Genomic DNA, 72089 nt, shown 5'->3' with positions numbered 1-72089 from the left:
CCTGAACCCTGGACAAAAAGCAAAACATTACCGTCTTTAACAAGCACAATCATTTCAATGCATGCATGAGTTTAAATGAATTTCCCGTTTGAATGAATAAGGTATCTAAATGTATTTATTTATCGAGCCAGCGACTGACCGATCGAGCTACATATCCACCTACCTAGCTGAAAGGTGTTTTATTTCTTCACACGTGTTTTTAATCAAAATGTACATGGTGTTCCTCAGCGACAGTTTTTCCCAAATCTTCCAACTTTTCTGGATCATACCCGCTATCGATTTGAGAGGATTTCGAAACACAGATAGCCTCACTGACCAAGTTCAAAGCTCTGATGAGTTGGAACAGTTACAAATGTTTTTGCTCTGCCACAAGGCAGCAAAGAAAACGACTGAATTCCAAGTCAATGTCAACTTTTGACCTTTTCCTTCTGAAAGCCGATGCAATAAATTGTCTTCATCATCGGTTCTTTCATCTCTGAAGAAATATTCAAATCCTTTCGCAGGCTGATCTGTTGGGAGAGACTGAAACATTTAAAGGGAATGTGAAGACATGAGTGCAGCATTAAGGGTCACTGAATCATTTAATATCGCGGACATGCCATGGATTTACCGTCACGGAAGCCTCATTAGGCACTTACGCAACGCACCTCTAATGTCAGCAAAAAAAATACAAAAAATCACTTCCAAAATTAAAAAATGGGCCACATGACTTAGTTTGATTTGAATATTTAATAGGTCATAACACCCGCAGTTTGTAACACCCAAAGCATTAAGCCTTAATATGTTCCATAGCCTAAAAATCGAAATACCTGCACCGTTACACCTCGAATAACGCCAATAACAAAATCTTTGGGGCCGGATGCTGTGTGTTTGAGGCAAACAATAAGAGACCAGGAAGTTTTTAAAAATAAATCCACAATCGTCACGTCACATCACATCAAATCGAGAAGTCGCTCGCGCTCCAGCATCAACGCACGTCGCTGTTTTCTGCAGACGCAGCCCGGCGAGCCTTGACCCCCCTCGCCACGGCGCTACCCCCACAAACTCGCCGTGTCATATCCTTCTCATCACACTGACGACTCGGGGAGTGGAAGCGGACCTTGAACGCAGCACGCCGTTCGTATTTGCCGACTGATGGGAGGACGGGGGGGAGTTTGTCTGTGTGGTGTGTGGTGGTGGTGGTGGGGGGGGGGGGGTATATTTATTTCTTTTTAAATTCTACAAGACAAGCAAGTTAAAACCATTTTATTGATGTGCAAGCCAGCGGGTTCAAATGTATCAGACATGTAGCATACATCATAAATATTACTTTAATGGTCTTTGGCGGAATTAAGAAGGCAGCGTACTTGCGTTTCTGTATAGGATCATGAGGGGGTCAACACTCGCCTTTACAAATCACGGTTGTTATGAGCCTCTAAAATCAGTCAAAGTAAAGAGTTTTTCTTCCTTTAAGGTAACGAGGAGTCTTTGGATGTGTGCAGTTGACTTTTGACATGTGCATTAGTCGCAGTTGTATTCATTATCAATGATTGTATTATTTATTTGCTATTATATCGTGCGTGTGGCTGTGTCTGTGTGTGACATGGACTTCCAAACGTGACATGGACTTGTTTTTACTCAATGGATTATTCCGTCATTCTGTGCAATTCGTGCGGTTCCGTGTAAACGCAAACGTAGCCCATACTAGTCTCTCAGTCGTTGAGCATGGTGACTATTTGAGGCTGTAGATGTTCGTTGCCTTTTAAGGCTCCACCGAAATGAATACGACTGCGACGCGCCGAGCTTACAGTAATGACTGTTTTGCTCATCAAGCCGAGGTAAAGACGAGCGCTGGGGCCGAGCTAATGGGCGGAGGGGTTGTGTCGCCATTATTGGAGACGGAGGCCGGCCGACGGGGACGGACAGAGACGGAGGGTGATTAGGGTTAGATGCGGTGCCACGGCCGGGCTGGATCTTGGAAATGGCCTCTTAGCGTGATGGATGGATGTAGTAGACACAAATGCGCGCATACACACACACGCACACAAAATGGGCTGCTGCCATTTGGATCGAAAATAACTCGTAATAATGAACTAACCCTGACAAACTAAACCATCGACTAACAGATGGACTGACTAAGCAACTAATTCAGCAACCGACTAACTCATTGATTAATAGACCACCAACCAACCTACTGGTCAACTAATTGACCAACCGGCCAACTAACTAAATGGGCAGCTGACCAACTAACTAAGTGACAAACCCACCGATCGACCAAACAACCAAATATTTGACCCACTAACCAACTAGCAACTAAACTTACTGACCTACTAACGTAAGGACCGACTGACTACTCAACCACCATCAACAACCCCTCTCCCAAGAAACCATCCAATCAATCAACCAGCCTTCCAACGATTAACCAACCAACAAACCTGGCAGCAGACTAACCTACAAATTAATTGTTAAACTGACTTATCATCCAGCCAACCTGCTGGCCAACTATCCCGTCAACCAGACAAACTACAAACTGACGGACTGACTTACAGACTAACTGACCATCTAACTCATCTCCAGACCAACCTACTGACTAACCAACCAACTGATTAACCAACTATCTTAACTGAAGAAACAACCAACCAACCCGTTGACCAAATAACTGAAAACCAACTGATCGACTAACCAACTAACGTAATGATTGAGCGGCTGTTAAGAGAAAATCTATTTCAAGTTCAATCCGTATTGTGTGATGGTTCAAGAGATGCAATAATGGACCAAATTCTACAACAATGTAGATTATTCTTTTTTTTTTTTTACGTTTAAGAAAGTAGTAGAACGACCATCAGTTCAAGGACACGCAAATATATATATATTTTTATATATATACAGTATATATATTCTTTTCCATTTGTTTCATTCACAGTAAGCTCTCACTCGGAGCCTTTTTATCCAACTTCTTTTGGGGAGGGTGCACTTTGCTGTATTTCCTCTCTGAGGGACAATGACAGGCTATAGTAGGGTAAGAGCCTAAAAGCAGCTATTTTGTATATTTATACAAAAGAAAAAAGGCCATTATGGATTGAATTACTATCTCATTTCCCCTTCAAAGCCACAATTGGGCGTTCTGTTGGTTTTCACCGCTGACTGCATTTTCATCCAAACCAGCGCAAAGCAGCCAAGCAGCACCGAAATGTTAGTGTAGCCAATTAGTCGTCAGTGTCAACATGTCATTACTTGCGGGGAGAAAGAGAAAGAACCATGCCAAAGTCCCGAAAGAGATGCAATTTTCAAGTCTTGCTGACTGTGGATTATTTCGAGTTGTTCTGTGCATTTCTTCTGTGCAATGTGGCAGTTATTAGTTTTATTTTTATTTTTTTTAATTCAACCTTTATTTAACCAGGTCGGTCAGTTGAGAACATGTTCTCATTTGCAATGACGAGCTATTCAACCAGGTTATCATGAAGAATTGCCCAGAGGAGGGTTTGCATTAATTACATGAGCGTGCAGTTGACTTTTGAGATATTATTATTTTTGAGTTGTATTTATTTCCATTAAGGAGGCATGGAATGGTTGCGTTGCAGTAATTAATTTGCCTGAACACACTCTTCTGCAGCATCGAGATGTTTTTGGACTCAACGTGCTGTGAATCCAAGAGGGCACAATAAAAAAAAATAAAAAAAAGAGAAATCGGTTTGCGGCAGATTGAAGTCGACCCGCTGTGCTCCATTTATACGACATCTCCTGATTAGATCACAGATTGTTGTTAATCTTTTAATCCCTGATCCCAATAAAAGATAAGCTGATTCTCATCGCAAATCTCCTGAGCTTTTGTTTTCTCATCCTTCAGATATAAAACACAACAATGCGCGTAATTGGATCAAATGAAATGCCTCTAATTGTTTTTGCGTCTTAGACGGATGAATTAAGATGATAACGTTTAGCAACTCTGATAGGTCGGCTTCTGTTTGACTGTTTGTGTCGTTATTGGAAGATCTTGCGGGTCAATCGTTTTAGCGGCACCACCGATTGGCCAGTTTCTGTTTAAGTCCCGCCTATCCGACAGTGCCAAGAATGATCGGATTTTCAGCATGTGCCCATTGATCGCATCTGCCGATCCTTTTCATGTGATTGTTAGATTTGTGTTGTTTCATCTTTTATCTTTGATCTTCTTCCTGTTTGTCTTGTCACCATTTCAATTCTTTGCGACTTTTCAATTCCATCAGACAACGGTGCTCTTCGTAAAAGCGAAAGGTCCAATAACTTTGCCTTCGCGGCCCGATGAACGAGTTGAGGACGTTTGCGTTTGGTCAGCGCGACCGGTGAGAGGAAGTGTTCCAAAGTGCGCCAGGCGGGTGATTCATATTTATGGCCGCCGTGTGCTGCTTAATTATTCAATGGCGAATTGTTTAATGCACGTAAGTCTTCTTCATGCAGCTCTCTGGCTTTGTTAATGAAGCACGTGGGTCACGTTGCATACAGTAGCTATACGTTTTATTACCTAACAAGCTCAAAAAGTTACTGTATGAACTGTAAAGTCATACCCAGTCTGTCCCTTTAGAAGTAGCTACTATGCCACTAAAGAAAAAAAACCGAAACATTTTGGGGTACCTCTGGTTGTGCAAGCGCAAGTTTTTGTCACCAATCACTTTCTGTCACCCGGAAGTACTCTGGCGCCAACTGTTTACGACATTACGAGCTGGTCAATGGCACTGAATCTGAGAAGTGCTGCTTCACATCTGAGTTGCATGGCGTCCAACCAACACGAGCGGTTAGCCCACACGCTCCAAAATGAAAGTCCGGGATGAGTCTGGTGCTTAGTTGTCCTTTGCGCTTTGTCTCTGTCTGCGCTCACGGCTCGTTACCGCTTCCACCCACACACAAACACATGCGCACACGCACAGACACACACATTATCGCGGGCGGACACTCCTGCATTTTATTGCCCCTCTGCAGCGCCTTACAAAGCCACGGGTGTAATTTAATATCACTAGTGTTTGTTTTATCGCCCGATGATGAGGTCGGATGAGTGAAATGTGAAAGCCAGCAAAGTGAGAATGGGGGGATTTGTGTGTGTGTGTCCGTGGGTGTGCATGCACTCTGATTGAGAGCTAATGGAATATTGTCCCCTCAAAGCACTCACTTTTTAATGCTAATCAAGAAGTGGGTCCACACTGCTCTTCAAGTCATCCTACGCAAATTATCATACGAGACATCGTGTCTTACTACACATCGAGTCAAACCATTGCGGCTTCTGTGGATCATGCTGTACCAACAGGAACTCCCCAAAACTGTTCCTGCAAAGTTGGAAGCATATAATTGTCCTGATAAGAGGAACCATGAAGATTCAAGTCGGGGCTGGAGGAAGCGGGGAGGTGGTGGCTAGTAGTCCGGCCACAGATTGATTCATTAAGTAATTAAGATAAAATGAGATAATCCCTTATCAGTGTCACGCTGGAGGAAATTAACGTTACAGAAAGCAGTAAAGTTTAAACACAAGATTTATTGGACTACGATAACAGATTAACAAGTTGTGTCTACAGATTTACCCAGCAAAAACTGAGATGATGTCATTGCAGTCCCGAGACACGATCAAAAAGACACTTAACACTAGCTGAGAGCAGTGCGCTAATGACTGCTTGGCAAGGCTGTGATATTCTGGATAAATGCAGGCTCTGGTCAAACCGGTGTTGTCTTCCTCTGTTTTCATTTGAAAAAAAAAAGCTGTTTCAAAATGTGTTGCTGCGAAACATAGCACTTAATGGCATGCTACTCGATGTTATGCTATCATAATGTTATAAACATTGCGATGCTAAATGCTAAATGCTACGCTACAAAACGTCACGGTACCAAACATTGAAATTTGGTAGACGTCTCCCAAAACAAGACACACGAACTTGTGTTGTAGGCAGGTGGGATACGCCCTACTGCTTCCAGAGCGGGAAAAGAAGTATAATGACTTCAGTGTGGCGGCTTTATGAATCCCACGAAACCGTCACACACCTTAACCCTAAGCCACTCCAACACTAGCCCTAACGCTAACCATAAAATACTTTAATACTATTTTTCAAATCGGGGCGTGTCCTGCCTAGAACACCAGTGGGATTCCTAATAACGCCTCAAGGACCCATGCCTGACATTGAACAGGAAGTCGGCCATTTTGGTTTGAAGCTGCCGTTTTAGGCGAATTTCAGGGCTCGTACTCTAGCCAACTCCGACTAGGGAATTCGCCCGAGCAAGCCTCAACCGAAAGCAGGAGATGGGTGCTTTTTTGTTTTGTTTTGTTTTGTTTTTTACCTGTATGCCATTTAATGCGGGCAGAGCATGGCATCAAAACTTGCTGATCGTCTGGAAGATTCACCTTGAAGAAGGAGGTGCTAGAGCCCGTTCATTGCTGCTTGCGGCTAAAATGACAATTATAAAGTGCTGTATATTGTTAGTGTTGTAATGGATATGGAGCAGTTGGTTCCGAAGTTGCCTCCTGGAAGAAACGAGTCAGAGCTCATTGCTTGTGATCGTCTGTAACCATTTTACTGAATACAAGCCACGAAGAGGCGAGTCAAAGGTTAAACATCTTCCAGAAATCGAGGCTAAAGGGTAAAACATCCGTCAACGCTCTGCAAAGTACCACATCATCTTTTTTTCACAGGCTGCCGTTTGAGAAGAGACATTTTCTACTCCCATTCATGCAGGGTTCTTGTATTCTGACCACTGCAGCCCAACATTTCTTCTCCTTTTTTTTGGTGTTTTTTTTTGTATTCTACATCAAGTCTAATATTTACCATCTACTCCCATCTGGTTCTTGCCACCAGGGAGTTTCTTTTATTTGAATAAGACGAAAACAAACAGTAAAGCAGTTTAACGTTAAAACTCCATAAATTAACAGTGTCGCCACAAGCAAATGGGACTTATTTTGTCGAAAGCGTCTGTTTGAAGGGGAAGAATTAAAATCGGCCCTTGGGATGGCGGCGAAGGGAGGCAAGCTCGAGAACGTAGGCGACTGGACGTCTGTTTGGACACATTTCCTAACTCGGCGCGTTAGTGGGAAGATTTTTTTTGTACAAAGATAAATAAAAAAAAGTCAAGATTAAAAATGAAAAGAGGCTTCTTCTTCACTGTGCCGCGGAAGGCAATTTGTTTTGTTCAAATAACGGATACGCGGATTCTTTGAAGTGGTCGCCACCCTCGCTGCTAGAAGCACTTTCAGTCTGTGAGTGTCTGTCAGTGGATGTCTCCCGGGGAGCCATCATACAATTTTGATGTCTTTTTTGGGTGAACCAATACCCTTTAACTGCACCGTCATGTATGGTCGACATCTGAGTGGCCTTAGTTTGTTATATGATTTCCTCTATAGCATCCCACTGGACTTCCAAGTTTGTGCAGCCTTGATTCTCTCCTACTTTAATAATGTCCACAGCAACTCTATTATTTTCGAGATGTTGCTTTCCTTTCATCTTTGTCAGGCTGTGCCATAGTAGCAATACATAGTATAGCAGTATCAAATAATTCTATAACGTGCAAAACAACCTATTCCATATACCTTAACTATAATCACGTCTTAATACACATCGTGTCATTCTCATCAAATCAGCATACGATGCATCACGTCATACCATGCATCGTGCCTCATCAAATACAACGTATTTTAGTATCCATCATCTCATATTACACATCATGCCATACTATATACACGTACTGTACTTCATTCCTTTATAAATACATCATGCCTTGTCATACTTCAGCTCAAACTATAAATTACGACTTACTGCACCATCCATCATGCCATACTACAGACGACACAAATTGCCTTACGACATACTACGTCATACTCCATTGCTTCTGTGCCAGGTCAAAAACTATACGTCATGTATTTTAATACTGTACTTCATATCATGCCATACTACAGACAATGTCAAAGAGAAAAAAATCTAAATACTACATGTGACGCCATATGGAACACCAAGTGATATTCCACATTTTATAGTTACGTATCACGTCATACGACATGAATTAACATTCAGGAGATCATGTCATATTAGATAGACTTCACGTCTTCTGTAGATATTTCTTATACTATACATTTCAAACTATTCATCATGTGTGAAAGTACATTGTATCATTCTTTTGGGCATGACTTAAATACTGTGGTGCCCAAGTCGCATTGTATTATGTCACCATTTGCTGCTTCTACTGTTTATGATATCGCATGGCAGCAAAAGCCAGTCAAATCCTCCGTCTGCAGCCTTTCATATTTCAGGCAGGGCTAGACTCAGAGGTTAATACTCAGATGCAGACCTTATGTGACTGACTGAGGACGGATAATAAATGTGGGCCGGATTGCGGGGAGGCTGATGGGAAGCGCCAGGGGAGAGCGGTCGGTTCTTGAGCTCCCGCCTCATTGGCACACAGACGCCGACTTTAATATTCCAGTCAAGGATCGCCGGTTAAGAACGTGGGAACGGTCAGCAAGTAGCCAAATAACACTTGGTTGGGTTCCTTCATCAGACCGTCAGACTGAGAATTTGAGCCATCCCTAAAGACTGCATCACGACCGGCTAACAAAGAATGAAGTCATCATGGCTTGATGTACTGGAGGCCAAATAAGAAGCGGGAGAAGTGAAAAAGAAACAGAGAGATCAGTGTCGCACGAAGGCGGATAAGAAAGCCGTGAAAGAACGAGAACAAACGTTCCCAGAGGACCACTCATCTCAGATCTAATATAGTCCAATTCCCTCTGTATGTCTGTTAATTACTTCCCTCTGTAGCCGTCACGACGGCGGTGGGAGAAAAGAAAAAGCCTCGCTACCTTTTCCAAATGAACCTTCAGCAGAGTCAACTGAATCTGGGTTAATGACTTCATCTGCTTTTCTCTCCGCAGACCACCTCCAACGTATTCCTCGGCACCCATGTCGGGAGGTACAAAACCGACACGATAACCGTAACTAGTGCTTTTACGTAGCTCGCAACGCAGTAATTGAAGGTGTTGATAATAGATCTTTTCACCGTAACATAACACACGTGGCGATAGCGCTGATGGCACCACTTCACCACAAACAAATCCTTCTGTCATTTCACCATGGCAAAGCGATTAAGATAACAAGGTAAGTGGCATGAATGTTATTATTATCCTTCTTTTCTACCGCCATGGTTTGAACATCTGAAGGGTCAGCTGAAAAGAAGATGTTATTTGAGAAAAACGACTCGGAATGGAGACGAAACACCGGCCGTGATCTACATTTCAAAAGATAAGTTAATTCAAAAATAAATGTTGTGGAAATTCAGACATAGTTAACAGGATCATTAACTCATTGGACGTTTATGTTCCTCATCTAAAAATTCTGTGGATCTTGAAAGATGAGTAAAAACAATTCTTGTTCATCATAGTCCGGATATTTGTGTATCTGGCCTCTCATAGCGCCCCTGCCTGTCAGCAAAGGAATGACAGGTTGGGATAAACTGGAAATAGCTCTGTCATGTTCTTTTCGATGCATCTCACACAGTATGTACCCTTCATGGCTGCTATTTTCTTCCTTCCTCTTCTACTCTTCCCGTCACAGCCAGGGATCTTATATACAATGATAACAACAAAACGCTGACGACAATCTCAACATGAAAGCCGTTGCTGAGGCGGAGCGGGAGAGAGCGGCGCTTCATTAAAATGTCAAACACAAAAGGCAGACAGTAGAGAGGGATATTATTACTAAAGCCTAAAGCACATTAGTGAGCTGGAGACATAGAGAAAATATGAGGAGAAATGTATTTTAGTGGTGCGTTCTGGTGCAGCTGAGCTTTTAAGTCTGACATATGTTCAGTTAACGTAATAACAAAGAAACATTATATTCTTATGGAGCAGTTAACAGTACGGGCAGGATTCACAAACACTGTTTTCGGTTTGAGTTCAATTTGATCCGTTATGACATTTGACAGCAACAAAACAATAGCCTAAATGTCATTCTTTCACCTTGAAATTGGTGGCCCAAACTACACAAGAATGAAATTTTAAAATGTCTTTTGTGCTACAAATTTTGTGTAGCCTGAGGCTGCTCTGTGTCAAATTTGACCTGTGCCTGCTATAATGGATTTTAGACTTACCAGTGAGTTTTAAATCAAGGAAAATGGTGGGAGTCTTGAAATTGTGAAACTGTACATGCCATAAATGTGTGCATATGTGTGTAAGAGGGAGCTTTAAACAGTCCAGAGAACTGTTTGTTTCCATCCCGTTAGGACAGATTCCTGCAGAAAGGAACGTTGAAGTCTAAAACATTATGATAAGCGACGATCAGACACACTGAACCTAGCTGCCAAGTCGATGTGGGTCGGTTATTATGTAAATGGGCCAAATAGCCAGGTCAGAATTTGGTAACATTTTTTACAACTCACTTACAGACATGTTTTTGGAATCAGGCAGCTAACAAAGAATGTATTTGGTTATGTAATTTCACATTTAATGGGTGGGCACTCAGTCCAGAAACCCAACGATTTGTATACAAATATTTATGATCATAAAAATACGGAATGAAAAAGAAAACCTCATAACTGGTGCAAATTTTCGAAATGTATGTAGTAATCAAAGTGTGACAAAAAAAGTGGATTAGTTCGATCGTTCTGTTTTGCATTTTGGTTGACGAAATAATCCAGGTACTCAACGCTTTCTCACACCATTTAAATTAATAAGTTAATTGTACCTCATTGGAGGACCAATGTAGGTTTCATTTCAGTGTATGTGCAAGGTTAGATGAACATTTCACTCTCAGCTTTGTGCTTAGTCTTGTTTCAACAATGACCTTCCATCCATCCATTTCCTTGCGCTTATTCGAGGTCGGGTCACGGGGGCAGCAAGTCTAAACTCTTAGGATAGTTCTACAAACCATTTTAAGATGCACATTTTAGTTAATTATAACCGGAGTCAGCAAAATTTCGGGAGGATTTACACTGCAGGTCTAAGTTACCAATTCCGATTTATTGTAGTAGCAAAATACATTTCTTTAAATTTTTTTTAGATTTGGCGAACGGTGGGCCTGTGAAGCCCTTGGAGACTCTTTTGGGATAAAGAGCTATATAAATACACCTGACTTGACTTGGCTTTTTCATTCCTAGTCCCTGTTGGTAGCCAACAAACTACGTGGTGCGTATCGTGCAGAGGTAGCATGTTAAGAGTATTTAGCTGATATGCCTCAGAGCTAGACAGCAAGCGAATGAGTTAGTTAGAGTATGAATAATCGTCGTGGAAAGGGCGGCGGAGGCGCCGCTATTATTCTCCGTCGGAAAAGTGACACTCGGGCAGAAGTGTTCTGCTTCGCCGTGGCCTCGGGGGTGGCGTGCTTGAATGTCAACGTTGACTTTTGCAGTCGGCGACCAGGCGGACTCGATGTTAATTGTATGTATGCAAGCACGTTTTGCACAAATCTGTCACTCGGGCCAGATTTGGACGCCGTGGTTCAAGTGGCACGATTCCAATTTCTTTCCTCTCGAGTGGCATAATTGCGGTAGGCGTTATTGCAACGTAAAGAGAAACAAATGCACGTAATCGCATATCCTCAAATCGGAATCAGGCCTCTTCCAAATGTAAATAAAAATTGGATACATAGCAGATATGTGCCGACGCATGTGCAGCATAGACGTGCCGACGGGATATACCCCAAGTACTTGTCAACTTGCAATTAGGAATAAATATGAAATATTAAGTTTGTTTCTTCCGTGACCAAACTTGTAACTCAACTTACCTGGATATAATATTGCCCATTGAAATGATTAAAGCTCCATTCATCTGGTCCTGCCCATAAAAACCACCACAATTTTTTGTGAAAGAAAAATAGCACAGTATTGTATAAAAAACATAAAAAGAGAGTGTAAAGAAATAAACTGGTTTTATAAAGATTGAGTTTTTTGTGAATGTTTTCATTTTGTATTTGTGTGTTTGACAATAGCATTCATTGAACTGCTGAAAGTGTATTGGTGACAGTAGCGCTCCTATTTCTTTCTCCACTTTACTCGAGCCGCAGCATATCTGAAGTATGATCGTAAACCAAATTTGGGCTCGTAAAAATCGACCAAGTGACGGCTCGTAACTGGTCAAACTCTTGGGGCACTGGTAAGTCAAGGTACCACTGTTTTGAGATCCTTACTATTAAACTGGTCATGAATGTTTGGGTTAAAATGTTTGGGAATGAATAAGTCCCATGGCATTTAGGGGTGCACATGATAGTTAATTGGGGTTTGGATTATGAGGGCGACCTTGGAAAAGTTTTCTTCCCTGCAACCAAAACGTTTTAGAATGCCTGGCAGATAAACATATGTCTGTTGATTTTTGATAGATTCAAATAAAAATGCAGACTGCCCCAAACCTTTGCTGAAAGCCAGGAGTGAGTTAACAAAAACTTCCCTCTGCATGACATTCTATAATATGAAGCAATCCGCTCATTTCGGAGCTATTCTAACGACTGACTGATGTTATTGACAGCTTTCCACAGTGCAGTAGCACTGCTGTGTGTGAATGCATAATGTAGCAACATTCAGTCGGCGGTGCGAGGTGAACAGCGCATGCATAACAACGCCGCATACATCTATAAATTGGCAAAAATCTGCAAGAGAAAGTCCTCGCAGTCAGGAATTACTGGAAGGATATTTTGTTTGGTGCTGGCATGAAACGTGGCTGAAGCTGTAATTCCTTGTCAAGGAGAGCAGAGTGAGCCCGGCTTGCTACTTATTCATAAGTCTTGACAGCGCAAGCCGGCGTACGCTGGTGCGAGATACCTTGAAGGCTAAGAAACAAAAGATTCAGACATGTCGACGTTATCTCTGTGCGGCTTGATTTGATATTCTGATGTCGCTGGATGATTTCTGCTTTTGGGAGCAGAGCCACATCGCTTGTCTTTTCTGCCCGACGTGTCCTTGCCGCTTTGATTTCAAACTGTGACGTTCGCCTTCTTGGCTGTCATACTCGTTACTTTGTATCATTATGTGCACCTCAGCAACACAGGACAAGGATGGTTCAAAAAGGTCTTTGTTTGCATTTTCTGTACTGGGATCATAAACTCAAAGGCAACAAAGTTGACGCTGACTGATACATATTTTATCCAAATAAACACAAGCTTGAGTCCTAACTGGTCTAGGTTAAACCTGGTCTGACCCTGAAATGGTCTAAACCTTAATTGAGCCAAGCCAAAATTGGTCAGATCCTTACCTGCTCCAAAAACGCCTTGGTCCTGTGCAAATCTGGTCTCAACCTCACTTGATCCAACCCAAACTAAGTTGGCACCTTACCTTGTCCAAAATGTCCTTGACCTTCACTTTTACCTGTTCAAACCGAACTTGGCCTTCATTTAACACAACCATAAATCCTTACTGGTCTAAAACAAACCTGGTCTGACCTTAATCTGGACCTAATTTAGTCAGCCTACAGCCAAGTCAGTTAGACTTGGACTTGGCTGTAACCTTGTCTAAATGCAACATGGCCTTCGTCTATAACACATTTTGAATTTCTAACTAGTCCAAGATAAACCCGTACTCACCCTAAATTGGTCTAAACATAACTTGGCTTTTATATAATGATGTGTTACAACTTTACTTGTCTAATACAAACCTGGTCTCACACTGTGGGTCCAAACTTCCCTTGTCACCTGGTGTAAACCTTAATTGATTCAAGCCAAATTTGTTCAAAGCCTTACCTGGGGTAAACTCTCACTTGGCCCTCCTTTAACCTGGTCCAAACATAATTTGACCTTCATCTAATGCAGCTTCAGGTCTTAAATGATCTAAGACAAACCTGTTCGATCCTAAACTGGTCAAAACCTAACTTGGTTCAAGCCAAAATTGGTCCTTAGATGGCTTAAACATGACTCGGCCTAAGTTGAGCGTAGCCATGCCTGGTCTGAGCCTAACCAGAGCCACACTACACTATTAGGTGTAGGTGGAGGTATTTCTCTATGTGGTCCAAAATTTAATTATTCGCCCTAACCACGAGTTTAAGACAAACCTGGTCTAAACCAACTAAAGTGCAAAAGTAACTTGGACTAGCTCTTACCTCTTCAAAAACTACCATGAGCTAAGCATAAACTGGCCCAACAGTAATCAAACCCTAACCCTGTCTGTGGCTGACTTGGTCAATAATACAAAATAAAAATAGCTTGACTAAAATGCCGCAAAGAAAGGTCAGTGCAGATGAAGCTCAAGTGCCGAGGCTGTAGCGTGACTCAGCGGGATGTGGAGAGCCACTTCTTGCTGACACAGAAACCGCACTCACATTTGACATTTTCTAGGTGAGCTAATTTATGGGCTCCGGCAGCGTAAAATGATATTTGAGGTAAATTGTTACGTAGCAAGAAAGTGCAGCGGCTGAGGGAAATAAACGCTTTCTCGAGGGCACTCATGTATTTTCTCACGAATAGGAAATCATTTTTAAAAATCTCACATCGTGTTTCCAATGCTCTGCGTAAAAGGCACAAGCGGGTAAATTCCAGTTGTAGTGTTACTTCTTTAGCGCCTTTCAATTGTCTGACAATGGCAATTGCTTTCAACACAACAGAGCGGGAGAAGTGCTTAAAACCCTGGTCCTGGTTTCTCGCTATCCCCCTTCACAAAGCTGTCCTTTCGCCTCTGTTACCTCTCTGATACTGATGTCTGAAACTAGCATTTGAGTACCCTTCGCACAGGGCAGCGATCTCGGGAAAAGCTTGGCATTCATGGACAGTGTGAAAGTTTGCGAGCGTAAGATACAGGGCAGACGGAAGTGCATGTCGGCCTGCTCCCGGCTTCCTGCTATCCCCTCTCACACCCACATGGCCTGCTCTGGTACTACATCAGAAGCTGGCATATTTGTAGGTTAACTTCAACACCCCCATTTCCATATCGATACGGAATTCACAGATGCAGTGACTTGGGAAATGGGCTAATGATGCGCAAATTTGTCTGGGGAATGTCTGTGTAAAAAGGGACTCTTAAATATCCACGAATGGGTTTTTTTGTCGAGTGTACCAGACCCGATGCAGGACTCTAGGGCAAAGCTCCAGACAAGGCCGCAGTGTGACGACGGCCATTATCCCGCTCCGTTTCCAGTCATATTGGCGTAATGAAGGTCATCTTTATTGACTGTCATTCATTCTCACTCCTCTGGGTCTCCTCCTTCGCCTTTGCCTGTCACCTCCGTCATTCGGGGAAGCACAATGCATCTCTCCGTAGATTTAGTCCATTCCTCTCCTCGCCTTCAACTCGCTTGGAGAAATGGGTTCGACGCGAAGAGGAAGAAGCCTTGAACGAGGATGTGTAGAAATTAAGGGAGGGAGCGCTCCCGCCATCTTTCAGTCATCAGTTGATTGCTGCCATCGGGCACAGTGAAGGAGGTTGCCTGACCGAGTCGCTGACACTTGATTGGCTTTTCGTCACTCCGCTACGTGCAATAGAGGAGAGCGTTTTAGCCACTTTCGCACTGGCCATCTAAGCCATCTTTTTCCCATCTCGCTGTGTTATCTTTAAGGTACAGATATGGGACCGAGATCGTTAAAGTCGACCTGCAAATTTGCCGGCTGCTGACGAAAGCCTCTAGTTTTCCCAGCTCATTGTCCTGTGTTTAAGGTGCACGGGACAGGAGGTTGAAGCCGACCAAGGAATTTGCCAGCTTCCGACGTAAGCTGCTTCCACACGAGTCTTCTTAGGCAGGTTGTCACAGCTTTTTCGCAACCCTGGCCTGCTGTCTTGTGTGTAAGGCACCAATGCAGGATGGAAGGATTCAAATTGACTTGTGATTTTGCAGGCTTCCGACGTGAGCCTCTTTCACATTCTCTTTCTAAGCTAGCTCTTTCATGGTTCGCTCTCCCGTGTGTAAGGTACCGGTGCCGGATGGTTGGTTGAAGTCGACACGCAAATTTGCCTGCTTCTGAAGTAAGCCTCTTTCACACTGGCTATCCGAGCCAACGTTTTCATTTTTGTGCGTTAGGTACCGATGCCGGATGGTTTGGCGAAGTCGACCTGCAAATATGCCTGCGTCTTACTTAAGCCTCTTTCACTGTGGCCAACTCTGGCAGCTTCCTCGCTGCATTTTCCCATTTTCGCTGTGCTGTGTGTGACATACCGCTACAGGACTTGACTTGAAGTCAACGTGCAAATTTTTCCATATCCCACATATGCCTCATTCCATGTCAGGCTGGTACCGATGCGGGTTGGGTTGGTTGATATCAACCCGTGAATTCGCCATCTTCCGAACATGTCAACAGAGGTGGAAAGTCGTAATTAGTTAACACCTGAGGCGCACTGATTATACCCTTTTGTGTCGAAAGCAAATTTTGCTATCACGCTAACATTGCCGCACATCTAATTATTTATTATCAGCACTTGTCCCCCTTTAGGTGAATAAATCTACCATATGTACCAAATCTAACAGCCTACCATTAGGCCTCTGACGTGTCAATTTGCCAGGAAGGCAGTTAGAAAGTTGCTGTAGTAACAGAGGCGGAACAATGTTTAACACCTGAGACTCACAGCCCACGCCCATTTGTGTTGAAAGCAATTGCCCCTGTCGCCACACCTCTAATATCTGAACGTGTGAAGGTCCACTTTGGACCGCTTCTGTCTGAAAGGCACACTCAAATGAATCCCGGCTCTACTGGGAAGGGCCAATTTACCGGGAAGACAGCGTGAAAGAAGCTGTTTTTGTTTTCGGGACAATTAGCAGCGCAGCAGGCCTCGCCTCTCGTAAGATTAACATTAGCAGATTTCTAAAGTGCCGTTCCCGCGGCGTAATGCGCTCTTAATTCCATCCAGTAACACTGACTCATTCAAATGTTACGGAGTCGCGGGCAGCTCGTCTTTGAACGGAATTAAACGGCTGAATAAATAAATCCTGCCCGAATTCGGCATTAATAAAAGTCAGCCGCAGTGCTCAGAGTGACTTATGAGCCAGTAGATGTGCTGCGACCACTCGCCTGCTTTATTACTCGAAATGAGACCAGTGTGTGTGTGTGTGTGTGTGTGTGTGTGTGTGTGTGTGTGTGTGTGCGGGCGTGTGTACGTGTTTGTGTAGCCTATGAATCATTCTGTTTTTGTGTGGTGGTGACACTTCTCATGCTTAGCCAGTTGAGGAGGGACAGAGGAAGAGAACAAGGATGGAGAGAAAGGAGACAAGCATCTCTTCCTTCCTTCCTTCTTTCCTTCCTTCCTTCTCTCCTTTCGTCACTTGCCCACTCTCTGGCTTGCATCCCAGGAGAGGAGATGTGGCTGAAGGACACATAGAGGTTACACCGGATTGGCTTGTCACAAGAGTGTGTGTGCATGCGTGTGTGTAACTAAGTGAGTGTGTGAAAGAGGGTGTGTTAGTGTGAGTGTACGCGAAAGTGAATGTGAGCGTGGGTGTGTTAGAGATTGTGTGTGTGTGTGAGTGAAGGTGTGTGAAAGGGAGCGGGGGAAAGTGTGAGAGTGAGAGAGAGAGTGTGTGCTTTAAGATTTTGGTTCAACTTTAATGTAAGGTTCCATTTCCCTCCCTATACTGAATGTGAAGATAAGATATATTACTACCCCTTTTACGCTTCCTATTCAAGCTGTACATTTTCTGTATTTTCAGTGTTTTTTCTCTATGAACAGTAACAACACAGAATGGGGGAGTTGAAGGAGATAAAATGTTAAACTGCCAGCTTCAGCTGTAGTTTGGGGTGCTGCAAGTTGGCTGTGTAAAATGGTATTGGTGTGAAGGTTGACACTCATTATGCCAGGTTGCTGTTAAAAGCAGTTGTCATTTACCCACTAGAAACTGGCCCCTTATGGCATGTAATTACAGGGCATGCAGGGTCACAGTCAAAAATCCCACTTCATTTGGTTTCTGTGCGAAAGGCACAGGCTGAAAAACGTCTGCAACTCTTCAAGTATTCGTATTTGACCCTCACACGTTTATTTCCCACGAGGCCTCTGTGAGCATAGCAGTTCAATTTTAACAGGATTTTCTGTTCTTCCAGTCGGCTGGACCAGTCCACCGTGACAAATATTAACAGATGAGTTGTCGCTTTTATTTTTTTTTGTTTGTTTTTTTCAAGCATGACGAAAAGTTTTTAGGGATGACACATTGATTTCTTTTCTTCAATGAGTCCAAAAAAATCCCGAGCTATATTATGTTTTATTATGCTAAAGTAGGAGGTCTCAGGTTAGGTCAAGGACTTAATGCCTAAAATAATGTCTTGAAACATGTTACTAATTTTATGGCATTACATTTTTTTATGAAACGCAACGGAATTCACAGACCAACATGCCAGTGTCGCATCTCTACAATATTCCACCGTATCAATTCACAGAGAACAATTTAAAGATCCATTATTCATGTCGTATCCAAGATATTGCAGTGTTCAACGCATGTCACATCAGACTGACGTGTGATTGATGTTTGTCAGTGTCCACATCATGGAGATGTGTCTTTGCGTGTGTGTGTGTCACCACATAAATGTTATTATTTTTTCATTTAGTTATTTATTTTTTATTTTTTTATTGTTACGATTAAACAAAAATTTGTGATCCAACTTTACATCATCCGCCGGTAGAAGTCTGCTTGCACTTCTGTGTAAATGTACTTTGCACGCTCCGAACTCCCTGACTCGAGCAAATTAGTTTTGCCTTGGGAAAAATGTGGTTGTCTGCGCTCTGCCATGTCGAAGACTGTCAGTGCGCTACTAGAACGCCCCATTTAAAGGGAATGAGGGGAGCCGCTTTGATTGGACGGAATTGAAGTCGACCGCAATCACAGCCGCGGCAGCGTGGACGTCCCTCTTTTAGAAGCGCCGGTCCATGAAATTATCAACACCGGGTCAAACCGTCCTGTGTGCAGAGTTGCACTACGTGTTGCGTTGGATTTACCCCAGTCATGGAAATAGAGCCCATCATATTTAACAAGGACAAAGATGTATTTCGTCCAGAAAAAAAATCTTTTGTGAATAAAGATGTATATTTCCAAGCTAAAGTCGTAATATTATGACATTAAGTTTAGCGAGGGATTGTTAGAACATTATTTAAACAGGTCAGTTTAAAAAAATACAACTGTATTCTCAAGATATTACGCCTTTTATTCTGGAAAAGATACCTTTATTCTCTCAAAACCAAATTGGACGACAGTGGTACCTTGACCTAAAAGTGCGGCAATATTTTCGGGAAAATATATGCATTTTGTTCTTGGATAAAAAAAATAGACTTCAATCATGCAATAATACAACTTCTGTTCTAAAAACAACCTCATTCATGTAGGGATGTAAAATTAATCATTGCGATAATATGTTCAATCATATCATAGCTTTTGATAAGCCCAAAGCTAAGATGGGGACGATTAATTGGTTTATTACGGTTTTATGTAGGTATGCTTTTTTTTTAATCATGCTACATAATAATTTATTGCAAATTCATTTGTGGACCCCCAAGCTACAGCTCGTGGATCCACCAAGGGTCCCCATTTTGAGAACCACTGCTAGTTTACACACACGCAACAAGTTTTTGTATTAATTGATTTAGTGCTGCGCAGTGACATTAGCAGGCTAGCGTGCGTGTGTGTGTGTGTGTGTGTGTGTGTGTGTGTGTGTGTGTGCGGGGTGGGGAGTTGTGGGACTGGGGGGTGGGGGGGCGGGGGGGGGGGGGGGTGACAGAGGCGGAGGGTGTTAATTACTTGTCCGTCCTGCTAATAGACTGGAAACATAAATGCAATCAGCCACAAAAGCAATTAATTCAACATCTGCTCTGATCAAATTTGCCTGTGCCATGTTTTGATGATGTTTCCACACACACACACACACACACACACACACACACACACACACGCACACACACGCAAAGACTTCCATAATCTAGTTTGAACAATTAGTCCCCCTCACTGTATCAATTACCACCGGGACCTTTTTACTTTTAGCCCTCAGCAGATAAGTTGATTTAAAACCCACTGGGACTGTCCATTTTTATTAATATCATTATAATAGAAGTATTAATAACGGTGTTATTCAGCAATAGGCAAAACGGGAAGCACTGGTGATCTGGTTCTGTGAAGCCCTTATAAATGTATCACTTTGGTGTTTTGTTTTTGTTTTTTCCATTGGTGTCCACCTTTTCTGGAATTGATTTGCCTTCTTTTGTTTTCCTTGGTCAAGCGTCTGTTCCCTGGCACGCAAGGCAAGTGGTTCCGTTGGATTGGCTTTGTCCAACACGAGTTTGTACAACGGCTTTGATTGATTTTACATCTTGACTCAGCTTCAAAATAGCTCATACGTCTGTCTTCGCAGGCAAAAACCAAATCTGAAACCGAGCGTAGACATTCAGCTGCTATTTGTTTGAATAATCAGCGTAGTGGGCGACGAAACACAGCTGTCACTCACGTTTCAATACTTTGGCTCACATGAAAAAAATTCAAACAAAACGTCCTATCTATTAACTACTGTATGTTTGCAAAAATAATTTTTTTTTGGTCTTACTTTGCTAGATACATAGCTCCAACAGCCAACAGAAAAGAAATTGAAATCTAATATAAAAAGGACACAGAATATGAAGTTTTTTACATAATAAATATGTAATGAATATAGTCTAATTATTATTATATAATTAATAATTATTATAATTATTCTACACTAATATTTGTAGATTGAGTGCAAAATGGGAAGCATATTATTGACAGTAATTTACAGTGACGATTAATTATAATGTACCCAATATGTACAATGTACGAAACATCTATTTATATGCATATTGTGTACATAATGGTCCTATTTATTGCACACTGAAACGAAAGGAATGAAATGATGTTAACAAAATTAAATGTAAATGTGCTAATAATGTTGTCTTTTGATTGTTGAGCCTGTACGTTTTTACTCTACAGCAAAAAAAATAATAATAAAGAAATTGGCCTTACTGTTCCAAAATCAAATAAACAATCAACCAGACAGATGGTGGTACAAATGACTTCAATGTGACCACTTCCAGAACTTCTTGTGTTATGGCCAGAATATTTAATCAAACAATACCTCACGAGGTCTTGATGTTATATATAAATATATAAATATATATAATATATATAAATAGCCGCAAGCAGTAACGTTTGCAGCAGAGTATGCTGTTAGCGCGACATGCTAACTAGCCAAAGCGTCAGTGTCAACCTTGCCAAAAAAAAAAAAATAATAATGCAGCTTGCTTTGCTGTTTTATTTTCACACAGGGAGTTGGATGATCAATCCATGTCACGTCAAGTCACATCACGCTGTTATGATGAGCTAAAGTAGTCTGGAAATGCAACATGAAGCCAACTGACGCGACAACTGTGCATTTGTTAGCTGTTTTAGCATGTTGGCTAACTTTTCTAATATCTCTGTCAGCTACAAAAAGTTGTAGTCAGCCGGCGGCATCCAGCCATTGTTGTTTTTTATTTAGCCATCAAAAATCCTCTAGCATCTCTAACAAGGTCAGGCGAGGGTGTGGTCACCGGGTAGTAAATATGGCGGAGATGTTTTGAAAACATGAAGACGTTAGCTCAGATGACGGATGAAGACGGTAGCTCAGATTCATTTGAGTGCAACAAAAACATCATCCGTTCTTCCCCCGCCGTGTTTGTTGTCGTCGACTGTAGCCCAGGTAAACAAACACACACACACACACACAAACACTTGCACAGGTTGTTTGATGATTCACCCTCCAACGTCTCGGTTTCAATTCCGCAGCGATTCAGATAAACATCGGAGACAGACAGGAGATCGGAAGGGTTTGAGCGAAACCAATTTGGGGGCGATGTCAAGCCTCGGCAGTCAGCGCTAACCTGCTAATTACAGGTTTGATGGCAGCAACAGGAGCAGAACCAATGGAAATACTGTACAGAGATACAGGCAGCACAGCTTACATCGGTGGCAAAACTCGACAGAGGATCCCAACATTTGGAAAGTCTGGATGTTCACGCGAACAACAAAAGCAACAACTTGCATCTTCAGTGTTGCCAACTGAGCAACTTTTGAACTACATTTAGCGACTTCCGAGTCCAACTACAAATGCCTAAATTGAGCTAGTGGTTGGTGCTCAATTATTATTATTATTTTTTACATATTTTGGAAATATGTAATTATTATTATTATTACAATTGTATTTCACAGTATTATGTCCTAATTATAAAAACATGTACCATAGGTACACAAGGGGTTGAACGACTTAAGTTGACTATAATGGGATGAAAGTCACTTATTTTTTTGCATCATGGACCGGTTTCACATAAAGAAATACAGTATTTCGACGGCCGGGCAAAGAAACAAATCAAAACAAATGATTAAACCAAATGATTAAACCATTACTCACCATTATTCTAGTCGATTTATCGGTTTAACCCCTAATATACACAAGTAGCAGCTGAGAAACCCATAAGGACAAGATTGTTTCCTTAATTATTCTACAAAAGAGGAATTTCCAACACACAGCTTATTAAAACAATTTATTGCTTGACATAAGACGTTTTATTAGTACGGAACACAATATTGAACACAATTGAGGTTAGCATGTTAGCATAGCCCTCGACAACTGTTCCAGTTTTTCACATGGCTTCTTTGGAAAATGAATTACCCGCCATGCTCGGACCCATTTGGCACCAACAGTGTGGTACGTTTGGCTAGTTTGAGTGTTCTGATGCAAACTCGAGACCAGCACATTTACCCTCCTCGGCCCTTCATGAACAACGTAGATGTGCCGTGAATTTACTGTAATGCGATCAGTCATGATAACTGCCACCTTGCACATTAGAAATAAACTGCACAACTACAAATGATCTACTATTTCTGTGCTTTTGGTTTTCCAGGGGTACACCGACTGTGGCTTTAACTGCTGGTGTCGGGCATGACTGTGAGACAACCTTAACAGATTCACTTGCCAAACGGAAATGCACAACATGTGAGCGACATTTTGTCGGCGGAATGCGACGTGTTAGCAAATCACAAGAGCTGCATAGTCGGGATGTGCGATAAAGCTACATTCACACGCATTGACTTTCTACATCAAGCAGAAATCTTTGTCAGGGGCCACAAACAGCATGAAGCTGATTAACATTACGCATCCCCAATGCAACCCTGCACGGTCGCTTTCTGCAGCATTATTTGTGTTGGTTGCAATGGATTTGTGATCCATTCCATGAGTGGAATGGATCACAAGGAGGTACAGTTACGAGACATCGCTGTGTGCTGTAAACAGACAAGAGTGAAAGCACAATCCCCCTGGGGAGAATCCGACTCGTGGAATCCATCTCCGAGGCCACAGAGGACCGGTTACAGTTCACTTGTAATTACCGAGCTAAATGATTTGACTGCTGTCTCGCTGTCTGTGGATTTTGTGGCCGGTCGCCTGTTTCGTGTCCACCGTAAGGGACTTTCCCGGGAGTAGACGCTCGCCGGATTCCCGGCTGTAAACGTAACTCTTTTGGTCCGATTTATGGTGCAAAGCTTGCGGGAATATTGTTTTGGAGTTTTCTTTTAGCCGGCGAGGTGAGGTCTGCATTCAACTGTTGTCTGACAGTCGACATGTAGAATGAGAAAAAAAAAAAAAAAAGGATCAAAGTGGTCTGACGTCACTCTTTAATTTGACTTCCTAAAACAGAAACACAAACAAGGTAGTTATGATCTTAAATCGGATTAAAGTGATCTTAAATGGGTATTATATTCGATCAAAGTGGTCTTAATTTTGTCTTAAATTTGATCAAAGTGGTCTTCATTCGATATTTAATCAATATGTTCTTCAACTGGTCTTACACTGGACCAAAGTAGTCATAGATTGTTCTTAAACTGGATAGAAATGGTCTTAACTTGATGTTACATTGGTTTTACATTGTCTGTCCACTTTAATCGAAGTGGTCTTAAATTTCTCTTCAATGTGACTTTCTTGAACAGAAACACAAACCTGGTCGTTATGATCTTAAATCAGGCTTAAATATGAGCAAAGTGCTCTTACATCTGTTTTAAAATTTGATCAAAGTGTTTTTTATTCGGCCTTAAATTTCCTTAAACAGATTCACAAACCTGGTTGCTATTGATCGGTTGTTTATCGCGACAAGTATATGAATACTCGTTGAGGAAAAGTGTGGCAAAATCACATCACATTTGTTCGGCTACATCCCAAAATGAAGCGGAATCCTTCAATGCAGGAATATTCTGGAGCTCAGACATTCCTCGGCAGGCTTCTTCAAAACTGTCATCCCGGCCTCGCTTCATCCTCGCCGCTCGTCAAACTACACAGTGTACTACCGCGTAGAACAATAAATAAGCGTGGAGTACATATGAGACCTTCCGAAAAGGCTGTCGTCTCGCATCATTGTGCTTGTGCGAGAGAGAAAAAAAAAAAACTAAGTTCTAACTAAAATAAGCTCTATATTGATTTTCTGACAGGTGTGAGTTGAGCAAGGTGTGCAAAAAGTCATTTAGTACATTTGAGGGAAGTAATCCTAAATCTGCCTTAAAGTGGATCAAAATGGTCTTAAATCAGTTTTTCATTTGATCGCAGTGTTCTTAAATCGGTCTTTAATTTGACTTCCTTAATCAGAGTCCCATACCTGATCTTAAATCAGTCTTAAATTTGACCAATGTGGTCTTTGATCGGGCCTAAATCTGATCTAATTTGTCTTAAATTTGTCTTAAACATGGTCAAAGCCGTCTTAAATCAGTCTTACATTTGATAAAGGTGGTCATTAATTGGTCATAAACCTGGTTGTTATGATAAATTTGAGTGAAGTGCTCTTTAATTTGCCTTTACTATGACTGAAGTGGTCTTAAATTGATTTGATGGACGAGGTCTTAAATCACAGTGCTGACTATAGTTAGCTTTTCTAACTAACTTTTGCCAGCTGTGCTAATGACCTCCAGCTCGCATTGCTAATTTAATCAACTCTCGGTAGCATTGCTAATTTACATTGCTAACGAACTATTGGTATCTGTCTGCCAAATGTTGCGACCAAGCACAGCCCATTGTCGAGAGTCGTTAGTTAGCACTGTTCCTGTAGTTATTGGCTAGCTAGCAACACCGATTCTTGCTCAAAAGGCAAATTTTAGGTGACCAGAGGAGTCAGGATCCCTTTTCAAGAGCTAAAAAGTTAAGTCCGGCGACCTGTCGCTCTTCATTATTATCCACTTCCTTCCCTCATTCCTTCACGGTTGTCTGTGAGTGCGGGTCGCCGTGCCGACAGAATGCTGATGAGACAAAAATAAAAAATAAAAAGTCGTCCTGTTTGTCAAATGCTGAGGCCACGATGGCGTCGCTATCATTACATACGCAGACGACGGGTGGAATTCCAGTGATTTGCCGGCAAAACCAAAAGTTCAGGCCACGAACGACCACTCCTTAGATTTTTTATTTTTTTTAAACACGCACACACTCGCTCAGACGCGCGTACGCACTCGCGAGCAGCAACAATTCATCAAGATGATCAAGGAGCAAACGGATGGGAAGTGGCCCCTCGTACATCAACCTCTCTGAGCTTGTTAACGGCAAACACGCACGCACACACGGCTGTCTTACCTTTGAAATGGCAAGCGTGGCAACTTGAATGGACACACGCCAAAAGAAGCTGCTTCATTTTAGTAGCAGCAGTGCTAACGAACTATAGGGAGGAATGCTAATTAACTTCAGGTAGTAGTGCTATTTACTACAGTGTCAACTCATTAAGCACTGACGAGGAAGCAGTGCTAATTAACTATTAGCAGCAGTGTTGACTAAGTAGCAATGCTAATTGACCATAGTCACCAGCGCTGACTAAATATGGCTAGCTGTGCTAATTAATGACAAGCAGCATTGCTAACGAACGTCATCTTGCAGTGCGTATTATTAGCAGTGCTAACAAACTATAAGCAACAGTAATAACTACAAGTAACTGAGCTAATCAATTATTAACTTGTTTACTAACTATAGGTAGCAATGCTAACTAACGATTGGCACCAGTGCTAACTAACGATATAGAGAAATGCTAATAAAGTAAAGCCAGCAGCTGGAAGCTGGGCAACCAAGAGAATGGCTGTCAAATGAGGATAATCAACTATTCCAAATAAACTAACACAGTTTCTTCCAAGTTGTAAATGTAGGTCAGTGCTTCTGATCGTCTTTAGGCCAGCAGAGAAGACCTTGACGTCTGTGACTGCGCACCACTGAGTAGGCAACATTGCTCATTTACGGCAGGGCTAGTTCACGCTTGGTATTGGTCCTAACCAACTATAGTTAGCAGTACTTCTAACTGTGAATAGCAGTGTGCGCTAGTTCCTCACTGAATATGGAAACAGCAGGGGAAAAAAAACATCCAGCTCATCTCCTGCTGCTGTAAAATGAGAATAATGTCATTTTTTACATGACATAAAAGATGAATTTGCTCTTTCTATTGCATCTTCTCCCACCCTTTTTTGTGCCTTTTTTTTTTTTTTGTCTCCCCACCCTGATCTGATCAGCAATTCAAATGAGCCGAGGGCCTTAATGGTTCCTTTTAGCGATGCATGAACGGGATCAACTGAGGAGAGGCGAGCACTGGATTAATGCACGCACGCGCGTGTGTGTGTGTGTGCGTGTGTGCGCGCGCCTGCACGCACGCCAGAAAGTCAGTTAATAAAGAACGGTGCAGGATCCAATAAATACAAACTGCACTGAAGTAAGAGGTGTGCACGTGCATGCACAACCTGACTCGTACACGTTTGCAAGTGTATTGCAACAACATAATGAGAATCTCTCCAGTGGCATTCACGGCGAAGACAGCTTGAGTGACAAAGACAGACCACTTGAAAAAAGAACTAAAAAAAAAAAAAAGAACAAGTCTGAAGACACTAAGATGTATTTGTGTTAGTTTTCATGGAAAAGGCATATTAAGCAATTGGAGGAAAAAAAATCTGATATATCAAAAAATCTAAGTAGTTTCACAAAACATGTTGCAAATCATGAAAACTTCATTTGGGACACATAACGGTAAAGACATTACGGCATTAAAAGTGTGAAAAATATTACTTTGGAAATGTTGTTTTTTCTTACAAAAACGTATTACGTTTTGAATGATAAGAACTGCCAATAATTCAAATAGTCATATCAATAAATTTAAAATATATTAAAAGTGAATTACAGTCTTTATCATTATTTACCAAATTATATTTATTTATTTTTTTCTACCGTTCTTCATTCTACTCAAAACAAAGGGAGTTCCTAACGAGGGATGCAGGATGCAATCAATTCAAACTGCACCGGACCAACACTGCAAAGTGTGTGTGTGTGTGTGTGTGTGTGTGCGTGCGTGTGCGCGCGCGTGTGTCTGAGTCATCCACATCTGGAAGTCGGAAGCGTGGAGAAACCATTTCAGGCCTCTTGGAATGGCGCACAAACAAACATTCCCGTTCTGTGAACTCTGTGTTCTGCTTGTTGTAAAGATAATTAGCTGTAAGCGTTTCAACATGGCCACTTTGTTGCACTTTGTGTGCACCTGTGCCGCCCGCCGCTAATGAAATGATGCTCTTTATTCATTTATGTATTACTGTGTGTGTGTGTGTTTGTGTGTGTGTGTGTGTGTGAGTGTGTGTGCGTGCGTGCGTGCGTGTGGGTGTGTTTTTACTTGGAGACGATTTCATTTCGAGGATGCACTCAAGGTTCATCTGAGCATTTTGTAAACTCTAAAATTGAGAGTTTATGTAAAAGAGTCCATTGCACCTTCCAGATCATAAATAAACAACACATGTGATTATTTAAATTAGTTATAGATATATTATTACACCAAAAAAAAGCTGTACAGTGTTACAGCTGTATATTTTACGTTTATTTAGTTCACATTATATTTATGTCTATTATTTACATTTAAAAAATGCCCCACATCAGAGTGTTTTTAATTATCTAAATTATTTGTCTCAAAGAAATGAAATAGTATAGATTTATATATTTTTTTCAGGTTACCTCAACGTCACAATGAGCATTTTCCAGTTAAACTAATAGTGTTGATATTTTGCACACTCTATGATGTCCTGGAGTCCCCAAAAGTGCATTATAAATTGAAAAAAAGTCATTTATAATGTGTATAAATTGATGTATAAATATATGTATACATTATATGAAAATATGTAATATATGTAAATTTGTGTCCATAATAATATCCATTTATTATACAAAGGAAATCAATTTAAATATTGACATACATTTTTAATAAGGAATATGTTTTTATGACCTTAAAAATAAATATTTTTTAAATTAAATCTGGAATGAAATGAATTAAATAAAATAAATGAATGAACTCTTGTATTAGATCTCCTCAGGTGTACCTAATGGTTTGTTCAGTGAGTGTATATGTGTATATTTGCCAGGCAAATGAACTTAAACGTATTTTGATGCTTCGAAAATGTGTCCTTGAGATGAAAAACAACAACTGCATGGCAAATTGAAGCATAGTGATTCTTATTCAAAGCGTTCTGAAACCAGACAAGTATCGCTCCTCCAAATAACATTAAAAATACACACAAGTGACTTTGTTTGTTCCCATTCCAACTGTAACCATGAAAGCAAAAGAGGAAGAAGATGAGGGCGGGTCAAAGAGGAAAGGAAAAAATACAAGAAAAAAAAGTTGCGTCGAGGCACTCCGTCGTGCGGTCGCTTTGAGGAGAGCGGGCTGGGGAAACTTCTGGAAGCAATTGAGGGCCTCACACACACACACACACACACACACACACACACGCGTTTGTAGTTAAATAAAGTCACATGCATCTGGTCATCCAGGAGCCTCGTTCTTTCTGTCCAGCTGCTGTAATGACAGCCTGTAAATCTATTTGTGCTACAAGGCCCGGGTCACGTTTCAGACGCCTTCTCTTATGGGCTTCACCTTGAAAAAACACACTTAAAAAAAAAAAAAAAAAAAAATGATGACTGAAACTACTCAAACTATGTGTCACTGGACATTTTTTTGTTGCTACTGGACGAATGTGTGACCATAAAAACGACAGGCTAAGGTGTCCCCTCGGGTCGGTTAGGGTAGCAAAATAAAGCAAATATGATGATAATTGTATCACGCCAGGCGGGAGTCGTTGGAATTATAGGCCATAGTATTGCGTTTCATTTGGAACATTTACCGTATTTTCCTATTTTGGAAGGTTTAGGTTTTTGGGGGGCGAGCTTGGAACGGATTAATGGCATTTCCATTTATTTCAATGTAAAAAGGTGATTGGAGATAAAATTGTTTTGAGTTTCGAGCGTAGTCGCGTTTTTTTTTTTTCAACCTCCTGTGGGCCAAAGATATGAGGTGCGGACGGGACTTGAGTTTGAAGCCCGTGTGCTCGACCATGAAAGTTTCCTGCAAGAGTAAACTCCCACGCAGGCATTTTTGGGATGACTTCACTTCGAACATTTTTGTCATGTTGTCGTCAAACCTCGGTCGCCGGCCTTCCAGTGCAAAATTCTCGGATGCTCTGACGGCCAACAGTGGGAGCAATTACCGGAAAGCCTGAAGCATCTTCACTTGTGTGTGTGTGTGTGTGTGTGTGTGTGTGTGTGGGTGTGTGCGGGTGTGTGTGAGTGCTTGCGTGCGTGCGCGGCTTAGACATCAGACCAAAAGTCACATGTCAGCATGTGGAATTAATTAGAGTGGTAATAAGAGCTTGCAAGAAGCGAAAGAGGGCAAAGTGCAGCGGAGGAACAAGCGCAGGGTGAGCAAGGAATTATGGGTAAGCGTGAGCTCAGTAACACCTGCAGGAATTGAATTGAAGCGACGGCGTGAGTGTGAAAAGTTGCGAGTGACGGAGGAGCGCCACGACATTGGTACGAGGGAGAAGAGTGAGCGACGTGAGAGCCTCAGAGATGTCTGGAGGCGAAAAGCAAGCAATTGGGAAGATGACAAAAGACGATAGTTCAGTCGGGGGAAAATCTTCCGTGCTCTCTTCCTACTTAACATTTTCATTGCTGTTTTACACATTTACTGACTTTGTTTCTCATTTACTTCCTTTCTTAATTATTTTCTCGCTTAGTCCATCTACTTTACTTTCTCACTCCCGTCTTTAGTTTGTCGCTTGCTTACTTTCTTCATTCCTTGTTTGTGTTCTTTGATTCGGCGTTTACTTCCGACTTGCCTATTTACTTACATTCTTCCTTGCATTAGTTTCTTATTTACGTCTTTCTTTCTTTCCTTCCTCGCGTTCCAACTTTTTTATTGAGGTACTTGATTTCGATTTGATTTAATTTCTTACTTTTCTTACTTTTTTTTTCTTACTTCCTCACCTATTTCCTTTACCGACATCAATGTGTAAAGGATATCACCACGTGGGCTCAGGAACACTTCAGAAAACCAACGTCAGTAAATACAGTTTGGCGCTACGTGCAACTTGAAACTCTACTATGCAAAGCAAAAGCCATTTATCAACAACACCCAGAAACGCAGCCGGCTTCTCTGGGCCCGAGCTCATCTAAGATGGACCGTGGAAAAGTGTTGTGTGGTCCGACGAGTCCACATTTCAAATTGATTTTGGAAATTGTGGACGTCGTCTCCTCCGGGCCAAAGAGGAAAAGAACCATCCGGACCGTTACGGACGCAAAGTTCAAAAGCCAGCATCTGTGATGGTATGGGGCTGTGTTAGTGCCAATGGCGTGGGTAACTTACGCATCTGTGAAGGCACCATTAATGCTGAAAGGTACATACAGGTTTTGGAGAAACATACGCTGCCATCCAAGCGACGTCTTTTTAAGGGACGCCCCTGCTTATTTCAGCAAGACAATGCCAACCCACATTCTGCACGTGTTACAACAGTGTGGCTTCGTCGTGCCTGCAGTCCAGACCTGTCTCCCATTGAAAATGTGTGCCGCATTATGAAGCGTAAAATACGACAACGGAGACCCCGGACTGTTGAACAGCTGAAGCTGTACTTCGAGCGAGAATGGGAAAGAATTCCACCTCCAAAGCTTCAACAATTAGTGTCCTCAGTGCCCAAACATTTATTGAATGTTGTTGAAAGAAAAGGTGATGTAACACAGTGGTAAACATGACCCTGTCCCAGCTTTTTTGGAACGTGTTCATCCATCAAATTCTAAGTTCATGATTATTTGCTAAAATCAATCAAGTTGATCAGTTTGAACACTAAATATCTTGTCTTTGTAGTGTATTCAATTGAATATAGGTTGAACATGATTCGCAAATCATTGTATTCTGTTTTGATTTATGTTTAACACAACGTCCAAACTTCATGGGAATTGGGGTTGTAATTATCACTTTTTCTTATCTTTATGTACATACAGAATATGTTTGGATCCCGGGGACGAACATTAAAAAAACATATGTTGTATATTATATTTATCCACACCAAACATTTAATACTTTCATTCCTCAAGCCTCTGCACAGTCTTGTGTTGTTGTTTTTTTTAGTTAGAAAATTACCTTCTTGGATATTACTTCCACAACTGCACTCATAAAGGTACAGTTAACACGTACAAATGAGTAGATGAATGCTGATATTGAAGATAAGTTGGAAGTTCACAAATGTCTTTTATTGTCATGTCAACACAAAAGCACAAATTTCGACCAAACTGCCAGTGAGACCTTTTTCCAAAATGATATTGAAAGATTGCCTGTTGAATGATGGACCTCCCAAAGTTCGACTACTCTGCCGAGAAGATGCCCAGGGCTGTTGGTACAAACACACAGACACACACACATGCACGCACGCACACACACTCATTGGGAGGGCCTGGAGCGTTTCCTGCCGCTGCCAGGATGCAGCAGTCATGGCCGCAAGCGAGAGTTAAAAAGGGATGGGAAAAAATAAAAATAAACTGAGGAGTGAACAAAAGGCGTCTTCAAATCCCGTCTAATTCCAGACGACTCCTCTCGCAAAAAAAAAAAAAAAAGAAAAAAGAAAAAGTGAGATGAGAATGTTGGAGTATGTTGAGGTGCGTTGTGATGTGGAGATAAACACACGTTTAGCCACCCAGGCTGCAGTAAAGTTGCAGTAAAGCCACAAAATCACCACCATCACCAACCTCGATTGAAGCCGATGCACACGTTCTCCATGTCAAAAGTCACGCGGCACACAACCCAAAAAGAAAATGTCAGGGAAACCATTTGATGGGCTCCCTTTGATCGACTCACAAACTCAGTTACTCGATTTAGAATTGTGAATTGTGTTATTCTGTTGTAGCGATGGCAACAGGCGCATACGCACGTTGATTGTATCTTCTGCCATCTAGCGGAAGCGCATTTCAGTGTTCTGCGCTTTCACTATTTGTTGCTGTCAAAAATTGACGAACAACCAAACATTGTTTGTCGTAAACAAATCGTGTTTCTCCAGCCCAAAGTAAAAAGCGACTGTACGTGTAAAACGCAATGTTAAACAGTTTACATTTATAATACAATAATGTATTCTTCGTATATTAGTACTTAATGTATATTGTTCATTTACATCATAAAATAAAGAAAACAAATCATTTATAATTCATATGATATTCATTTATTTGACTGTCTTCCTTACTTAGTTACTTTATTTGTTCCTTTCTTACTTCCTTTTCACATTTTCATTGAATTTGTTTCTTTCTTTCCATTTTGCTTACTTTCGTGTCTACTTTATGAGATGTTTTTTTTTCTTGATGACTCATATTTTTATTTTCTTCCTTGCATCCTTTGTCCTTCCTTCCTTCCTTGCTTTCTTACGTTCTTCCATACACATAGTTTTTGACTTATTTAGTTCCAGATGAACAATATCAGTATCAATGTTTGGGAATATTGGGGAATAAACGGTTGTGTATCTGCAGAATTATCCAGACGAAATTTGTTTTATGTGATTTTTTTTTTTTACATTGAAGCACTTAAGCAATTATTTGATTAGATCAAGGAATACAACTAACCAATTTTAAGGGAAAAAATGTATGCAACAAATATTACAGGACTCTTGATGACCACTTGGATCTCCTCCTGCTGCACTGATGGCGAATAAGTAGAAGAAGAAGAAGAAGAAGAAGAAGCAAATGATTACGTTGTATTATTTGCTGCAGCTTGTGCTTGGTTGAGTCTCATTGACCCATACACCAAATGAAAGAGGAAGTGAGATGCGTTGGTTTGAAGCAGCCGGATGGAGCATGGCAGCCAGTTTTGATGACATCAAGGATTCAGTATGAAAAAAAAGGTTGTGAAGCAGGACCACTGTAAAGTCCTAAATCATTCTTTTATCAAGAGTTTATTACATGGTGTCCACAGAGAGCACGTTAGTCAACCAGAAAACAATTACACCTGCGATCTGCGGGGAGTTTGTAATCAACACTTTGTTAAAATAAACAACATGGAATGAAACGCAAGGAGAACGTGCTGGAAAGAAATTGCCAGAGTTCTGCTTTGACGCTTTTACTGAGGACGTTATTGATTTTTTTGTTTGGTTTTGTTTTATATCTTTTCCATTTGTTTGTGCTCCCGTTAAGGAGCCAGATCCACAAGGAATGTGTCTTGCCGATGACCGCAGTTAATATGAAGAACATTCCATTGAGCTGAATGAAACTTCAGCGATGGAATCAATTAAATTGTAAACACGTCCAAGGAAAACTTCGCCACTAATGAGATCCAGTACGAGAGTATCCAAAATTCTGCCTTTACAGAAGTATAAAAATAAGTAAATATAATAATAAATAGACTACTAGGCCGCGTTGGGCTGTGTTTAATTCGAGTAAATGTCATTTTCCACTCAGAGAGTCCTGATTAAAATAACAAGAGAAAGAGCAAATGTTCAAATCAATAAGTTTCTACCACACACGTGTACACGCACACACGCACAATCAATGCGATTTAACTGACACGTTTAATCCACGCTGAGCCGCAGCAGCACTTGCGAGTAATTGTCGCAAGTCTCGGCTCCCGACAACCTTTTGCCTCATTATTATGGAGACAAATTATGACGGCCGCTATAAAGCTAATAAAAAGCATCTTTTAAAAGCATCTTTTAAAAGGTGTGTATGAGATCAGGATCAGCCCACTTTTTTACGACACTGGCTAAAAGCTCTTTTTATATCATCTGGACTTGCTTCTAATTGGGAAAAGACCAAACTTCCTCTTAAATTTAAGCATCCATAAAGGCCAAGTCATGATGAGGTTGTTTTTAGAATGTAATGTGGCCTTTTACACCACCGGGATATACTCTACGTGTCCGCCTTCCTTATTACCATCGCCATGACGACGGAATCATGCCATGTACCACCTTGCTAAAGGCATGATTTGACACCATGCTAACCTTGTCATGTGACAGGAGAGGATAGAATAAACCCTTTTTATGTTGTCAGCAGAGATACAAAGTATAAGAACCCATTTAAGTAAAGCTGCGAGCTATTACAACTACTTAAGGAACGCTTATTTGAACACAAACTGTAGCAACACATGTAGACAGACAATATAAGAATACTCACCAGCATATTAGTTATCCTCTGTGAAAATTGATTAATATTACTGAAGAATACCGAGTCACTGACAGACGTCGTGAAAGTCTTCTTAGTTAGTGTCAGTGAGACTGTATTATACTGCCCCCCGGTGGCCAAATCCCACACACACTCATAATTCTTTAAATTCTACTTAATTATGGTATTACTATGCGTTTTTATAAAGAACAATATTATAGAGTGTTATTTTCTTCACAAATGTATGTAAAAACAGTTTAATTAATGCAACAAATATTACACAACTCTTGATACTAAATGCTTTAGCCACCTGTGGTCATAATGTCGGAACCAACAGGCACCAGCGGACTTCCAGGGGGCACAAAAGTGATTGGCCACCATTGGCTTGAACTGAAATTAAGACGAAAACTTGTGTTAGGGGTCAAAAGGTTTCGATTTTTTCCTCATTTCATGAAGGAGCCCAAGTATGACGTCATTATTTTTGGCGAGCGTGCACGTGATCCAGATGCGGGCATGTGGGCGAGGGTGGAAGGTCACATCTGGTGTGAATCCGGTAAAGAGTTTACGAGGTGTCTCGGGGCTCGCTGTGCAGGTGTCGCTTGCCCCGCTGTGTGCCTTTCAGTGGCTGTAAACCACACACACTCTCACACACGTGCACACGCACGCACACACAAACAAAGAATACTTTGCTAAGCAGTGCTAAAACCTCCAGATTAAGAGAAGAAGGCATCAAGGAGACCGAGACATGCAAACAATCCTCCAAGAAAAGCTGCAGCTGCCGCTTATTTCCACTCAAGAGTACTTTCAATTCTATTTTACAGACGCACACACATGCACATACGCGTACGCCGTTTTTGGCACACGGCGTCCCTACACAATAACAATTACATTCCGGCCGGTGATAAAGTAGTAATTTCACGGCCTGTTGCCTAAACTGCGGCATTCCTGCAAGCTTAGCGCGGAATGGCGTATCTCGCTCGTTTATCCCCGACGGCCTCCCGGACGGCCGCCGACGACAGGGCAAGGGGAAGTGAAATACTGTCAAAGGACAACGGTAGAAAATCACGCCATTAGCATACCAGTTAGTACCGCTACTTTGAATGTGTATTAAATGTACAGTCAGGCCGTTGTTTTTTTTGTAGCGTTTTTTTTTTTTTTTTTTTTTTTTTTACATTCAAATGTAAGTTCATCACTGTTTATTTTAGAGAAAAGTTTTTTTTAAGGACTTTAGAAGTGTATTTTCCCTGTGTGTGTCTGTGTGCATACTGTGTATACTGTATGTGTGTATTTGACTGTCTGTATTTAAGTCAATATGTGTTTATATATATAATGTATGTGTGTATGTCTCTACAGAAATACTGCAGTCGGCATCCATCCCAAAGCTGTTGCTAGCTCCCTGCTGATGGTTCTATTACAGACACACAACATGCACACCTGCTTACACACGCACACACACACACAAACACAAACAAACACACACACACACACACACACGGTGAAAATGTCCTTTAACGCATCAGGGGTCTCCCTCAGAATGTTGGAGCACCCCTCGCTGGGTCACTGATTGAAAATAAAATTTCTCTTGCATTCACTCACTCACACACACACACGCGCGCGCACACACACATGCACACGCGCACTTAAAGTGCATAAAGTATTTGTGTGACATTTTGTTTGCACAAACCACGTGAATGTCACACATGACTTTTTGTCTGTGATGTTGGAGGCAACTCAAATTTGAAAACCCTAGCTAACCTTCTTTAGAAACCCCACTACCGACTTGAAACCCTACTTTGTAACCCTAACTTGGGTTTTAAATGCGCTGCAAACTGTAATTTAAAACCTTAACCTTGTTTTGAAACCATTTTTGAAACCCTAACCTTGTACTGAAACTGCGAAAGCTTACTGAAAACCGAACTCTTAATTTGCAAACCTAATCCCGTCTTTAAAACCTCCTTTGAAACCCTAATGCAGGCTTGAAACAAAGCTAATTCAGGGTTGAAAACCTAAACTTCGAGTTTGTTCATGCGCAATCATTGTCAAGCTATTGTAAACGTGCAGCTCACCGAACGTCTTGTATGCGTGACCAGCCTGCAGACGTCCAAACGTTACTGAGTGGACCTTTAGCTCTTCTTCCTCTTCTGTTTCCTCGCTATGGAGCGAGTGTTCACTCGCCGTCGCCCTCCAGAGGGCCGACTCCCGCTCCGTTTGTCGCGACCTTTCCGCAAACAGATGGCGAGACGGCAACTGGTCCTCGGTCCCAAACGGAGAGACGAGGGCGAAGAGACGAGAGGGCGGAGACGCGGGTCAAATCTTAATCTTTACGCATTGGTTGTAGTTTAAAAGTCAAAAATATGACTTTAGACTGTACGTCTTCTATCTATGAATTTCCCTTCTATCATCCTACTTTCTATCCATTTATCCTCCCTCCCTCCCTCCCTCCATCCATCCATCCATCCTGTAGTTTGTGAATTCCCAGCATTCCCAGCGCAGTCGTAGCGTTTTTTTTCCCGAGTTCTTGACGAACACGCAGACAGGAAGTCGTCAGAGGCGTGAGGTCCTTTGGGACGTTTGAATCTTTAATTAGTTTTATGTCCATCTTGATTTTGTGGCTTTACAGGAAGAAAAAAGATTGTAACACATTCGAGGACCGAACATGCTAATCATTTGGAGTGCACGCCTCTGCTTAATTATTGAGTGCATTTTATACAGACGATGACGTGCACATGCGCAGAAGTAAAATATCACATCAGGTACCATTAAATACTTTATCAACTCAAAGGCACAGAGAAGCAGCAGCTTTACAGTTGCACCTCTTGGGTGAGGTCATAACATCCAACCGAATTCAACCAAAATACTATAAAATCAAATTCCAACTGCTTGCCCAACTGGAGGTAAGGAGTCGTTTGTGAGATACAGGCTGTATTTAAAAAAATGAGAGTGTTTATGAATCGAAAATCTTATAAAATGGCTAACAGGAAAGTAGTACTTGGTATTTCTACAACATACACACCAGCATCCTTGCACTTCCATTTAGGTTTTTGCCAACTCAAGTCATCTGTAAACCATTTATTTTGAAGGGTATTGTTGTAAGATCAGTTTGAAATTATATTTAAGTGTTTTGTAATGACAGATTTGGGAATATTTAGGGTTTAAACGATTAAGATAATTGTAACATATTTTAGAGGGTGTCCTTAACTCACACAAGTTCAATATTAACCTTGGTCCCAAACCCCTCTGAGTAGGCTTCACTGTATTTTGGATTTGTTGCCTCTTTTGAATAGTGACAAACTTTTAAACGCCATCAAACATCTGCCAATGTTCACGCCAGATGACAACAAATGTTATTTGTTGTTATTTTTACACAACTTCCAGAGCGGATGTGTGGGTGTACACAGGTCCAGACCCGACACTTAGGAGCTTTTAAACACGCATGAATGAATACGCACCCATGGAAGTACTGTATGGGCGCACGCAAAACACATGCAGTGGAAAAAGTAGAAATGGACCACACACGCACACACACACACACACCTCCTTAATGTGGCCACACAGTTTAAAGGAAATTGAAGGCAGTTCTTCTTCTTGTGGAAAGCTCAGAAAGTGCTGCAATTCAACCACAAAACGTTATTGTATGTGACGTCACTTGAGACTTCAGCATTAATCCTGAGACATAACCTCTGCGAGCGATCTAAATGCTTTAACTCTCCAAAAGGTGTTTTGCTTTTTCTTAATCTTTTTGTGTGTGTGATGTTGCCCCACAAAGGTACCAGAAAGATGGAGGCATAGATGTGATAATAACTAAAGAACAGGAAATGGAACATAATCTTGTCATAGGAAAAGGTCTGCTTGGTACAAAAAATACAATTTGATCAAATATCAATTACATAAAAATGACACATACATTATATTTATTTTACCATAATAGGAAGGCCTTCTAAGTCTTATCTGCTGGCCTAAACACTAACAGAAGCTCTGACCTAAATTTACAAATGCCTTACATTTTTACTATATTATTCATTAATTAAGAGGAATATTTATTATAATATAATACAAAATATATAACACTAGATAATCATATGTGTTAATTTATCCAACACTCTTTTGTTTTTAAATCAAAGTGTCTCTTGACTGCACAGCTTCTATTACATATTTTTTTTGTACTATCAAATCCGATTGGTTGCATTTTCCCGTCCTCTGATTGGTTGCTCAGATCCTTCACCTGACGATGTCCTGCCTCGACGTCAATGGGATTCTTTGGGATTCACGCAGGTGCCTTAAAGACGGACGAATATCGGACAGTATTACAAATTCATTTTCAAAGCGGACTTTTCAAGGAAAACTGGACAGGACGTCTGGCCTGTTTCAACGCCGAAAAACGTTCATATTCGCTTCACTTTCACTCGCGAGCAGCAGCAACTTGCTAGTTGTGACCGCTAGCTAGCTAGCGTTGACTAGCCAACACAACACAACACAACTATAAGCTACGAAGAGCAAAGGATTTATGGAGTTTGACTATCAATAATACGCATCTCTGGTGAGTACGATGTATTTTATTTTTTATTTCAAGTATTTATGCTTTTGTCATGTTATTAGAACTGCTATATTGTAGTGTAGAGGTTTGTACTGTTTGGGAGTGAAGATCTTGCTTTAGTAATAATGTTATACATCCTCAAATACGCTAAACCTCTCTCTCTCTCTCTCTCTCTCTCTCTCTCTCTCTCCATACTACATAACTTTTTATTCACGCTCATATATAGTTTTTTTAAAAGTATTATTAATGTCGAGCTTTGGATAAAAAATTAAGACACCAAAAAACACTAGACCTTCTTTTGCATTTGGACTTTTTCGTTTACTAACAAAATTTAATGTAAATAAATGCTAACAATAAATAATGACAATATTTATATTTGGAATTTGGGAGTTATGTTGTCAGTAGTTTATTAATTAAAACTAATGTTCTAATCCCAAAATCTTCTTTGAGTGTATAGTGAAGCATTAAGAAGTATTTAGTATTTTTTTGGGATATTTTGTAGTTATTATTCTGACAAAAAAATTGCAATGTGGACAGCTTTACCATAAATTAACTCATCAAAGTGTATCCTGGCTCAAATGTATGTATTATTGTTATTATTAGTATTGTTATTATTATACACTTCAACACATCTATTAATTCCAGCAGTAGCTATAAATCCCCACAAAGTGAATGTATCACTCTGCAACCTCCATGTTCCCTCGCCATTCTGAGTCTGTCTCTCGCCTTCCAAGGACATGAGTAGTCTGTCTTCATTTTAGTTTTAATATACAATACTAAAGTATTTAGTGTATCTCCTCACACTTGTATGACAGTTAAGACACTTACATGAGGTTTTGTGATAGGGAATACATTAATTTTACAGTATTTCTTATGGGAAAATTTCAAATGAAAATAGCTTGGAAGTCAACCCATGTCACGGCACACAAATTGTGTTTGACTTTTGCAGGTTCCACTGCACTTATTTCACTTCCCCCAAACGTCGCGTGGACACTTTGGCACCCGCGTGTGGATAAAAGACTGAAATTGAAGATTTTTTGTGGCCTCGCTTTTGAAATGGCTTTTAAATACAGCCGGCATCGCGGTCTGACGTCTCCCAGGAGAGATGGAAAATGGCAAAGAAATGAGAAGAAAATGAAAGGATGGGTAAAGGCTGTCTTAAAATCCCAAGACAAAGGAATATGGGCAGGATCAAGAGTAGAAATTGGATAGTGTGTCTTCTTTTTTTGTAACTTTTTTTTACATTACAACATAATTGGACACACTTCCTCGTATCCAGTAATCAACAACACATCAATCGGTAAAATGAGATGAGAGCAAGAGACGGATGAGCCGCCATTGGATGCTCAAAGAGGCTCTGTCCGCGACATAATGAGCTCCATATGTGACTGCGCACACGCATCAGAATGGGTGGAAGAAAGACGTGTTCCATTTTTCCTTGCAAGCATTCCAGACGCTAAAGTGCTTCCTCACTTACGGTTCCAGTGAAATATGTCAATGTCAACATATTCGGACAATGTGCGAAAGTAACACACTCGATATATTTCGTAGTCGCACGGAATATTCCTCGAGACGCATTCCTAAAACGGCTGCGTGTTTACGACCCTCCTGCAGTCAGGGTTGGCCAGCATGTGACATTGATTAACCAGGAGGTTACGAATAAATGACTGTTTAGTTACTTTAGTTGACTTCGTTAGTCCGTTAGAACGTCAGTTTAGCCTTGAAACTTTACAGAGTGGTGGGACAAAGTGCAGCTGTTTCCTAAGCTTAATTGTGTTCTCAGTGATTTTGGTAATTATTAAGAAAAGTGTAGAAAATAGCTAGATATCAGCTCTTAAACTCTTATGAGCTATTTTGGTTGTCATTTTAATTGTCCAAACAAATCTACATTTAGTTTTACCAGGCATTAAAAATGAACACGAAACACGGGTGGTGTAATACTTTTTTCCGTAACTGTAATTATCTGAATGTGCAACGTCGCAGCAACTGTGTAAACGTGCACGTTGGTGAGTGAGTGAATAAATGCACTCTACCTTCAGCCAATTCACAGCCTGCTGTTCTGTGTATAAGGCAGCGATCCAGGATTGGGGGGTTGTTGACTGGTGAATCTGTCGGCTTCCCGTGTAGCGTTCGAGGTGAAACTAAGGTATAACGCCGCAGGTGTGGAAGGAGAGCGTGAAGTTGAACACCTGAAACTCCCTGGCCATGCCACATTTGTGGTGACAGCACTTGTGACCAACTCTGTTCTATAAAAACAAAAACGTGGTTTGGGGTTCACAAAATGTTGTGTCTAAGGAAACCAAAAATATGGACGTATTCTCGAAAACCCCCAGGTTTCTTCCCTAAAGAAAACAGTCACTGCGTTTGCCCAGCTTGGTTGGTAGACGGTGTACTGTATTTCCCAGTGACGCGCCAAACGCCCGGATCCTAAAACATATCAGGTACCAGCGCCAACTTCTCAGGAACAACTGGACAGTATCTGCCCATGACCCACTTTGGCTCCTGAAGCAGACTTTGACAAAATGAGACTTTGCTTCCTAAGGAATGTTTTCACTGGAGCGGCTCCCAGGGCGAGGGACTATATTTAACACTTTGCATGCACATCCTGCATGTCAGCACCTCTAAAAAAGTACGGATCGGGAACCTCAACTGGTTCGCGGACCTTTCACGGGTCAATTAGAGTGACTAATTGCACCCAGGTTGCTTTGCGGCTGACAAAACGTCTGGGATGAGACCATCCCGGCCTGGCTGGTCCAACATTTGGCTGACCTTTGGGTGACGAGGTAACGAGACGGTCCGCTGGAAGGAAAAAAGACAGAAAGAATGTAGGCAAGCAGACAGACACTGCATGGCTGCCGTTATGCAGAAAGTAAATTTGTCCCCGGGGAGCGTCAAGCCCGTCAGAAACACTCACTCCGATCTTTCCCAGTCCACTCGTCAAAGCGCGGGCTGCAACACATCAACATTTGCGCTAGGTACCTGAACTCCCCCACAGACAAGTCCCAGTGGAAAGCCTGTCAGCTAACCTCTTTTTGTTTGTCGAATGAACCAAAGACTGAATTCTACATTTGCTTCCTCCATTCTAAGTTTCCCTTTTGCACTACCTGTCTGGCTTTTTCTCATGTTGCCCGTCTGTGTAAACAGCTGGCACAAAGACAGAAAAGGGAGACAAAGGCGACCTGGAAATTTCCTGGCTTTGGAGGTAGTATTGGTGCTGTTTCAGATTATATGAATGTAAGGGGAGGACAGTTTCCTGTGGCTGAAATGACAGGGAAATGGCAATTTCCCACCTTTAGACGTAATATCAGAGCTGAAGTGGGATGCCGGCTGTGTGTAAGGGTAGTCTATTTCCCATGTCGGTGCCATTCAGACAGAACAGTGAATGGTAGTACAAAGGGGACATGGGAATTTCCCAACTTGTTCAGTAGTACGAAAGCCGAAATGCTGTTCTGGGGCAATAGTCAGGTGAGAATTGGGACGCCGTCTGGGTATAACCTTATTTCGCAATATGGTTTTGCTATTACATGTGAATGGCACCAACACAAAATAGTGGTATAAAGAAAACCCAACAATTTCCCGGCTTCGGGAGTAGCATAGGAATCGTATCAGAGGCAGTCTGTGTGTTACCCTAGTGCTGTGTGAATGACACAGACCCAAAATAGTGATACAAAAGCTGTATACCCGGGTTTAGAGGTCGTATCAGAGTTGGATCGCATTCGGTCATCGTCACTTAGCTCTCTCTCCAATCAGGAGAGGAGGGGCAAGAAGAGAGGAGAAGTGGCAGTAAAACAGACCTACATGTTTAACTGAATGCCAAAGTGTAAAAATAAGTCTTAAATCAAGATTTAACCATTTCTGCTGAGGTAGCAGCTCTTATAGCCGTAGGTAGGGTATTTCAGAATTCATCATGTTCATTTGACTGTAAACGGAGCGAAAATGTCACAGAGGACATTTTGCGTAAGTCACTTGGTAACCTTGATTAAATGCCAGCCTATAGATTCCAATCATTTGGCTGAATTCCTTTTTATGAATTCCAACCTTTTTTGTTACGAAGGTGGTGATGCCTTTTCCTGGTGTTTGTCAACAAGATGATATTTTGCGTCTGGGGGGGACAACAGTCCTCGGCTTTTCAAATTAAATTCATATCCAGCGTGTCGGTGTACTTCATCGGCACAAAGTTGCAGTGAAAGTCACCTTCTCACTTTTAATTGGAAAATAAAAAGCGTCTTAACGGTGGGATTCTCCAGGTTGCCCTTGTTCCCATTAAGTGTTACGACATTAACATTGGCCGAATAGCATTTCCGCTTGTATTTAATCTGATCATGACGCTGATGCATCTTGGGAGTTTCCCACCCACTGACAGGCTATGAGATACTAGACGAGGGAATGGCAGAATAACCAACGATGTCACCATACAGTGAGTGTGAGAAAATTGATTGATTGGAAGACAACAATCCACAAAATGTGAAGATATTTTACAATACGCTATTGAATATAATAGCAGACTTTCCTTGTATAATATCGTCATTTGACAGTGGATATTTAAAACCTTAAACCCTTAAGTTATTTTGAAACCTTATGCGTGGCTAGAAACTAGGGCTGGGTAATTAATCGAAATGTAATCATGATTTTAATTTTGGCTTCTAACGATCATAAAAACGTTATAATCGAAGAAAAAAGATGAATGTGCAGGGGCGCGGGTTGTGTATAGAAGTTCCTGATGCCCCCTGAACGCACCCTTTCTTGCCTTCCCTGAGTGTGCTTTAAGCTGTTTATTAACCCCACAGTTGGAGCTTACGGTAAAACTTAATGCACGACACAAATAATTACTCACATTGAATATTTAAATACAAGACACAGACCGTTTTAAAAATCGCCAGCTTATGCGGTCAGTCAATGAAAACCCCTATTGACGGGCTAGCGAACATCAGCATTAGATCATGGCAGGGATTTACCTTCAAATAACGAATATTTACATACAAATGCCGTAGTAACATATACAGACAGACAACACAATAATATTCATGGGCATATATTCTTCTTCATCTGTGAAAAACTAGTTTAAGAAAGTTTTATTGTGACCTTTTTTTTCTTATCTTACTGTTATATGCAGCTCCATGCACGCATCGCACTACACTGCCCCCAAGAGGCTGAGCAGGAACAGCAGATACAGTCATGGCTTTGTATAAAAAGCCACAAATGCTTTTTTCCCCCACTGACTGTCTGACATGGAATCAGAATAAAATTATCCTGCTTTAGGTCAATTAGGATTACCAACATTATTTATATATGCTAAATGCCAGAATATTGAGAGAGAGATTTTTTTAGTATAAGTATTAAGTATATGTAATAGACAATACAGTCATCCCAGGCATACCAATGTTTTTAGCCATGGCTGTATTTATTTTTATTTGTTTGAAGGCCAAAGCTAGGTCAGGCATGGTATATTAAAGCTCTATTAAAAATACAAATGACTTTGATTCATAGTTCATACGGAGTTTTCTTTCTTTACTGATGTTCACTGTAACACACACTTGATAGAAGTCAAGTAGAGTTATCGTTGTTGTTGTCGTGTGTTGGCTGTTGTTGTGTCTGGCTGAGCATATTGTGAGGTGAAAAGCTTTGGGAGCGGTGGTGAGGCCTGGGAATACTCCGGCATCAGAAGATTGTCGCCTCATGTTAGCCTGACAACCCGTGAGAAGAGCCGCGAGGAAGTTTGAGCTTCTCTACGACAAAAGAGACCACTAGTTTACCTATAACGTGGCTCGAAAAACTGGCATTGTATTGAAATCTGAACTTGAAAACTTGACCTTTGTTCGAAAACCATAATTTTAAAGCCTGTCATGCATTTGAAACCTTAACCCAGGCTTGAAACCCTAGTTTGAAGAACAAACCTTTGTTTCGAACCTTGAAAGCCTGACTTGAAATCTAATCGCATGCTTTAAACCCTAATTTGAAACCCTAATCTTGGCTGGAATCCCAAATTTCAAACGCTAACTCTGTCTTAAAATCCTACGACGAGAGCTTAACCCATGTTTTAGACATTGACTATACTTAACTATGGCTTCAGACCCTAATTTGAAGCCCTAAACTGGCACACGCCAAGCTCTGTTTGAAACCCTAACATTGGATTCCAACCGTACTTTTAAACCCTAACTAGAGACCCTCACCCAGTCCTGAAACTCTAATTTGGAATACCTAACCCAAGACACCCTTACCCTTATTTGAAAACCTTACTTGGCTTGAAACCACACTTTAAAACCCCAACACATGCTTGAAACTCTAATTTAAATACCTAACCCTGGCTTGAAGTCCTAATTTAAAACACTAACTCTATAGATGTTTTTTCTTTTTTTAAAGATACAAAATTCAGTGCACGGGTCCACTCTACCTTTTCAAGTAGAGAGCCTTATTCCCTCAACCGAACCCAGGTTTGAAATCTTAACGCGAAACCCCATCTCTGTTTTGAAACTAATCCTTGATTGAAACCCGAACCCAGGATTGAAACTGTGAAAGCATACACAGTGACAGCAATATTCAACTTCTGTTACATCTCTGATGTGCCGAGCTGCTGTTTTCCCCTTGTGTCCTCATCTTTGGGTCCATCAAACACATCTTCCCTAGCACAAACCATTTCCAAAGTTTTGTTGAAATGGGTTAACGTGTGTGTGTGTGTGTAAATATTGCCAACGCATAACAAAACAACAACAAAAAAGGCAGAAAAGCCAAAATGTTTAGTGGCGTTCAGCTGGCAGCTCACGACAAAGACGAGTCAGTGATGTTGGTCCAGTCGACCCAGGCACAAATGTGCAACATTTGAGACATCAAAGAAACAAGAGCGGCCAGGAAACTTAATTGTGTTGTCGGGGGCCAACAAGCTCCGAGCTGGATGCTACAACAAGAACATGAAAAGTTTTCCACAATTCCCCGAGACCGTGCTGCATTTAAAGCGTGACGGCGCAATGGTTTAGAAAGCAGCTGGCATGACACGAGTGCCAGAGACAATAATCAGGTTTTGTCTTTTTATTTTTCTGTTTTGTGTTTTTTTTGCTTTATATTACAACCATGAGAACTAGCACTTAGAGCATGAAAGCCTAACAACCAAAGAGAATTTGTTGTCGGGGGAGGTTTCACTCCAAAGGATTAATTAACACTAAATGGCTGTTTTCGAGATAAGAGAGCTCCTTTTTGCTGAGGCCAAATGAGTCTTGTGTTTGATCCAGCATCTCATCCCCCTCGTCCCGCCTCTTTTATTGGGGGGGGGTAAAAAAAAAAAAAAAAAGGATCACCACGTGTGCATCACAGCCACCAAAGAACACTATAAGATATGACGCACAACAGTCTCATTAGGGCCAATAGAAGATGTGTGTCAAATGTTATGTCTTTACAAAGATATAGCTAGTAAGAAACGTGCAGACCGCCACCAAGGGTGTAGTGTTGTTACGTTAGGTTAGGGGATGTCATCTTTGCATATTTCTGCATAACTAAATAGCTACATAGCAGAGCAACCGACTGAATAACCAACCAAGCAACCAACTAGCCGACCAACTGACTAACTGACCTACAAACTGACCGACTGACTGACTGACTAAATGACAAACTAACTAACCAACTGACTAGCAGATCAACTTTACGTGCTGAGAAACTGATTGACTGACTGATTGACCAACTAACCAACCAACACAAATAACTGTCTGACTAGCTGACTAACTAACCAACTAAATGAGTTGCAGAGTAACTTTACTTACTGACAAACTGATTGACTGATTGAATGACGTTCATTATATTTGGTGTGCACACTGACCTCTAACTTTTAAGGCACAGTGGGTTTGGGGAACCTACAATCTGTGGGCTAACTAACTAAAAAACAGTACATCTGATGTTAATGTTCCGTACTAATTGACACTGTCAGACTGGCATTGATTTGGCACTACAGTGTATTATTGTGGTTATTATTTGTAGTGGTGCAAAGCTGTACTGTATCACGTTTGCAATATGTTGACCCTCTCTTGTAGTTACACTGTAAGGCAACTGAAATACTGTATGTGCATTGGTACCCAATCTGCAATTGCAATAGAAACCCATCTGCTCGAGTGTGAGTAACAACAGGCATCTCAATGGAGATGTTGGAAGAGGGACGTTGAAGGAAGGCGTGCTGGAATCGGAACGCGGCGATGCTTGGCTCTCATGCCAGTGAGAAAATGGAAAGGCTTAACATGCAGCGCAAAACGTGGCCATGCGCACTGCAGATGGCCAGACGGGCGTGCGAAAGAGTGAACAGACGGACGGACAGATATAGCGACACATTGACATCCTGCTAATGAGTTTCACTCAGGGCTGTTTCTAATATTTTGAGCCCTTTATCAAGTTGTGTGTGCCTAACCAAACGGCCGCAGTGGCGCCCGTGAAGATCGTGACTCTGGGCCGGGGTCGTGTTTGTTTTAGGGCTCAACGTGTCCTTTGGGGGGCCTCGCTGGTATGAAGGGAATGTTGATAGTTTATGTTGTGCGTGACCCCTAGGGGACTCGAACTCTGTTGTTTCTTTTTTACTTTAGAAACAACAAGATTCAGTTTCACTATCGCCTTACGAATGATGGAGCACATCCTGGTAATGTGACTCTCAGAGGAGATACATACCACATTCTTGCATATATGAGTCAATTCCTGAAGAAACCCTGCGTTTGAAAATACACAAGTAAATTCAGTTACAACCTTGGTTACGGAACCAATTACACTTGTAAGTGAAGCGCCCACTTTATGTACTGCATGTTGTAGGACTGTTTACTGGAAAAGATCTTACCCTTTTTGATTTTGGGACGAATGTCACTGATGGTGTAGTGGTACACTCGCCTGACTTTGGTCCGGGCAGCGTGGGTTCAGTTCCCACTCAGTGACGGTATGAATGGGAGTGCGAATGGTTGTCCGTGTCTATATGTGCCCCGCGACTTACTGGCGACCAGTTCAGGGTGTAGGCCGCCTTTCGCCCTAACCAGGATAAGCGGTGTTGAAAATGGATGGATGGATTCTGGGACGTGGTGGGGAAGTTTCGTTGTAACTCAAACAACACAAGGACAGTATTAAAAAAAAAAAAAAAAACATATTTAGCTGACCCGAGGCCCACATGCTGCCCAAGCTCATCTGATCTTGGAAGCTAAGCCAGATCGGTCCTGGTTAGTACTTGGATGGGAGACCGCCCAGGAATGTCAGGTGCTGGGGTTGGGCAGTGGGCCAATCACCTGCTTTTGTAAAAATTACAGACTATAAATTATTGAAACCGCAATTAAGGCCAAATGTGCCTCATGGCATTGAGAGCTCTAACTAATGTGTATGTATATATATGTATGTCAAAAATAATTGTGGAGCGCTATATTGGCATGTTTTTTTTTTAATGGAGTATAGCGTGAGACAACGGGATTCTACTACAACTGTATTTTGGAAAAGTGTCAAAAAAGATTACAAAGAAAGCAAAATACAAAAGTGAAAACTTTTACTGTGCCATATTTTTGTTTGCTAGTCCGTTTTTCATTTTTGTTTGTTTGTTTGATTCTGGGGCAGCGTAAATCGTTTTATCGTGACTTTAACTGTAAAAAGAAAAATGATGTCAACAAAAGCGAAACTGTTGCTGGTGGTGGTTGTTATGGTTGTAGATGACAGACAATATTTCCAGTTATTCGTATCACTCTGTAATTTCTAATTAGTCATAGTAATAGTAGTACAGTGCTACCTTGACTTACAAATACACCAATTTATGAGTTTTTCAAGTTCAAACTTGTCTCTTGGTCATTTTTCTGGGTTTGTGTTGAGAGCTAAAATCTGAGCAATGAGCCACATTCAGATCTGCCACTGCTTGGATGAAGTTGAAAAAAAGTCGCTAATTCAATTAAATTTTTACAAACTTTATACATTATATAGCCCCAAATCACAACTGAAGTTGTCTCATGGCACTTTACACATGGAGCAGGTCAAAGACGACACTCCTCACTTATTAAAAGACCAACTGAACCCCACATGAGCAAGCACGAGGTGACGGCGCCAAGGAAAAAATGCTGTTTATTGAATACAACAAACAGTCAAACACACAAATACAAAATGAAAACACTTGCAAAGAGCTAGAATAGGCCAAAACTCACTTCTTTACATTCTTGTATTGTTTTATGATTTTTTTTTAATACAGTTTTTTTTTTTTTTTTTTTTTTTTTCATAAAAACACCTTACAATAAATAGTTTTTGGGTGGCTGGAACAGAGTATTGCCATTTCAGTTCATTTTAATGGGGAAAATTGATGTTTTATACGAGCTTGGTCACAGAACAAATTGAACTTGTTAGTCAGGGTACCACTGTACTATAATACTATAATTCTTTTGGCTATGCCATGAAATAATTGCATTTTTTTGCATAAATAAATGCCCTCTGCTCCTCTTTGAAAGAATATGCTAAAAAAAAAAAAAATGTATATATATATATATATATATATATATATATATATATATATATCATTCTTTTTTTTTTTTTTAGGAACTCAAACTACTTGTTTTAGACCAGTGATTCCCAACCAGTGTGCCGGGGCACATTAGTGTGCCATGAGCGCTCTTCGAGTGTGCTGTGGGAAATTATAAAATTTTACTTAATTGCTCAAGAAATTATTCATTTCCAAGAAATAATGTATCTTTATTCATCTATTTATTCCAGTGAGGCATAGTAACGGACAGAACAAATAAATGCTCCTCTATTAGATGGCAGGAAGTACATACAGTAATTAATGCATCCACTTTTTGTGACATTTTTGTTTGTGGGTGTGCCGTGAGATTTTTCAATTGTAAAATATGTGCCTTGGCTCCATAAAGGTTGGAAATCACTGTTCTAGACATACTATTCTTGTTAAGTTACTCATTAGCATCTAGTGCTACTGTATTTAGACTGTATAAGGTAGTGAAAGACCCTCGGGGAGCCTCTCCTTGTTTTCCCCGCCAGCTCGCCATTATCAACGATTAGCAGCGGCGAGCAGCTGTTGAGGACGTTGATGGCCGGAAGAGGCCTTCAACGCAGACTGACGAGACTCGTAAACGACAGCTCCGCGGATTTTCACGAGAGAGGAGCAGAGATTTTTACGAGTTTTGGAGCGTTATCTGCCTTTTTATCCTCATGTAGATTTTTATTGCATAAAAACCTTGAGATGTCTTAAGTGTGTCAAGGTGTAATAATCCCTCTACTGTTACAGTGCAACTGTGCAGCTCTGGTAGTATTGTTTAGCAATATTCAGTCAGACATGTCTTAACCTATGTATGGTTTTTAATCTGGCGGCAGTGGTTAGTCTCGCCGCCTCACAGTTCTGAGGTTGGGGATTCGAATCCACCCCGGTGAGGGGTATGTTCTTCACAGTGGTTGCGTGGGTTTCCCGCGGCTTCCTCCCACATTCCAAAAACTTGCATTTTAGTTTCATAGGGGACTCTTAATTGTCCTCAGATGTGAAGGTAAGTGTGAATGTTGTTTGTCTATGTGTGAGCAGCGATTACCTGGCGACCAGTTCAGGTCTTCTTGCCCAAAGTGAGGATAAGCAGTATAGAAAATGGATGGATGGATGGTTTTTAATCTCACAAGGTAGCACATTCAGTTAGAAGAACAGACTGTTTTTTTTATTTCTTTCACACCACTCACGAAGTGGGGAGGCTGAATATCATCCAAGCCTACTAAAAAAATAACACAAATACACCAGTATACTCTGTAAAAGTATCATCTGGTTTATTGTTTGCTTTAAAAATAAAATAATTTGTAGCGCAAGAACAACAAAGAGCAGTAAAAATGAATACAATCTTTTGAAATGTACAAAAACAGTATTAAATCAAATAAATGGAATAAAATGAGAACAAATATTTAAACAGCAATATTACTGAAGACCTATTATATGAAACAAGGTGACAAAACGGTTTAAAAAAAATCATATCTAAAGTTAACTAATGAGGCTTTAAAATGTGCAAATGCATAAAATCAAAATAAAGAACTCTCTCTCACGCCAATCGTTACTTTTTTTGTTTCTCTTGTTCTTCCTCAATACTTCAGGCTCTGTTGAATGTGAATTGCTCTTGGTGCGCCCCCTAGTTGTCGCTTGGTTTTACACAGGTGTTTAGTTCAAAATTTTGCCTTGGATTGACGGGATTACAGTAATCCCCAATATATTTGCTTTGAGTTTTTTTTTCTGTGGAACAATATGTATTCTTGGCTAGTCACTGAAAGATTAATCTATTCATGTTTATTGGAATCTTTCCAAAAATACCCTAAAATGCCACAAAATGGAGTATAGTAATTAGTGAAGTGATAGATCTTGACTGAGAGACACATTTTGTATTTTAGGGAGGAGCTAAATTTAGCCTGTTGTTAGGGAATGTTGCAGGAGAAATAGTGAGTATATTGGTAGAAGGATGATGAGGATGGAGCTGCCAGGCAAGAGAGCTAGAGGAAGACTAAAGAGAAGGTTGATGGATGTCGTGAGGGAAGACCTGAGGGCAGTTGGTGTTTGAGAGGAGGATGCAGGAGATAGTCTTACATGGAAAAGGATGACGCGCTGTGGCGACCCCTAACGGGACAAGCCGAAAGGAAAAGAAGAAGAAGTTAGTGGATGTTGCAGTGCATGTGCACTTGTACCATTTATTTTTAAAGCTAATGTTTTACAGTGACTTTAAAATGATATTGCATTTTTTTTTGGTATCACAATTTGTGGTATATTTACAGTTCAAATTATTAATAAAAGGCAATAAATGAACATTTTCAGGGGGTGCGTCAATTACTATTCGTGGCAGTGTGTTGGTCACTGTCCGCGGGGGATTATGGTTCTGCAATAATCCTCATCAGGCTGCCGTGTGTGGAAATAACAACTCATGTTGCAACTTTTTCCGTATCTGTGCATCATTTTATCAAACAACCCGCTGCGTTACACCGCCGCCCAATCGCCTCTGATTGATGCCCCGCGCCATGCGAACCGCAGTGGGTTATTGCGTTGATGCAATAAATCCATTATTACATAGCATTATCTGTGTTAACACGGCAGGAGATCCCCATGCATGCTTGCACACGTACATGGATGGGTCCCCTGTTTCTCATAGCTGCACGTACACGCCTGAAGATTAGATTGAATCAGTGCAGGTACGAAAACATGGGAAAGACGCAAGTGTCAAGGGAACAAGATGATTTAATCCAATGCAGACGATGTACCGAGTGAGTGAATCCAGTCGATTGGAGGAGGATTTGCAGGAGATTCCCGTGAATATCAACCAAACACTCTCACATCAGCAGTAGAAAAGTCACAAGACTTATAATAAAGCTTAGTTTCCACCAAGCGGTACAGTACAGTTTATTTTGCTATGGTATGGTTCAGGAACAAAGAAACTAGAGTGTATTCTCGGGTACTCAAGGGCGAACGGCAAAAAAGTAGAAGTAAGAAACAATGTTGTAAAATGGACTGGCTTGATGTTAATATGAGTTCTGCTTATTGAATATTTGGTCAGTTTGTACTTGTAGTACTAGTCTAAATTCCTGAGGTTGCTGAAGGCAACATCTGGGGAGAGAGTGACTGGTGATAGTGAAGAACCAGGAATTGTGTACTGTATATTTCTCTTTAAATGCATTTTTTGTAACACAAAAATAAAGTGGTCAGTTCTCTATCGACCAATCCATTTATCGATCTGTCTATTTGTCATCCATTAATCCATCCAGCTATCCAGACCACCAGCATAATTATGGTTTATTGAATAATCAGTCAGTCTGTAGTAATATTCCTGAGGCCCCAAAAGACACAGTTTGCAAGTTGGGGTGAGAAAGTGGCTGTTTGTTGGTGGACGACCAGGAAGTAAGGAGTGATAGCTACTGAAAAGTTATCCATTGTGCCAGGGTGGATATAGTGTTCAACTCAACGCTATAAAAATGTGTACCAAATGAAACTGAACTGTACTGAATTGTTGTTTACTTGACATGATCATTTTGTAACCAGGCAATGCAACTCTTGGATAACAGGGCACAATGTCTAAATTGTAAAAATACTTTCGGTTACGTGTTTTTTGTGTTCTTTACCAAGTGATATTACCACCTACTGGCCTGGCATTCATATTACAGTCCCGGATTGCTGTCCCTCCTCCTCTCCTGCTGTGTAACTGAACCAGTTTGTGTTGTAAATGGAAGAGCAGATCCACACATTAAAATGCATCACTTCTTCTGAGAGATGCGTTAGCATTCCGAGTGCGTGGCTTGCGCCTTGTTTTAAAAAAATATAAACAAACACACACAAACAAGTGCGCTCTTCTTGGTTTACCTGTACAGCCTGGAGGTGAGGTTCGAACATCTCAGAACACTCGGCACCTGCAACACTGCAGGACCGCATCAGACATAGGGGCGGGGGCTCCAGAGCAACCGTCAATGCATACGCACCTATTAAATACAAGAACATCTGTCCATCCATCGATCAGCAACCCATCCATGGCTGCTCGATGGATTGTAAATGACCTCAGAACTTTAAGGTGGAGGTGCTCGCCACTTCTGTCTAACATCATGCATCACCCGGTTTTCAAATTAAAACTCCACCAGTTTTCATGGCTAATCTCAGATGATTAATGCTATAAAGCACATCGTAATTGGATTCAATCAGACTTAACTGTACTAATAGTTTGCCTTTGATTAGAAACAGGAAACAACAAACCATTCCAAGTCCAAACAAGGCAGCTACACAGAAAGACAAACAAAATGAAAATATCAAAGTCATTCTGCCAGACTGAACAGCATCGACATCCGGGATGTTCCTGGTGAGCTATGAAGCGGCATACGCCCCTGCTGGGATGCGAGCTGTAATTCTCTCTACTGGAGTGAATGTTTTCATGTCAGCACCATCCGGTCGCCGCATCCATCACTCAGTGTGTTAGCGTCAAATCAAAAACGTCAGTATCACACGGTTGCACGGGGGAGAGCGTTCTGGGGCTTTGCGGGAATCTGGTCCAGCCAAGCCTCATGTCTGCCTTTGTAATAAACAGAGAGAGCGAGGCGTCCTCCGCTCGCAGCTGTGCCTTGAAGGCAGGCCAGCCAGCCAAGCGGTCGGCCACCCAGCCAACCAGCAGTTCGAGGTGTCAACTGTTAGGACTGAAGGCTCGCCAAAGTCTGCACAAACGCCGCCGACCTGTTGGCGCTCCTCGAGGAGGAACGTCGCTCGACCCCCACGCAGCTGGAGCAGGATGGATCAATCTCACTTTAATGTGCACGCACACACTCTCAAGTGAGTTGTATTTCATCCTTACAGCACTGACTTTCCATCCAAAACACTTGCTGGAAGACGACAGATGGACTGAGTAGAGTGCGGATAAAGGTGCAATACATGGCTATTCAACAACAGATGGATGGATGGCAGTGGGTAGATGGAATGGATGGATAGATACTAGCTGGATGGATGGAGGACAGATGGATAGATGTAGCTGGATGGGTGTTGGTGGGCAGGTGGATTCATAAATAAATGGATAGATGGTAGATGAGTAGATCAATGGATATTGGATGATAAACAGATTGGCGGGTGTCAGCGGGCGGATGGTTTGAATTGATGGATGGGTGAAAGTGGGTGGGTAGTTTGGATGGATGGGAAAATGGATGGATGCATGGATTGATGGATGGATAACTGAGCGGGTATGGATGATAGATGGATTGATTATTAATGGATGGGTGATAAATGGATGTTAGTGGACGAGTGGTTTGGATAGGTCATATGATGATGGATGGATAGTTTTGATCGATGGCTGTATAGACGAAAAAATGTGTTTTATCAGAATTAGATGGCGAATTGATGTTCGACATGGATGGATTGATAGACATACAGAAGGGTACATGGATGGATGGACAGTTTGATAAATGATGGATAGCGGTACAATAGACAATGATAGACAGATGCATGGATGTTTGATGGATCGATGGATAGACAGATGGATGACGGAAAGATGAATAAACCTAAACGAATTCATGAGTGTTCATCAATGGCTCCTTCAACTGTCCTTAGACATCATTCATGTGCAGATTTTCAGGAATTATCAACTTGGTGCTGATGACCTTTTTTCCAAAATGAAACCAAGCTTTCAGGTAATCCAACCTGAGCCTGAGGCATCTTTTTTAAGGAGCTTGTTTGTAATTTGTTGCTTTCATCTGTGCTCACTGACTAATAAGATGCTCCAGAAATGTCACTTGCTGTTTATTACCAATGTTGGCGAGATGGAGACGTCTCTCACACACACACACACACACACACACACACACACAAAATCAAATAATATTAGACACACTGTCTGGTTTGTGTTGATATCAGCAATTTTTTTTAAATTTATCTTTACTTCCCAAATAAACAAGCAAAAACAAACAGCCTCTTGTTAAAATGTGATTTAAAGTTGCGGGATGCTGCCGGCATGCTTATTGTCAGGACAATCCAGTCAGTGTTTGAATACTTCCAAGTGAAAAAAAAAAATGCTTTACGTAAGGAGTTCCGCACCGAAAAGCATCTTTGTAACTTCTGCCTCTTTTTTTTGTTGATCCCTTCCTCTCATGCCCACTCGTCCTGGCATTGGTGGGAAAAGACAAGTGTGAATGGAGAGCGCCGGTTATAAAGTTGTCCAAAATGAAAGTCCCAGATAAGGTCCTGTCTCTCAAACACACACACACACACACACACACACACACACAGACTCGTAAAGACAGATGGATAGGTGGCCAGATAAAGATGGCGCTATCTGAAATGTAATAAATCCGAAGCAAATGAGTCTGTTCTTCTGGGCGAGGAGCTGCAGGCCATCGCGGCATCCGAGTAATAACTAACTCATCCCCCGACTCGCAGGCTCGAACCGATAAAAGACGGCCCACGTTTGAATGTAAAAGGGTGTAAAGTAGCATACTGTATGTGCCCAGCTGCAGCAACGGGTCTGGGTACACGTCGGGCTACGGTGTGGCCTCAAAATTTCCAAAACAATGTTGCACTTCTTAATTGGCACTAACCGGAAGCAGGTGTAATTAATTCAGGTCCAACGAGTTTGCTGCCCAAAAGATCTGCTCTAGAAAACTAACGACAGTTTTAATAATGCGCTGCGATGGTTTTGGTACATGTCTGGATGGGGCCTGGCCTCGACTTTTCAAAACAACCTTGAGTTAGACTTCACCTAAAAAAAAAATGAATTAAGTTTTATGTGTGGTATATTTTTTAAAAAGTTAACTTTTTATGTAACTACTGATGACTAGTCTTCCACAAGTTTGTCTAGACAAGTTGGCTGCTTAAACAGGTTGTTGTAAAATAAGTCTTTTGGGTGGCATGTTTGACTGAGTTGGATGAGGTACAAAGGTTGACTTTTAATGTAAATATTTTAAATTTTTTGGCATAATGTATCAATTATCGTTTGTAGATGTGTGCTGCCTAAACAGGCTGCCCTAGAAAAGTAAAGTAATTAAATTTTGTGCATTTCTGACTCCAAAGGTTGACTTTAACACGTCATATTTGAATAGGTAGTCAGTAGGCATGACTAATCAATTGGTTGTTGAGGATCCCTACGTTTCCCGCCCTCCAATAATAAGTATTATGGGGGGCATTTTTGATTTGGTGAAAACAAGATGGGTTTTGTTTGGACTGTATCATGAAAAAAATAATCGTATTTATTTCTTTATCGGGCTGCACAGCCCCTTTAGGGTTTTGTTATCAAATTTTCAGACTCCGTTTTGCCTTTTTAGTCTCTTCAGAACACGAGCGGTGATGCAAACAACTTATGCTCAAATTGAAATGGTAATACAATCACTCGGTAAAACTCAAGTTCACGAAGGGCCGAACCAAGCATCTTTATTTACCCGGTGAAAAAGGTCATTTGCCATTTCTTATTTTATTTTTTTTTTATTTTTTTTTTTTAGGTCGACTGTGTGATTTTAGTTCTCAAGGGTTGTGAAAAAGAAGAAAAATGCGGCCTCTTCTTTAAAAGCTTTTCTGCAGAGAGAAGATTTTGATCAGCTTGCAAAGTGAGCGCCGTCTGTCTGAAACATTCCATTATTCATCCCTCCTGTGAGTCGTGTCTCACTGCCGTTTTAATGTAGTGAATTAAAAAACGCGCGCACGTGAGGAAACTAGTGATGTCTCTTTTTGGAGAGTCGTTCTTTAAGTTTGGTTACTTAAACGAATCGGCCTTTTGTGGCGCCTCAATTTTTTTTCGTTCGATTAATACCAAATTGCATGTAAAACAAATTATTAATTTAGAAACTACATTATTTCAAATATGCGTTATTCAGATTGCTTTATTAACTAGTTCACTACCGTTTGCAGAGTTCCCCATGTTTCCAGCTGTTTTAGAGCATAATAATGTGTTCTGTGACAATATAAGCACTGAACCTATCAAAAGGAAGAGGAGACTCTTCTTTCTCCAGAAACAAAGTTTGTTGCTAGCCTTTTCTCATTCTTTAGTAATCAGCAGTAGAACATGAGTTGGTAAAGGTTTTACCCAAAACACCAGTTTCTGACCCAAAAAGTGGAGAAAACAAGCTTTTTGTTTAAGGGAACATGTCAAGCAGAGCAGTGACTTTGGCGCAAATATCTTGTGATTTTTGTGAAACCTCAAACTATAAAATAACAAATACAAGCCTGGGAAAGGGCTTTGGATGTCCAAATAATGATTTACAGATATACCTGTGCAACTAAAAATCTGCTGTTAAGGATGCTGACTCACCAACACTGGCATTGAACATCAGAGGCATTGTTACATGGCGTTCGTCATGCACTCCATCAACTGCCTCATCTTTTATCATGACCTAGATAAACACTTTCTACTACCTGCAGCGACACATACTCTGTTTATATATACAGTGGGTATGGAAAGTATTCAGACCCCTTAAATTTTTCACTCTTTGTTATACTGCAGGAAAACTGGTTAGAGCCTCTGTCTCTCAGTTCTGAGGACTGGGGTTCGATCCCCGGCCCCGCCTGTGTGGAGTTTGCATGTTCTCTCCGTGCCTGGGTGGGTTTTCTCCGGGCACTCCGGTTTCCCCCACATCCCAAAAACATGCAAGGTAGGTTAATCGAAGACTCTAAATTGCCCGTAGGTGTGACTGTGAGTGCGAATGGTTGTTTGTTTGTATGTTCCCTGCGATTGGCTGGCAACCGGTTCCGGGTGTACCCCGCCTCCTGCCCGATGATAGCTGGGATGGGCTCCAGCACGCCCGCGACCCTAGTGAGGAGAAGCGGCTCAGAAAATGGATGGATGGATGTTATACTGCAGCCATTTGCTAAAATAATTTAAGTTCATTTTTTTCTCCTCATTAATGTACACACAGCACCCCATATTTATACTTATGGCTGTGTTTCAGTTTTTCAGTTTTCTTTTTTAATAAATCTGAAAAGAATTCAACAATTAATTTTTTTTCCTTCAATATGGGGTGCTGTGTGTACATTAACGAGGAAAAAAAATAACTTAAATGATTTTAGCAAATGGCTGCAAAATAACAAAGAGTGAAAAATCAAAGGTCTGAATACTTTCCGTACCCACTTTGTGTGTGTGTGTGTGTGTGTGTGTATGTATGTGTGTGTGTGTGTGTGTGTATATATATATATATATATATATATATATATATATATATATATATATATATATATATATATAAAATACACAGTGTACATACTCTTATGTGTGAGGTTCCTAAACCTGGTCCAACTTCCGTGTTGGCATTTCCCTCCCTCATAATGAATGTGACAAGCCGAGATTCTTCCAGTCTTTATCCTCTCCTCAAAAGCTGTGTTGATCTCAAATCCAAAGCGATGAAACGTCGCCATCAACAGCGATCTGTTAGTCACTACAGTGCTATAATAACCTGACTCTCACAGACAAACTGGGCGAGACCCACCTCCAGGCCAGTTGAAAAAACACACCTGGCGAATACATACTGTACGTTGGCCGAAGAGCCGGATCGTTCGCCACCGACACGTCACAGGAGGAAACATAAGCACCTCAGCAGGAGTACATAAAAACCCGCTAACATGCTCGACTGCCGCCTGACCGCCTGCGCTCTGCATGCGGGGGAGGCGAAGCGAAGCAAAGAGGCAATGCCTCATAAGGCGGGTCATATTCAGGAGGAAGACTTTTAAAGGTTCTTCAATCACATCGCAGACATATTTCACCTGCTTGTGGAATATAAAACGAGTCCAGGGCGGCGCGGATGTTGGGGATGGGTGCTGCAGTGGAGCTAAAAAGTTCCACACTTGAAATGCATCATTTTCCAATCGAGTCCGGATGTAGATGAGCTTTTCAAGCTGTAAATCTTATGAGCCACGCCTTATCTCAGCTGCTTAATGTTTGTGACATTTTCAACACTTTATACTGCATTTGGACCAAAATTCATCTCCAGCTGGTTAGTTTCTCTATCGCCATGTCCACACAAGCAGAGATATTTTTAACAGTGACTAAATTACAGAAATTACCTTAACAGGCCTCCTCTTTAATGACCTTTTTCCCATCCATCCATCCATTTTCTACCCCTTATCCGAGGTCAGGTCGCGGGGCAGTAGCTTTAGCAGGGACGCCCAGACTTCCCTCTCCCCAGCCACTTCATCCAGCTCTTCCGGGGGGATCCCGAGGCGACCCACAGCTCGTGACCATAGGTGAGGGTAGGAATGTAGATCGTCCGGTAAATCGAGAGCTTCGCCTTTCGGCTTGGCTCCTTCTTTACCACAACGGATCGATACAAAGTCGGCATCACTGCAATCTCCCATTCCAAAGACCCCAAGATACTTGAACTCCTTCACTTGGGGCAGGATCTCATCCCCGACCTGGAGAGGGCACGCCACCCTTTTCCGACTGAGGACCATGGTCTCAGATTTGGAGGTGCTGATTCTCATCCCGGCCGCTTCACACTGAGCTGCGAACCGGTCCAGTGAGACTTGGAGGTCACGGCTTGATGAAGCCAACAGAACCACATCATCTGCAAAAAGCAGAGATGCAATCCTGAGGCCACCAAACCGGACCCCCTCTACGCCTCGGCTGCGCCTAGAAATTCTGTCCATAAAAGTTCTGAACAGAATCGGTGACAAAGGGCAGCCTTGGCGGAGTCCAACCCTCACCGGGAACGAGTCCGACTTACTGCCGGCAATGCGTACCAAACTCTGACACCGGTCGTACAGGGACCGAACAGCCCGTTCAGGGGGTTCGGTACCCCATACTCCCGAAGCACCCCCCACAGGACCCCCTGAGGGACACGGTCGAACGCCTTCTCCAAGTCCACAAAACACATGTAGACCCTTGTAGTTGGAACACACCCTCCGGTCCCCATTCTTAAAAAGGGGGACCACCACCCCAGTCTCCCATTCCAGAGGCACTGTCCCCGATGTCCACGCGATGTTGCAGAGGCGCGTTAACTAGGACAGCCCTACCACATCCAAAGCCTTGAGAAACTCCGGGCGAATCTCATCCACCGGCTTTGCCACCGAGGAGCTTTTTAACCACCTCGGTGACCTCAACTCCAGAGATAGGAGAGCCCGCCTCAGATTTCCCAGACTCTGCTCCTTCATGGGAAGGCATGTCGGTGGAATTGAGGAGGTCTTCGAAGTATTCTCCTCACCGGCTCACAACGTCCCGAGTTGAGGTCAGCAGCGTCCCACCCCCACTATACACAGTGTTGATGGTGCACTGCTTCCCCTTCCTGAGACGCCGGATGTAAATATAATGTTTAACATGTTAAACATAAGTTTGTCAGATATTGTTTTATTTTACTCAGTTATTCATTGTAAACTTTTACATTGTTTTTAAATAAAAAAACCTTTTTATTATTTATTAACTTTTTTATATTTGAAATTTATTCAACAGTTTTTTTAATTACATTTAGTTTTTCCATTTTTTTTATTCAACATCATACACGTTTTCAAATGTTTTTTTTTTTTTTTTAGCAAATTGAAGTAATAATAGTAAACACGAAGTACAGTGAACACCTGTCCATTTGCTGATTTGCAGATCGAAAGCCATGTCTAATATAAAAGTACTGCTTTGGCGCCATCTTATGTAATCTTGTTGCCGAGGAACCATGTTAAAGTAAGGGGAGGAGCAACATTTAGTCATAAAATAGCCTTGTCTAATCGAAACAATAGCTTTGCCACCATCTTGTGGCATCTATAGCCAATTACAAACCTCTTTGGGTAGAGGATTACTCACATATTTCTGGGCTTGGGGTTCACTAAATACCGTATAGGCCTCGCTGGATTTTGCCAGCCCTCACCATATTGGTTTAATTAAAGTCTGTCTTGATTGGAAAAAAAAAAAACGCGCACATCATATCATCTTAAAGATGTGGCTCTAATGCGCAAGATAGCAGCCGTAATTGGATTTTGATTGGTTGCTAATGAAGATGCACTTCCTGTGGAAGATACGTGACGAGTCATCTGTTTTACCGCAACACACACATACACACACGTCACACACAAGTCTCTTATGGAGAGGTGTGAAAAAGCATTCATATAAACATAAACACTTTGAGCTGTCAATCAACTGTATGTCTCTGTCACCGGATGGTGCAATAATGTTGAGTCGTCATGCACACCTCCGAAATCAGTTTCACGTCGCAACATGAAATTTGGTAGACGTGTCTGTCATGTGGAGACCAACAGAAAAGTCTGAAGAAGCCATGGCAGAAAGGACAGAGGAAGTCTGCCATTTTGGTTTGAAGTGCCCATTTTATTTACAGGAATCCTTCAGAAATTAACAACTCCCAAAACATTTTTTAAAAAATCACCCCCTGTAGCCTGCAGTGCACTTGGCAACATTAAATTTAGTCGACATGTCTATCATGAATAGATGCTGAAAAAACGTCAAGAGACTATGCCTGAAAAGACACAAGAAGTCTGCTAATTTGGTCTGAATTGGCCAATTTAGTGTCTTGTGGGCTCCAAAATTGATATAGCAACATCCCACACAATTTCAATAATTCTGCTCCTGCATTATGTTTTTCTTACTTCGTTAAACTTCACAATTTCTTTGATTTTTACTTTTGTGTCACTTTCATATTTGTCATCTCTTGGGGGGGTGTTTTGGTGGATTTGCTGTTTGTCTAGTTGTTTGCTCAGCACTTTGCCGCGACTTCATAATTCAGTGTTGAGGGATTTATTTGCGGCGGCTAAAAAATAAATAAATTAGAAAAAGAAAAGTCCCCGCCGGCTAACACTTATTTGAAGTTGGAGTGTGACCATCCAGAAAAACAAAAATCTCATTTATATGTTGATCCCTGCTGAGATGTGCTTATTCTAACATCATCACAAAACATTACTAAATATTTCATTTGTTACATGGTATATGTGTCTATAGTAATGTAAGAATATTTAAGTAACATACAGGATATTGTGCTTAGGCTGACAGTGGCTCATGGAACGTAAATATTTGCATCTCATTTGGCTTATTTAACATGCATGACACAATCAATGCATTTACATAGTCACGGCTTTTAATGTGGACACAACCGCTACATGCGATATGCTACATGCTATATGACACATACGACATGATTTAGGACACCTTACACGCTACTTGCCAAACTCTGCTTTCAACGTGATACATGCTATGTGATGTGATGCTAGCTGGAATGTGCTACATGCTACAGGACATGCTTTGTACTTGATTATGCACGATACAGGTGTAAGCATGAGAAGGTATGTTTAAAAATATGATGTTAATATGTCTACAAAAGCTGTTTTTGAACAATACATTCTTTATAGCTCCTATTGTCTCTAAGTGCGTCACGATTTAGTGACAGTAGAAAAATGCCGGTCCCAGGCTGACAAAAGTTGAGAACCAATGAGCTACATGATGCATGCTACACTAAACATGCTACATATCATAAGGAACATGATTCATGTAATGTTGCATGCTACATTTTATATGATACATGCTAAATGCTACAAGCTGCATATTGTACACCAGCTTCTGGCATTTAACACGTTTTGACAGCCTAAAAGACTGAGGCAATGCTAGCTAGTTCTTTGTTTAAAACATTTTTTTTTTTTCCTTCTCAGTTCGACCACTATATAAATTGATAAAGGAGGGGAATTATTTTGTTTTCCTGTTGTGGTAATTTTCAAAAATAGGTTTTGTAAATAAATGACAACCGCTGTTGCGACTTTTGGCTTATCCCATCAAGTGTCGCCACAGCAAGACACGCACATGATTTGATTGACACATTCTTCTTTTTAATAATTAATTTAAACTTGTTACTTTTACTTAAGCACAGGAGTTGAATCAGTACTGTACTTCTACTTTTACCAGTATTTTTTTAAAAACATTTTTAGTATCTGTCTTTCAACTTAAATCGTAATTTTGGCACATCTGGAGAAGAGTGTAACACTTATTACTTTTTCTGCCAGCATGCATCAAAGTGCTTTAAAAGAGAAACTCATAAAGTGCCTGACAGAAAGTATCGGCCTTTACCCCCCTCTTGCAGAAGAAGTCGTAATCTTTCATCACAGTATCGATCCGGCGGCAGCTCTGCGGCGCATTATGCAAATGTCGCCACTGACATTGATTTCATGTGTCATCTCGCCATTTGGCAGACACTTTTCTTAAATCACCACACGTCCCTAAAAAAAAAAAAAAAAAAAAATGACGATGGGACAAAGAGCTCTTTCCCTTCCCGCTAATCCGCTGACACGTTTCATTAAATCAGAGAGTAAATCTTCATCTTCCTCTGCGACTCAAAGTATCGACGAACCTACGCTAAAGTCCTCCATCATGAAGCTCCTTATTGAGCCCAATACAGATGCGTCCACACACACACACACACACACACACACACACACACACACAGAATTATGCATGAGCTCAAGTCCGATTAAAGTGACTTATTTTTCATAGCACGCAATTAAAGACTCTGGGATGATGAAGACGAGAAGTGTGTGTGCTAACTAGCCGATGTGACATCCAAATGCTTCAATCCGGCTCACTTGCACATAATTCGCCATTATTACATGGGCACATTTCAACATAGGATGTTACATATTACAAGCTACATATGACATTATACATGATTCATGTTTCATGATTCAAGCTACATAATGCATGCTATATGCTGCGTGATATACTGTGTTACATGATTTTTGTGCTACAGTATGTCCTGTAAACCACGTTACATGCGACATTCCACAAACTGCATTATATATGCAACATGTTAAATATGTGCTACAGTCCTCACGCGACAACGTTGGATGCTCCATGAACACATTCCATATGCTACAAGCGACATGATAAATGACACTCGGCATACTATCCACACATCGTCCAACTGTAGTCACTTCCATTGATGCATAATGTATGAGATGGCTAAAAGTTATTTCGTCATTATTGCGCACAATGGAGGCCATTTCAACGCCGGCGACGAGCAAAGCGAACGTGGCGTCTCTGCGATAACCAGCGGACAAATGAGATGTTTCATTTCATCCGAGATTACTCATACGCAACACCCTCCAAAGTCTTCCAATGATGCTATTCTTTGCCACGAAAATTCAATATTTGGCGTACAAAAGGGCAATATTTTTGCACAAAGGTACGATAGTTGATCACCATGTAAGTGTGTTTTTGTGTGGAAGAACTGCAAGCAAGAAGCAGGCCTTCTCTCAGGTCCACATTGCTTGCCACAAAAATGCAATATTTGTGCCTTAGTTGACCACAAAGTATTGTATGTTAGCAGAACATGTGACATTCTGCTCACAGAAAGCTATACAGTATGTTGTTATTTTGCCAGGACTGTGTTACGTAAATATTTTGAAAACACTATATTTGCTCACAAAGAAGCAACATCAAGCTATGAAAAGGTTATGTTTTGCCTTAAAGGGCCATAATTAGCATAAAAAACACTATTTGCTCACAAAAAAGGCAACATTGAACTACAAAAATATATTCGACTACCCTAAAAGGCCATGTTACCATTAAAAATATTTTTGCGCTTAAACAAGCTATTATTACATGTAAATGCAACATTTAGCCATTAAATCGACACAGTTGGTCACAAAAAGGCAACATTAGGCAATGAAAAGGTAATGTTTGGCCTTAGAAGGCCATATTTAGCACTACACTTACACTACATGTTCACAAAAAGCCAAGATTAGACCACTAAAATATCTTTCATATTCCTAAAAGTCCAAATGTTGCCATTAAAATAATAGCTTTGCTGAAATGGGCTGCCTCTTCCTGTTGCTGCATTGGCCATTTGTTCTAAAATTTGTGTCTCCAATCTTTTGGCCTCCCTCTCGGCTCTTTTGTCTTCCCACTCTTTCATCACGTAGCGCTTATGAAGGCACAGCGGTTATTATGCAGACGGATCGTTAGTCGCGCTCTTTGTCCTTATCGAGCAGCCCGGTGTCATTTTCACACCACCGTTATTCATCCTGGCGACGGTTGGTGGGATGGAAAGATTCTTGGATGGGAATTTTAAGTCTTGACCTTCCAGTTTCAAGCAGATCCGGAGTTATTGTTGCAAAAATCAAGCAAGTCAAGTCGAGTCATCCAATCTCGCTCAGTTCCAACATACAGGTACTGTATATCAGTACAGCATCTTGACTTGCATTAGTTAGCTGCACTAAAACAGTTGTTTGAACCATCTTCCTTTTCTCTGTTACTTTACTGTATTCTGTATTTGTTTGACCAGCTATCGGTTTGCAAAACTGTGACCACTTGTAACGGGCCAGACCGGGAACCAAACCTCATCAGGACATTTTCTCACAGGTATACATGAAAAATGTATAAATATCTCCATGTTTTTAGCAGAAGCGACATAGACACAAAATGTCTGCAGGGCCCTAACTTTTCCTCCACAGCGGAATCAATACGGCCGCTGTTCCGAAACACATTCAGCAGGCGCTCTCTTCAGGTTCATTTCATTTTCCATCCAGTTTGCCACTTCTTTCTTTTAGAGGGATGCTTCTCTTTTCCCCCCCTCTCTATTCCATGCACACACACACACACACACACAAGCGCACACACACACACACAAGCGCACACATACATACACTAAGAGACACATACACGGGGGTCCATGCGCACTCAAGGGGCAGGCGCTCGGTGGCCATTCATCCAGGGAGTGAGTTGAGTAATGAGTGGTTTTAGTGAAGGGGACAGCTCACCTTCTTACCAGGCCTTCTCAAGGAGACTTCTGATCATTGTTGTTGTCAACCGCAGCTAAACGCGTTAAGCGCAGCGCGCAGAGGGGGCCGGCGCTCGAGAGTGACGTGTGTAATTTCTCATGCAAGTGACGTGGGCAAAAAAAAAACCTGAAACTTGTTTTTCTTTGTGTTTGCTGCGACGTTCTTTGTTCATACATTAACGTGGCTGAGGTGATATCAGGATGAGAGGCTGATGATGAGAAGAAAATGAGGATGTGAAGGATAGCAAGGCGATGGTGGGAGGACAATCAAGGACAAATAAGATGGCGAGAAGAAGAAAGGATCTTCAATGCGTTTTACACCAAGTGCAACTGAAAAGAAATATAGTAGTGCCTTGAGATACAAGTGACCCGGCCTTCGGGTTTTTCGAGATACAGAGATTTCGAGCCATCTTTCAGACGATCTTTTGCGAGCAAAAACGTATCGTTTGATTGTTGTATTGCCACTTAACAACAAGCAGCGGTCTGACAAATTGTACAATTTCTTCAAAAAAAGAGGCTTCAAGGTGTGAAAAAATGACTGTTACTGTAGTTTACAAAGTCGCTTATAGTATTTGTGAAACTCTTCTTCATTTGTGTTTGCGTAACTGTATTATACCACCTCCTGGTGGCAAAGCCACACATACCAGAATGAATGAAAGCACAAACTGCTTAATTCTTTACATTCCATTTATGTTGTTACTGTTTTATAACGTAGCATAGAGTGCTATTTTCCTAATAAAACACAACAAAATATAGCAACAAAAAAAATCATACTGAATGATCCCATTAAATCTAATGCACGTGAAAGTTAAATACAAATTGTACCTAAATAAATGTTTTCAACCAAACGTTAGTGAAGAATGAATGCAAATGAATTGGACTGAAAAGTTAAATACAATTGCGAGTGATTATTTTGCGCAACACTTTCAAAATGACTGCCTTAGAGCAAAAGCGGATAGCGAGAAGACCGCGACAACTTGATTAGAGGAAAATGAATGGATGAGGAGAAGACAGCAAGGCGACGGTGTGAAGACGATCAAAGACGAAGATGATAAGAGGATGGTGAGGGGATGATGAGAGGACGGTGACAAAACCACGAGTACACAGACGAATGAAGTATAGAATGAAAGGATAATGACAGGATAACTCATGGAAGGAGGAAGACGAGGCGATGATGTGAGGCCAATCGCTGGTGACAAGTTGATGGGCGGATGATGAGTGGTTGGCCAGATATGTGGACGATGAGAGAGCAGCATTACGAGATGAGGACCAGGATGACGAGAAGAGAATAACGACAAATGAATGATAATGAGAGACAGTTTCATGAGTGGGCGAGGAGACAATAAGGTGAGGTTAGGATAAAAACAACATATGATGATGAGAAAATGAAGGGCGCACAATATGAGGGTAATAAGAGGATGAAGGTGGTTTCACCAGCAAATAAGGAAAACCTATCAAAGTAGCAAACTGGCAAGAAAAGCTTTTGGGTCACGATCGCTATAAAGTGCCTTTGGTGTCCTCATCAGAATCACTTAGTCATCATGAAAATGCAGCACAATAATGAAACTCTGAGGTCTTATTACACTGGTCAACAACAAAATGTATTGTTTAAGATTTATTTTCAATGATTAAGGATCATTTTAATGTGCTGAATCCAAATATCACATTGGTTATGCGCTATCAGGTCAACCTTTTAAACAATGGCCAGGTTTTTTGTTTTTTTTTACATCCAGGTATTTTTGCTTTCTATCAAGGATTCTCAACCTGGGGGGGGGAGTCTTTGTAAGAAATGTCGTACACTAACAATCGGAAGGTTACTTGCTTTTATTAATGTTTACTATTCAATTTACAGTAAGTGAAGTTTGTAATGTTTGATGAATAAACTGTGTTAGAAATGTTTTTTTTTTTTCTCAAAAACCTATCCCAGATGAGAAATATTCACAAAATTCAACTCATAATGTCACAAAATGTAATCAATTTCATAAGAAAATCTGATTTTCAGAAAGTCTTAGTTAGCATTATAACCTGCCCTCAATAAAAGAAACTGATGTCATTTTCAGATTCAGCGATGCAAAATTGTCCAAAATCAGTTGAAAAAACAGAGACAACTTACTTTTTTTTTTTTTTTTTTTTTTTTTTTTGTAACCCAGTATTATAAGTGGCCAAGCATTTGCACACATACCAGGACAATAAGTCTCTTAAAATGTGTTTATTTTATTTTATACCATGTGTGTGATTTTGGCATGTGCTAACTGCAGCGTATGTCATAAGTAGTTAAATGACACTAAATAACTTTCCTTTAACATGTGCTTTTGAAATACTAACGTTAGCCAAAAATAACCACCCTGTCAGCGTACTCAAATATTTTGTTGTTTGCATGTACATTATCTATTTGAATATAGATATATAACTGTATATAAAATGTGTAGAATTTAGGCTTAAGCAATATACATTTCTGACAGAACTTTATACAATCACAATATGACGTTCAATGAAAAATCTCAACTTTTTTTTGTGAAATGGGGAAGGCACGTTATCATTTCCTGACGTTTTGCTAAACTGGCAACATTGTTGTCTCCCAAGTTTTTATTTCATAAACTTTATTGTGCATCTTAGCTCCAGTTCTGATTTTCTCATGCTTGATCAATTTTAGTTGGAATGAGAAAGGCTAACAGCTGTTGTCAACTTACTGTAGCATCCGTCAATCCATTTCTTGATTTACTTATCAATCTACCCTCACACACACACACATCCACAAATCAATTTTGTCTTCACACTGTAGTTTATAAAAAATATGAATGATGGATGCAGTGAAAACAACAGAAGCAAACAAGATGCAGAGAAGGCGACCACCAATCGCCTGATCGCCAAAATCGTCTCAACCTGATCCCGGCGCACCCAAACTATAATTACACAAACACACACAATCAGACGCACAAACAACGCGATGCTGATGATGCGTCATCAAACAAGGGGAAGCAAAACAATCCATGGATAAATATTTGTTTTGACGGCAGGCACAAAGTGAAATGCTAATGAGCGCGCACGCCGCCGAGGATTAAATCTCTGATCAACAACAAGATTTACTGCCAGCGACAAACAAAACTGCATGGAAATGACGCAGCGGAGGAGTGTGTGTGTGTGTGTGTGTGTGTGTGTGTGTGTGTGTGTGTGACAGAGGAGAGGTTATGTCTGGGTTAGTAATGCATCTCAAAAAATTTACTCCATGTCCGTTTTTGGTGGCCTCAGTATTGCATCTCTGCTTTTTGCAGATGATGTGGTTCCGTTGGCTTCATCGAGCCGCGATCTCCAACTCTCACCGGAGCGGTTCGCAGCCGAGTGTGAAGCGGCTGAGATGAGAATCGGCGCCTCTGAATCCGAGGCCGTGGTCCTCAGTCGGAAAGGGGAGGAGCTGGACGAAGTGGCTGGTGAGAGGGAAGTCTGGGCGTCCCTGCTAAAGCTCTACCCGGCCTTGCGTAAGTGGAAGAAAATGGAGGGATGCGTGGATTTCCCACAATAGAAGCACTTTTTCATGCTAATACAAGGTGCACTTGAATTAAAAAACTATTTACTGGCCAAATGTAACATATGCCAGACACAAATGTGTATTGTTTTTCTTCTATTTCCACACAGAGGCCAAAGGCAAAACTACTGAAAACACATCCTCGTCTCCACGAGCCAAATTCGTTTTGTGTGTACGAGACGGCGTCCACGGGCGCTTAAGAGTATGCGTTCAAAGATGGCAAACTTTTTCACATTTGCATAGAAGCGTGGCGGTTTTAAAGCCTCGCCAGCCGCGGGGCGCTTGCAGACGCTTTTGACGAGAATTTCTGGCCGTTTCATGTTGGCGTCAGCGTCCCTCTGCGGCGAAAAACTGTGGCGCTACACGTTCTTTGTGTGTGTGTGATAAAACACAGCAGCTAATGAAGAGGAACACTCGCACACAGGGTCAACATTTCACTTTCTGCATCTACGCCTACAGTGTTTTTTACTCAGTGAATTTTATCCTGATCTGTGCTCATTTTTTGGCCAAATCAGGCACTAATTTACTCCTTAAGAACGCCATTCGTGTGATAATTATAATCAGAAGACGAGCCGCTTCCTTATGGAAACTAGAGAGCTTAGTTCTGGCTGATAATTCAGTTACGTTAGTTATGCTTTTTATTATTTTTATTGTTATCATATGACACTTCTGCCAATTATCAGTAAGTTGTGAAACTTTAATGGCGTCGTTATGCACTTGAGTTTTATGCTTCAAATGATATAATGCAAGCTGTGCTCAGGATGGAGAGAGGATGGAATACAGATGGAGTATACTGTATAGGAATAGAAATGATCCACACACCTGTAGTCGAAACACAGTAGAGTGCACGCACTGCCATGCGTGGATCTCTGGCATCGGGCGGAAACTGCTCATGTCCAAAATTGGTCTAAATCGATACTATTGTTTAGTCCCCACGTGGGTATGTTATTTTCTTTTCTAATTATTGACCAATAGGGAGTGTTGAAAATGGATTGCGCTCTTTGACGATACAATGTCAATGGCTCAATGTTCAAGCGACGGTTTTGGAGATGCGGGATTTCAGCCGGCACTATAATTCATATGATCGCTCCTCTTGACAGTTATACATGATAACTGCCACGCTGCTCTAGAAATAAACACACAAATGCTAGAAGTGATCCACATGGTCAAAAAAGAGGAAATTGTATGCTTGGGCTTCTCTGACGGGAAAATGTTTGTTTTTGTTTTGTAGCTTTTCCTGTTCTTTTGGAATCAGCAAAACATGGGTTGGTTTCACCCAAAATGCCGACAAGCAGAGAAAACGAGCTTTTTGTAAATAAACAAACAAACAAAAAAACATGTCAAGCAGAACAGTTGCTTTTGTGACATCTTAAACTGTAAAACAAACACAAGACTGAGGGCACAATAATAATTTGTGGCTTCAGAATTAGTGTTTTAGGGTTAAAACTTTAGGTTTAGGCGTTAGTTTTAGGATTGGGGTTAGGTCTTTAAATTTAGGGGTTTGGGTTAGAGTTTGGGTGAAGAGGTCAAGGTTTGGGTTGGGGCTTTTGGCTATTGAGTTATGTGTTTCGGGTTAGTGTTAGTGAGTGCGGTAAGGAGGTTATGGTTAAGGGTTTAGAGGGATTAGAGGCTAAGGTTTAGGATTAGAGTTTATAGGAAAGGTTAGGAAAGGTTAGGGGTTATCGTTAGGATAAGGGTTAGGGGTTGATCCTTAAGGACTAGGGAATTCTGGCTTTCGAGTTCGAAGTTACGGCATCCGGGTTAGGGCTATATTTAGACGGGCATAAAAAGGCAAATTCAGTTTCAAATTCCTCTTTCCTCTCCACGATTGTCAAATGTTTAAAATGCTGATATTAAACGGAAAGAGTCCCCATTAAAGCGCGTCATGACGCTGGATGCTCTCGCCGACAAACATTTGCTCAGTTAATAGACAAAACAGATATTAGCGCTCAGTTGTTATCGGGCAGTTTACAAGCGTGCGTATATGGCGCCACTTTGAAAGCAGCTCACTTTGAGTGAGTGCTGTGTGTATCACCGCATCACACACGCACACACACCGTGGTCGTCCGGCCGCTTTCAGGGCTTAATCTCATTCATTTATTTCTCATCAGCGAGTGACGGGAAGAGAAAACAGTTGTGTCGCATTACTTCACTTTGCTTCCTGGAAGCTCCATTAAAAGCATGCGCTCTCTCTCTTTCTGTCTCTCTCTCTAAATATATATATTTATAAAAAACTAATTTTTTATATATATTTATAAAAAACTAAAAACTAAAAAACTATAAAAACTAACTATACTACTAAAAAACCACTATTTACTCATAAGTCTGTCTAATCGCTTTAGACGGCGTGTTGGTGCTCTCAAAGTGCTTTCCCCTCTCTTTCTCGCTCCGTTAATTCATCATGCGCCAGATTAAGAAAGCGTCCGCCGAACCTTTGGGACGACGCCCGCCTCCCGAGACTAAATGAAATGGAAACGCTGGTGCATTCATCACGGGGCGAGACGTTCATAAGCCAACATCAACCAAACCAGGACGCGACAGAAATTGACGACAAACAGTTTGCACTCAGAGTACATTGGAAACATTTTATATTCAATACAGA

At 41.2% G+C, this 72089-nt stretch overlaps 1 long non-coding RNA gene across 1 annotated transcript; it reads left to right on the top strand.

The window, feature by feature from the left end:
* The first annotated feature begins 38537 nt into the window (after positions 1-38537).
* LOC133410047 (uncharacterized) lies at positions 38538-69566 on the top strand. Its single transcript, XR_009769489.1, has 3 exons — positions 38538-38826; positions 53835-54073; positions 69237-69566. It is a non-coding gene; the product is annotated as an uncharacterized LOC133410047 (long non-coding RNA).
* The last annotated feature ends 2523 nt before the right edge of the window (positions 69567-72089 follow it).

This window comes from Phycodurus eques, chromosome 11 (assembly GCF_024500275.1).
Source record: "Phycodurus eques isolate BA_2022a chromosome 11, UOR_Pequ_1.1, whole genome shotgun sequence".
NCBI lineage: Eukaryota > Metazoa > Chordata > Actinopteri > Syngnathiformes > Syngnathidae > Phycodurus > Phycodurus eques.
Note: the sequence above shows the minus strand (reverse complement) of the source record. Positions and strands in the feature narration are given on the sequence as shown.